This window comes from Podarcis bocagei, assembly GCF_964188305.1.
Source record: "Podarcis bocagei genome assembly, chromosome: 3".
Taxonomy (NCBI): Eukaryota; Metazoa; Chordata; class Lepidosauria; order Squamata; family Lacertidae; genus Podarcis; species Podarcis bocagei.
Genome location: NC_138127.1, coordinates 56,336,541 through 56,396,723, shown reverse-complemented (window position 1 = coordinate 56,396,723; position 60,183 = coordinate 56,336,541). Strand labels below are relative to the sequence as shown.

General features: G+C 41.8%; 2 protein-coding genes across 2 annotated transcripts; one reads left to right on the top strand and one right to left on the bottom strand.

Annotated features, from left to right (window-relative positions):
- Positions 1 to 8,373: 8,373 nt before the first annotated feature.
- Positions 8,374 to 37,154, top strand: PLG (plasminogen). Its single transcript, XM_081186947.1, has 19 exons — positions 8,374 to 8,518; positions 11,944 to 12,082; positions 12,707 to 12,813; positions 16,519 to 16,633; positions 18,501 to 18,640; positions 19,446 to 19,566; positions 20,547 to 20,665; positions 20,930 to 21,092; positions 21,238 to 21,365; positions 22,136 to 22,307; positions 26,511 to 26,671; positions 28,188 to 28,336; positions 29,038 to 29,131; positions 30,105 to 30,225; positions 31,979 to 32,056; positions 32,672 to 32,812; positions 34,213 to 34,319; positions 34,782 to 34,927; positions 36,557 to 37,154. The coding sequence occupies exons 1-19, from the start codon at positions 8,470 to 8,472 to the stop codon at positions 36,716 to 36,718; spliced, it is 2,412 nt and encodes an 803-aa protein (XP_081043073.1). The 5' UTR covers positions 8,374 to 8,469; the 3' UTR covers positions 36,719 to 37,154.
- Positions 37,155 to 37,738: 584 nt separating this feature from the next.
- On the bottom strand, positions 37,739 to 58,449 carry SLC22A3 (solute carrier family 22 member 3). The gene is made up of 11 exons (XM_081186948.1): positions 57,771 to 58,449; positions 51,031 to 51,134; positions 49,742 to 49,896; positions 47,629 to 47,797; positions 46,586 to 46,703; positions 43,221 to 43,318; positions 42,900 to 43,114; positions 41,742 to 41,850; positions 40,855 to 40,967; positions 39,533 to 39,653; positions 37,739 to 38,064 (listed from the first exon to the last, which is right to left on the bottom strand). Exons 1-11 carry the CDS (start codon positions 58,182 to 58,184, stop codon positions 38,010 to 38,012), a joined length of 1,671 nt encoding a protein of 556 aa, XP_081043074.1. The 5' UTR covers positions 58,185 to 58,449; the 3' UTR covers positions 37,739 to 38,009.
- Between the last annotated feature and the right edge of the window lie 1,734 nt (positions 58,450 to 60,183).

The window sequence follows — 60,183 nt, the reverse complement described above, 5'->3', positions numbered from 1 at the left end:
GTGGCCGCAGGCATTTATGGCCAGTTTCCCTGGGAAGAAGGAATGTTTAAACATCAGGAAGAGCTTTCTGATGCCAAGAGCTGTTTGGCAGTGGAATCAACCCACTCAGAAGATGGTGGGCTCTCTTTCATTGGAGGTTTTAAAGTGGAGGGTGGGCGGTCATCTGTCATGGATGCTTTAGTTAAGATTCCTGCATTGCAGGGGTTGGACTAGATGACCCTTCATGCCCCTTCCAATTCTATGATTCTGTGAACTCTTTCCCCCCTCGAGAGTATTATAGCAGTAGTATAGAGATCAAAGATAGAATAAACTGCTATAGCAGTTTCCTCCAATCCTCACAGCCTGTTAATTTCTGTAAGAAGGCAACGGACCTACTATAATTATATCCCCTATTGCACAAATTGATGGGGAGTTTGGCTAGATGACCCTCAAGGTCCCTTCCAATTCTACAACTCTATGATGCTATGGTTAAACCACTCTGATAATTGTAGCTCTGAGAGGGGAAATAAGGGTCTCCTAACAACTCTGAGCACCCTTGACAAACTTCAGCTCCCAGGATTCTTTGGGGGGGAAGCTATGACTGTTTAAAGTGATATGATACTGCTTTAAATGTACAGTATTGTTACGGGTTTGTTGGTGATAGACTCCTATAATCCAGATCCAGTAAGTGTTAGAATTTAATCAAGGCTTGGGGTGTTAAATTGAGTGCCATACTACTCTAATCCCTGGATCTAGCAAGTGTGAAATGCTAATTAACCAAGGCTAGGTTCACAGGGCTTTTGCTAGTCAGCAAATGAGTAGCACACACCACACAGATAAAGCCAGAGTTTAAAGATATTAGGAATGTGTGTGTATCACTAAGAAGAAAGGCAGCAAGATGAAAAGCCAGAGAGTCAGAACACGATGTTTGATGTCTGTCTGAATCTAAGTCTGCAGCTATGGGAGAAGCAAGAATCTTTGGGGTTTCTCTCTCTCTCTCTCTCTCTCTCTCTCTCTCTCTCTCTCTCTCTCTGTGTGTGTGTGTGTGTGTGTGTGTGTGTAAATAAACCACATATCATAAAGACACTACAGTTTCCCCTATGACTCATTTGCAAAAGGAAACACAGTCCCTGGATAAGCACCTGGCACCCCCGGGATCTCTCATTGCTCAAAGATCGGGGTAACATGCAACAATATTGTGCAGATTGAGCCTAAATTGGATACAACCTATTGCAAGCTGAACTTCAGGTCCAACTGTGCTGGTCTGAAACAATAAGACCTACGGCTTTATTGAGTTGTGTGAGCATCAGAAACATAATCATTCTGCTTTGGTTTGGCTTCTAGCTTTCTGAATAAATTTACATGATTTTCTGTCTGAAAGCTTCTTAACAAGTCAGAATGGCAAATATTGAAATTTGCCTGAAGCTTAGTTGGCTCCCCTCCCTTCCTTCCTTCCTTCCTTCCTTCCTTCCTTCCTTCCTTCCTTCCTTCCTTCCTTCCTTCCTTCCTTCCTTCCTTCCCTCCCTCCCTCCCTCCATTGCATGGCAATGTTGTCCTACTGCTACTGCATTTGTATTTGGATATACAGGTGTGCATTAAATAATGAACTGCACCCGCAGAAGGACAGAATCTCCCACCTGAGCTTATTGTTGGGCAGGTGGGCAGGATCTCAAGGGACTTGTTTTTGCATAGCTGATCATCAGGGCTTGCAATGATTACAGCAATTGGGAGGGGATTTCCTAGTTTGGGTAATAGCAGGTTATAACTATTGGCAACCTTGGTCAAGGCACCTCTTAGTGGTTCCCAGTTGAATGGCTAGGTCTCAAGAGAAAGTCATCTGAGGGAGGCAGTGTCTAGAAATCAGAAGAAATGCTCAAACCTAGAGCAACTTAAACAGTTGCAGTGTACTTTGGTCTCTAATTATAGCTTCCTGTTTTAGGCTCCCCCAATCTCTGGGGAGTGCTATCGATGTTGGCTTTAGAACTCTAAAGGTAATAATTGCCAAAGATGTGCTCCTGTCCTCCCCTATCCCGTAAATGCTTGTATGATCCCTATTACTCTAAAGGTAATAATTGCCAAAGATGTGCTCCTGTCCTCCCCTATCCCGTAAATGCTTGTATGATCCCTTCAAAAAGCAACCTTTTATATTTTGCCGGTCTGTCTCTTGCTAGGTATCTGCTCGTGAAACTGGGAGAGAGGAGGAATGATATGTGACTACAGAACTGATAAGGATTAAATGTGAAATGTGGCTGTCTCTTATCTGAGATGAAATAGTTGTTAAGGTACACGAAACAATAAGAAAGGCAAGGAATTTGAGATGCATTTTAAGTCTAGCCTTTCCATTAAGTGGCATGAAGCAATCTCATTATTCAAAAGATTCTGAGAAGACAAGAGTGGGGAATGCCCTCTACTCCAGCATCTATATTTGTGTGGCATTAAAAAGCGGGGGAGGTTAGGGAAGCTTCATTTTGCCCAGGCATAGGCAAACTAGGCCCTCCAGATGTCTTGAGACTACAATTCCCATCATCCCTGACCACTGGTACTGTTAGCTAAGGATGGTGGGAGTTGTAGTCCCAAAACATCTGGAGGGCCGAGTTTGCCTCTTTGTTTCAGTTGCAAAGATATCAGCTGATATTGCTTTAGAAGATTAATATTATGTGAACATTATATTTCAACATTATTGCAATGTTTTAACAATATTATGTTATATTTATCACCTTTAAAAATATTGTGTCTGACTCTTTCCCTGTCTAGGAAATCAGATTCAGACATGGCTCATACAAACAGTAGATAAGGTCCACAGGCGTAGCTGGGGGGCAGCTCCCCCCCATCAAGTAAATAAATAAAAATAATTAACTGACCAATTGGTTCTGCCCCCCACATAAAGCCTGCCCCCCCTAAAATAAATCCTGGCTACGTTCATGAAAAGGTATTGAATTGTTTTTCCTGATCTATACCACTTCAGACTGCAGGTGGGGAGATCTTTTCCAAATAAAATTCTCCCTGCACACAGAAAACTAACAGTGCAATCCTATGCATATCTATGCAGAAGGAAGCCCCTTTGAGTTCAATAAATTTTGGCACAGTGATAAAGTCAGGGATAACCTAGCTTTATCCCTATTATGCAAGATAGGAGTGGTTAGAGGCTTGGCCTAGGACCTGGGAGAGACCAGGGTTCAACTTCCCACTCAGCCATGAAGCTCATGGGTGACTTTGGGCCAGTCGCTGCCTCTCAGTGTAACCTGCCTCACAGGGTTGTTGTGGGGGATTAAATGACATGAGGGAGAACCATGTATGCCACCTTGAGTTCGTAGGAGAAAAAGAAGGGATAAAAGTGCAATAAATAAATAATATGTAACACATTTAGTCTTCACTTCAGTAACAGCCCACCTTCCCCACTTCAGAGGTTCTGCTTTTAATAAGAAGACTGTAAGAACAGGCCACACGCAAATCCTTGTTGTTACATGCCCTGCATTTAGCAAAGGAGTAATTATTCTAACAACAAATAGCAATTTGTCATGTGAGAGCTCTGAAGGATATGATGCAAATGTTACTCATAATTTATTAGCCCACGTATTATTAATTATGCACATGATAGCCATTTTTTAAAACTTCTCTTGACCTTCTAGTGTTGCATGACTGAGGAGCTCAAAGTGTAACTCAAATATTTCATTTCCATCTCTTCTCTTTTCAAAGCCAAAATTGAGCTGGATAGCGTTGTTTTTTCCGTCGCGTGAAATTGAATAAGATCAGCAAGACCAGTCAGCAATCAAAGTTAGAGAACCAAAGGTCAAATGAAACTGGCTTTCTTTGTTCTAATTTATACATCAAGTGGGCTGTTTCAGCTAAGTGGCAGACCCCCACACATATGAAAAGTGTAACCCATTTCTTCTAGTTGCTCAGTTTCTTCTGCATACTCAAACCAACAAAGTTCATCATTGAGAACACAAGGTGGAGGAAAAGGGGAAGCACCTAATATTTCTTATCAGAACTAATCTAAAGGTCTTTCTTTGGTTCCAACTAGAGGCATCTTCGTCACTAATGTCAGGAAGTTCTCCGAAGATAGGCACTGGAATTTCATCACAATGAGCTACAGGACGACGTGCTGATTGAAGATCAGGATACTTCGTGGGGCGGCTGCCCCATTAACTTAGTTTTGATCCCCCAACTTTATGCTTTGCTGCACCAATTTATGGAAGATTTCGAGGTTTTATGACTTCAGACTGATCCCTTTTTGACATAATCACCCAGAACTATCGGACCTAAATACTTCTTGTCATTAAAATAATCATTTCCAATCAAAACAATTATTCGACATGGCATTTTACCCCCCCCCCCAACTTCTTCTAAAATGCTCCACACAAGCGTAAAGGTAAAGTTACCCTTGCCCGTACGGGCCAGTCGTGACCGACTCTAGGGTTGTGCGCTCATCTTGCTCAAGAGGCCGGGAGCCGGCGCCGTCCGAAGACACTTCCGGGTCACGTGGCCAGCGTGACAAAGCTGCAACTGGCGAGCCAGCACCAGTGCCACACACGGAAACGCCATTTACCTTCCCGCTATAAAGCGGTACCTATTTATCTACTTGAACTTAGGGGTGCTTTCAAACTGCTAGGTGGGCAGGAGCTGGGACCGAACGACGGGAGCTCACCCCGCTGCGGGGATTCGAACCGCCGACCTTACAATCAGCAAGTCCTAGGCACTGAGGTTTTACCCACAGCACCACTCGCGTCCCCACCACACAAGCGTACATGTGAACAAAAACGGAAAAAAATGACATGTGGCCATAGCTCAAAAACTTGACCTGATTCAGCAAAACCAATGTGATTTTTAGATTCAGCGCATCAGATTCGTCCTAAATCAACTGAAAAAACGCAGACAACAAATTTGTTGTTGACCAGTGTAGACAGCCCAGCAACAGAACCACAGAGCCATATTATTAGTATATACTCAGGTCTGGCTTCATCATTAGACAGAATGAAGCAGGCAACTCATGCAGCTGATTTTGAGTCTCATGCAAGAGCAGCAAATATCAAGTAATTAAATTTATCACCATTTTATGTTTACTGCCAGGGAGGTATGAAGATACTTCAGGGGTTTTCTGCATCAGGGCCAGAATAACTTGACTGACTTTTAATACTATGCACCATGAATGTGGGCAAGGGGGTGGGGACCATTTATTTTTTACCTCCAGCAGGAAAAATTCTTAAGCCAACTTCTAAGTCTTCAGAAACCCAGTTTTATATATCAAAATGTAAAATGTAATTAATTTACCAATCCAGAAAGCACAAATACGTTGTTACAGAAACATCTACAAATCAACATTTTACACCTAGAGCAATTATGTCTTCAAAAGTGAAGCACAATTTTATTTTTCCCCACCTTCAGGCGATTCTTAATTGTCTGTATAGAATACTGGAAAGGCTTTTAAAAAAACAACAACAAAAACCAAAGCATGCAGCCTCCTAATTCTCAGCCTCCTAATTACTCTGGTTTTGTAGCTGTGATAGAATGTTTAGAAATTAAATGTTGGGTTTCCGAAACAACATTTGGTCTAATCTACTGCTTTCCCGGAACTTTTGTACTCATATTTGCATATGGTTCTCCCACTTCTCATTGGACATTTCCTAGTTTGGCCAGTGACCAGTTTTCCCTGTGCCTGACTTTGTCTCTTTTCCATATCTGGGGATAGCCCCTTTGAAGCACATGACCTTTGCCCTTGAAGAGGCTTTCTTCATACATGATTTTCTGGCTGTCATCTTGGGATTTACCCTAACATTTAGGCAGTGGGGTTTTTTTCTTTAAAAAGTTTAGGGGTACTCTCATTTTCCTACTCATATTGAAATAATGTTCCTCAATGAGGCCAAACTTAGATTCAGAAAATGTTTAGGGGTATGTGTACCCCCAGAAAAAAACCACTGCATCTAGGGATATCACAGATTAAAGAAATAATATGCATAAATGTATTAGCTGACTGGCATGACCATTTTAGAAGTTAGGTTACAATCACTTTAGCTTTTTTTTTTTTTTTTTTGTCTTACAGCAAATACGATTCTGTGACATCCACACTGTACATAGCTCCCCGCCAATCCTGGAAAAAGTAGTTTACCCCTCACAGAGCTACAATTTCTCAACTCCCTTAACAAACTATAGTTCCCAGGATTCTTTGAGAAACTCATGTACATTAAAGGTATGGTCTGGGTGTGACCTTTGACTGCTATTTGAAAGGTCCTCCGCAGCTGATTATATTTTAACCAATGTTCTAACTAAATTATCCCAACTCTGATTTATCTCAGATAAATATCCTCCTTTAGTCAAGCCTCAGAGGATAACAAACAAAAGAGGACAAACATGACTAGATAAACATTGTTCTAGAAGGAGATGGGATATAGGCAACATACAGAACAAGTGGGAAAGAAGAGCCCCACCTTTCTATTTACAAACCAAAGCATCCTTCAAATGTTGAGAGCTGTATGTGTCTTTTACAGCCCCAGGTGAAAATGAGCATGATTGACACATAAGACACAAGCACCAAGAGGAGGGAGCAAAGAGGTAAACTCTCTGTTGATCTTTTACAACTTTGTTGTGTCTATAAAATGTACTAATTCAAGTCCAGCCTTGTGAATGACAGACTGAGCGCAAGGAGACCATGGAGTGCGGTGATCCAGTGTTTTATTATTGAGAAGAGTCAGGTGAATGGTTAGATGAAAAGCTGTCATGTGAAGCCATGTTTTATTTCACGACCAAGTGGATAAGCTTCTATTGATAAAATTAGAATAGGAGAATACATAAGATACCACTTGAGAGGTGGTTGAAAATAATACACAGATAAGCTTTCCTAAGTCATATAGCTAAATACCAGGTGCTTGGGTGCTTGAAGGCATCTAGTCCAGCATCCTGTTCTCACAGTGGCCAACCAGATGCCAGTGGGAAACCAATAAGCAGGAGATGCACAAGAGCATCTCTCTCCTCCTATGGTTTCCAGCAACTGGTGTTCAGAAGCTCCCTCCAACTATGGTAGCCATTGACAGCCTTCTCCTCCATGAATTTGTCTCATTCTCTTCAAAGCTATCCAAGTTGGTGGCCATCACTGCCTTCTGGGAGACTGAGTTCCATAGTTTGACTATGTGCTGTGTGAAGTACTTCCTTTTATCTGTCCTAGTTTTTCCCCCAGCATTCAGTTTCATTGAATGTCCATGAGTCTTCGTATTCATTCACAAAGCCCTAAGCAACTTAGGTCCAGGGTAGGGACCACTTAAACCCTTAGCTCAGTGGTTTTCAACCAGGGTGCCTTGAATGGTGGTCACGGGTGCAGCGGGCAACACTAGCCTCTGTCCCTCTTTCTTCCCCTCCCTCCTCTGATGCCCTCTCGTATCTCTGTCCCCCAAAGGCCTGTACAGCTGTTTGTTGCAGCTGCCCTGGCTACAAGCTCTCCAGATGAATGGTGCCTCTGGGGGCAGCTCAGAGACCAGAGGCGGTGGCAGGGGCTGCCCAGAGGACTCCCAAGGAGAGGAGGCAGAGGGAACACTCCACAAGGGAAGGTGTTTGAAATAGGGTGTGAGACTGCCAGCTCTGCAGGCAAGTGGTGCCATAACTGGGCTCCTGAGCCCCACAGGGGTGCCACAGAAATAATGTAGTTGGTCAAGTGAGACATAGACTCAAAAAGGTTGAAAACCTCTGCCTTACCTTGATCACTGAGATAATTTGAGGGAGCATTGTTGGTTATCTCCCAAGTTGGCGTGGCTCATCGGGCAACGCCAAGAAACTGAGTCTTTAGTGCAGCATCCAGACAACAGAGATTCAGCAGGCGCCTTCTCTGTGAACCTTGACACGCTTGCTAAAAACTTTTTTATACTGCCACACTTAGTTTAGGCAATTAAGAAAGTATCTTTCTGTAATAGTTAGTTGATGGTCTGTAATTTTAATTTCCCCCACAGTTCTCACTGTATTGTTGCAATCCACTTTGAGACTTATTTATGATACAGCAGTGTGTAAATAAATAAAAATAAATTCAGCCTGGGCTAGGCTTTCTCCCTGCCTGCCACATGTTGAAATCATTGCCAGAATGGACCCTACCTGAACTGTGCATTTAGTCATTGGGGTTGAATTCGTGGAGAAGCTTTGAGCTGTTGATGTTGGTTGTTTGGGGGAGGGGGTTGTAATCTAGAGACATTCTGTGATGTGCTTCCATCCGCTACTTAAGAGGAAAAAAGACAAAAAAATTCAGAGCAAAAATTCATTTACATATACTGGGAAAGGTCTTCTAACCTTTCTCAACATCTAACCAAACATATATGTGTTATTTTGTAAGATCTTGAATTCAAGGTTATGTTTGAACGTTTTGAGTAGAAAGAGAGGCCTATGGCACCAAGAGAATGTTTAACTTGCTTTGGCTATCTGGTTTGCTTAATGCTTGTCTAAATCTGAGCTGAGTCAATAAAACTTTGTCCATTGAGAGGCAGACCTTTCAGCACACAACCTGCCTGTCCCAAAATGAAGTCTTGCAAACATATTTTTGTGTTGCTTTTATTTCTCTTCTCAGGTAAGGTTGCTTTTATATTGCTTTTTTAATGATGCAGAGAATGTGGACAAGGTTTTCAGAAATAGTTTGTAATCTTCAAACCAACTTAAACTGGATTTATCCTCTAGACTTGAAATACACTGAGCCCACGTAAGTGTTTGAAATGTAGTGTCCTGATATGTTTAATGCTGATACCTAAATAATTTTTCAAATATGTTCTATAAAGACAATGGCTTATCTAAATGCTTTGCAATCTCAAGAACTATGGTACTAAAAGGATTGGCTCAGGGATTCTGTGGGCATATTTAATGTAAACTAGGATGCTTTTATGCTGAAATTTTCCAAACACCAGGTGTTTGGATTTGCAAACTATGACCCATATAGGACTGCTTAATTATGTAGGTACAAAGATACAGATTAGTCTGTTCTATGAAACATATATTGTGCCATGCTGTATTTTGACTCGGTCCTTTTATTGTATGAATATCCTCCATTCCCCTCTTATAAATATATTCTCTTCTTTATATGTATATCCTCCATTCTGCCTTTAGCTCAGGGAAGATTAGTTATGCTTCTCCAGACTGTCGCACCCAGGCAACTTTAAGAGCAAGATATGCTTAGGTTCAGCCACAGAACTGTTTCATATCTCATCAGACCATTCTCTTGCTTGTGTAATGTTAGTGTAATAGGCAAAAACTACACATGATGATAAGCTGCACACATTTCGTGTTGTTTCAAGGATGCTTTCGACTGTCCCTCAAAGGGCAGTCAGCAGCTTCATAGGAAGGAAACCTGAACTATTTCTTTTGGGTATGAGACCTGGAGCCTCAAGGGTAGTCAATTTGGTGCGCTCTAAAAATGCTGTTGGACTACAATTCCTGTCATCCTTGACCATTGGATTTGATAGCTGGGGCTAATGGGAACTGGAGTCCAACATCTTCTGGCTACCCCAGCTCTAACTGAAGTAACTCAGCAGCCATCTTAACTACAAGGTGTTTCTTCTTCCCACAATCCACTTGGAGGCAGAATGTGCAAAACTGACTTTCTGGACTATATAAGTAGAGTACAATCATAACCATGAAGTCCGTGGTTCATTAAAAACTGAGAAGGGGATCCGAGATCATGGTCCCAAGGCACACGATGCAACAACTTCAGAAGATCTGGGTTTGCTCATCACTTGTATATCCCCTGAGCTCTATTCATGGAAGAAAGGATATAAATATTAATCATAAAATAATACCTTTCCAGGTGTGGCACTTTAGTTTGGTCCACTAGTTTGTAATTGGAGGTCATCTCATTCACAATGCATGGTATGTTCATATGTATTTTGCTGCAAGTCAATGCATAGATAAGGGACATGCCTGCTGTGTGCATTTGTCTTGCAACACCTGTGCAGTGGTCACTGTTTTCTTCACATGCATCTCTTCCTTGGCTTGGTGAAAGGTAGGAAGGAGGGCTCTGTAGAGCAACCAGAAACTAGGGAGACAGTGGGGAGAAAGCAAAAGAGAATGCTTCCTGTTTTGATGGTTGTAAGAAATGCTTTGGGTTAAACCACAGAGCCTAGGACTTGCTGATCAGAAGGTCGGCGGTTCGAATCCCCACGATGGGGTGAGCTCCCGTTGTTCGGTCCTTGCTCCTGCCCACATAGCAGTTCAAAAGCACGTCAAAGTGCAAGTAGACAAATAGGTACCGCTCTGGCGGGAAGGTAAACGGTGTTTCCGTGCGCTGCTCTGGTTCGCCAGAAGTGGCTTAGTCATGCTGGCCACATGACCCGGAAGCTGTACGCCAGCTCCCTCAGCCAGCAAAGCGAGATGAATACCGCAACCCCAGAGTCGGTCATGACTGGACCTAATGGTCAGGGGTCCCTTTACCTTTACTTATGTGATGTTTTAGAAAAATATTTCTAATTATTTAATTATTCTAATTATTTCTAATATCATTCTAATAACATTTAAAAGGTCAGTGTAGATCCAGCCAAAGAGCTGCAACCACACAGCACTCTTTAAGATTTGGTCACAGTGGCCTTGATGCAAAGGCCATCTCAGCCAATAGACAAATTTCATTGGACTTTGGAAGTGGTTCTATAAATCTGTCCACAAAAATTAGTACCATGTCTCCTTCAATTCTTGGTCTTGACTCAACAAATATTGCATATCTATAAGAGCTGCTGGATAGAACTCAGTCTAATGATCACAGTCCAAGGCTACAATCTTCACTGGTCTACTCAGAAGTAAGCACCATTGAATTCAATAAGGCTTACTCCCGGGTGAATAGGATTAGGGTTGCCAGTATGATTCAGAGCAACCCTTCTTACCCTTTTATTGGACATCTATAATCTCTCACAAGCAAGTGTGCCCCTCAGCTACTGACGGTTCCTCCTTTTGTTTCAAAGCTCAAAAACACAAAGTATACCATTATACAGAGGATACTGTTTCTGCATTCAGTAGCCAAACACCACTCACTGACAGTTTTCTCACTGCTGAGCTGAACAGGGCAACAAAGAATTTTCAGTAGATTTAGCTTTTAATCTGCAGTTGTCTGGATGTTAGAAGATTACTTCTCCAAAATAAATAAATAATTTTACAAAGATTAATAAAGTGTTAGACTATATGATAAGATTTTACTGGTAGGTTGGGTCTGCACTCAGTACTTGCATTGAACAAATTGGACTCTTTTTTCCCCTTGTCATTTTCCCTCATCACTGGATTTCGGAGCATCTATTTAAAGCCCAGATTACATAGTTATTATGGTCAATGTGTAGGCATTCCCTCCTCTGATTCTCTCCCATTTTGGTTTTTGCTGCAGAAAAATCAAATGACACACTCATAGTGGTAAAATAAGCTAAAGAAAGCAATAGATGATTTTACTGCCTTTTACATGAGGCTGATAGCCTGCCTCCCTTTCCCTCATCCTAATGCAGATCCCTTTAGCAAGGCAGAATGGGTGACCTGAAGTCATTATGCAGCAAGTTTCTCCACCCAAAATGTCTGCCAATGAACTGGAGTGGGAATGAGGGCACTCACAGTGCTATGATATGACATCATGAGACACTGACATGACATCATGAGAAGCTCACACGATAAAGAGGCAATTTTCATAATGGCAAAATCCAAAGAAGAAGCATCTTGAATAACATCTCAGAGAGGGTGACCATGTGTCCTACTTTACAGAAGACAGTGCTTTATTTAAATAGTTGTCAGAGGATAGCCCTTTGTTCAAAGGAGTCCTCTATTTGAATGGCTGCCCAGTCCTAGTCTGGTTTAAAGCAACTGGACAGTGGACTGAGTGGTCACCTATGTTGTGATGGCACATGACAACCCCAACCTGTGCCTCAACACATCAAAATTGCCCAGATAAGTCACCTTTTCCCAAAAATTTTGTTACTGTTTTTATTAGCTGCTGCATTTTCACCTTTTAATCTTGCCTCTTTGCTAATTTTCTTTTAGTTCGAGGAGATCAGCTTGATGAAGACTATGTAAGAACAGATGGCGCATGGATACTTGGTCAACAAAGCCAGGTCTATAGGACCCTCAATATAGAAGAATGTGCACAGAAATGTGAAGCTGAAACAACATTTACTTGCAGGTAACCCTGACACTGTTGCATCCTGTCAAGGATGCCCAAACGTCCTAATGATCAGTTCTGACCTCAAATGTTTTGTATTCATTAAGACTAGGGTAGCCATGTGTTCTACCTAAAGAGGACGTTTATCTCTTTGAAGGGTGCCCAAATCTGGCTTAAATGTGAAGAGCCATCAGAAGAGAGAGCAGGGGTCTTGAAGTTGGCTCTCAATGGTCAGCACAAGGGTAACCAATGTGGTGTTCTCCTGATGTTGTTGGACTATCACTCCCATCAGCCCCAGCCAGGGGGGCAAATGTCCAGGGGTGATGGGAATTGTTCCACCTTGGTTTCCACACATTGTTTTTTGGGTCCAGGTTCAGATGACACAATGTGGTTTGTTTCCCAGGAGCACAGCGGTGGAGGAGTGAAGTGCCTGTTCATATGAAGCCATATTTTATTTTAACTACAGTTTAATGGGACACATGAATCAGGTTGAACACATTTCATAATAACAGCCTTGATGTAACTTCTGCCTTGATGTAATTTTGTACGAATGACTTTCAGTGAGTGAATTCAATGCAATCAAAGATGGATAAAATTATACTCAGATTGCATTCGCACCCCATTCACATCTTGCCATTTCAACAGGTCTTTTATATTTGCCATCAAAGATCAGCAATGCATTACACTGGGCGACAACACCAAAACAACAGTTGTGTTTAGAAGGGCAGATGCAATTCTCTTTGAAAAAAGAAGTAAGTGTATACAGCTTTTGGCTATCATGTCTTCTCTAGCACCTTATGCAATGTCATGTGTTCACAATATCTTACACGATTGACAGCCGAGGCCATTTGAAATCTATTTGATGGGTGTTTTTGTCAAAGAAACAGTGCCCTGAAGAGAAAAGAATTCCAAGGTCATTCATGGGCTACTGCCATCTTTTGTCACACACGACCTTAGCCTCAGTTTAAGGAGGGGGAAACTGGTTATTTGAGGAAATGAAAATATAGCTGCTAATATTGTTTAACTCCCATTATTCTGGCCATTGCCCATCCTTGGTAGGGTTGTTGGGACTTGTGGCTCAGCAACATGTGGAGGGCCAGTGGTTTTGTGTGCCTGGTTTACAGGCTATTCCTTATTACTTGGGATAATTTCCTGAAGAACTGAGTGGCCTAAAATAATTGAAAATGGCTTGAGTTAAGCCAGAGAGGGACCGCTGGAAACTCCAGAAAATAAGGCAGCCCTGGAGCATCTTCAACTAGATCACTCCCCTCCAGGAAGGCTGCTCTCACATTCTTAGTCTGGTATCCAATGGCTTCATACTCAAGGTGTGATGTTTGCTTTTAAAAAAGCTCTCAGGACCAAAGTATACATGACACTTCAGATCTGCGAATTGGATTTTCTCACCATCATTTTCCTAGCTTAAAATCACAAAACATTAATGTGCCTTCCTGGTGCCTTCCAGATGTTTTGGACTATAACTCCCATCATCACTGATCACTGACTGGGGCAGATAGGAGTTACACTCCGACAACATCTGGACTGCAGCAGGTTGGAGAAGGCCGTCTATATGCCATGCAGCTTAGTGGTGGGAGTTAATTGGAAAAACTAGATCACTCCCCTCCAGGAAGGTTGCTCTTACATTCTTAGTCCAAAATTCGCTAAACAAGTATGCTCATGTTCCCATCAGCAGTTGAGAAATAGGTCATGTCAGCCAAGATCTTGACATTTCACGGACACTTCAAGACTGCTCCCAAAGGCTGTGCTGGGATTTCTTCAAGGGTGGAGAGGAAACAGCCAGCGAGGGAACAGATGTCTCCGTAGGAGGATATTTGGCAATGACTTCCTCATTTCTTTCTCTGCAGTAGTGCTGGGCTAATACACAGGAGATCTTCAGACACAGCCTTTGATGTGGTGTTGGCAATAGATATCCCAAGAAAATGAAATCCCCATTGCCTGTATGCAATTGTTTGCCTATCTTTATGTGTACATGCTAGATTATAGATTGTGAAGGTCTTTAAAGATCTTCATTTGTCTCTTTGGTTTTTCCAAATCTGTGATGCAAAGACATTGCCACTGTCTGTATTGCATTTCTCTCACATGAAACACAATTCCTTTTTCTGACCCTCCTCCACAAATACTAAAAGTAGACGGAGTTTGCTATAATTGCTTCCCATGCACAGAAGTTTGTGCCAGCTGTCGCAATGATGTGACTTCATTGATGTACTTAATTGAAAACAACAAAAACAACTTTTTAGAATGGTGTGTTTCTTATAAACTGGGTATTTTATTTACTCCCTTTCCCAGTATGGTTAGCATTTAATTAGCTATAGTTAGCACAATCAACAGATTGTTTCACATGCACTTTTTAAATGCAGGATTAACTTCTGTTGAAGCAAATTGAGAAACTCTTCACTTGCACCTTTTAATATGAGACTAACTTCAGTTGAATCCATTTCGGAAAAGTGTTCCTGTCTGCTGCACTAATTAGCATCTGGCAGACTGTTGGCAGCACTGAATAAATTATAGTTGTTTGGCAATTCCATCCCACCCTATTAACATGCTGCAGAGTCTTGCTGCAGTGACTGCAGGAAAGCTCTCTCACATCCCTGTGTGAATGGGCTTTTCCCAGGTCATGCAATGACTTCCAAAAGGGACTCTTAGCCATTAATTTATTTCCCTATGAACAGAGCTCTCCCCACCTGGACACACCCATATATCCCAATGCTACACAGCCCCCAACAGTGGCTTGCTAGTTTCTTTTGATGTTTCCACACTTTGGGGGCACTTCCAGACCGACCGTTTATTTGCAAAATATTTAGTTCTTATCCCACACTTTTCTCATGGAATCATCCTGTCATTTTCTAGCCACAAGCAGTCAAGTAAGAAAGCAGATGAAACTTTGCAACAGGAAGTGGGGAATGGCAACCACTAGCTGACAATGGACCCCTCCAAAATTTGTGTGTGTGTGTGTGCATTCAGGATTATTTGTGCTCATGATGGCATTGGGGCTATTATTCATGAGATAGATTCCAGTACTTTTTGCACCTGCAAATGTTTCAGGGCAGGCATACTGCTGTATTTCCAGTTGGCACATGCCTCAATTCTTCTTGCTGAAATCCTGTACTTTTTAAAAAAATACCACAAATGTTTTGGGGGAAGGAGAAGTTGTCCTGCTTTTGTTACAGCACAAGAATTCCCCCTGCAGATGGCGATAATGTGGTAACACTGAAGAAGCACCACAGAACAATGAAGAAAGCCAAATGATGTGTGGATGGTCCAGCATTAATCCACCACTGACACACTATTATTGTGTTAATGACATGTTGCGGAATACACCTGCAAGAAAAACACCATCCTGAAGGGGCCCAGTATCATATAAGCTCCACACAAACCTATCAGGATGAACATTGCAGTCTGGAAACTTTTTGGGTAGATAGACTTAGGCATTAAACATAGAGCTGCTATAATGGCGTCATGATATTCTACATTTCCCCATCCAGCAAGCAGTATCCAATGATGAAGAGTGGAGGGTGGGAGGAGGCACAATGCCATGACTTGGGGTAAGCATTGCTACTTACTGCGGGAGAAAGAAACTCAGCACAGTGCACTCATGCTTCTTCTGGTTCACACATGAAATGTTGTCTCTCTTGCTTGATCTGTCTAGCCCATCTACCTGCAATTACATAGGGAACTTGAAGTGCGAACCAGGATGCCACCATTGCAGGGACGCGGACTTAGAAAAAATATTGGGGGGGCCCGGGAAAGCTCATGAATAATAAATAAGCTCATGAATATGCAAATAAAGTGGCTCCGGCCCTAAATAGGGCAAGCCACGCCCCCCCAGCCAGCCGATTGGCTGGCTGGGAGGTGTGGCCAGTCGGGATTCCCCTGTTCTCGCGGGATTTCCGGCAGTGCCTCCGATTAGGGCGCGCGGCTGGCTGGCTGGCGAAGGAGCAGGTGAGGAGGAGGCGGGGGACGGCGGCGGCGCTCTGCTGAAAGGGCGCCCGCCCGAGATTATTGGGGGGGCTGAGCCCCCCCAAAAAAATTTTTGAGGGGGCTCGAGCCCCCTCAAGCCCCATGGAGTCGGCGCCTATGCACCATTGTCTGTAACTTATTTCAGCTGCCACAATCGTAGGATTGCTTCTAGCTCGGCCCACATTTCCATTCTTTGCATCAGCAGCACTGATTTGTGTGCAGAAAGGAATGTTTTGTGTGAACCAGCCTTTCCTGGATAGTGGCTTAAGCGTGCAGTTAGAAGGAAGGTCTGTGCAGCACCACCTGGATTGCACTGCATTTTGTACAGTATTGTTTATTTCAGTAAATGGAAAGTCAGAACGTTAGATTGGGGTGCATAAATAAATTGTGTGTGTGTGTGTTCAATAATTCTGAGTGGTGGTGCTGTGTAGTAGCCGTAGCAACAATAATGATAAATAATAATAGTAAGCATTGTCTTTCAGTGTATCTACTTGAATGCAAAAGAGGAACTGGACAAGACTACAGAGGAACTGAATCTAAAACTCAGAATGGAGTTGCATGCCAGAGATGGGCAGCCACCACTCCTCATGTACCCAGGTATGATCTGTTCCCATCTGAGAATGAGCGGCTTTCCACTTCGTGCAATGTATAGATGTTCAACTAGATTTTGCTCTCTGAAATATGTAGGGCACAATTCGGTAAAATTTAGTTGTGCCTAACAAACTCCAATTATCTGCTTAATTACTTGTGAGTAGGCTCCACTGACGTCTGCATGACCAACTTCTGTGTAAAGATGCACAACACTGGGTTGTGAGTCCCCTTGATTAAAGCCCAATCTTTCGTGTGATCTTTTAGGATTAAGTCCCACTGAGTTAAGTAGCACTTATTCCTAAGAAAATGTGCATAGGACTGAAGCTTAAGGTGGACCACCTTCTCATAGAAACCTGCAGTGCTGCACAAAGTGACTCTTAAGCTAATAATATTCTTTTTAAAGCTATTCATACAAAACAGTATAAAAGAATTGCACTTTGAACATTAACAAAACAAAATATTCAAGGTTGTCCAACTAAGTACTTCTCTGAGTAGATCCATGGAAAGTAATAGACTTAAGTTAGTAATGTCCATTCATTTCAATGGGTTGTAATCATCATCATCATCATCATCATCATCATCATCATCATCATCATATTCATACCCTGGGTTGCCCCAGCCACTCTGGGTAGCTTCCAACACATATAAAAACATAATGAAATGTCAAACATTATAAACTTCCCAATACAGGGCTGCCTTCAGGTGTCTTCTAAAAGTTGTGCAGTTCTTTATCTCCTTGACGTCTGATGGGAGGGTGTTGTAGTGCTAAGGAGATCATTTCAGCGTAAGCATCTCTGTTTGTCTCTCTCCTCTTCATGCACATGCTATTCTGGGGGCGGGGGATCTCTTGAACTTCCAGAGCAGATTTGGGGGTGGAGGGAGTGTTCGGTTGCATTAGTGGGAATCTTTACGCTGGTTTCTGCTAGCATAATGGGTTCATTCAAAATGAAACAATGGTCTCTGAGTATGACTAACGTGGAACACAACCCTCAGTAATTACACATAGTCTTTAAAGACATTTCTTTCGCTGCTTCTCTCTCTCTCTCGTGTAACAAACATGCCTTTTAAGGATTTGTGACTTTTAACCCGCTCCAATTCAAGCCATGAGCCAGATGATTGGCCAAGAAGATAGAATTTAAGTACTTCCTGACTGCCATGGCAGTAATAGGTGGCAAAAGGATTCATCAGAGCCTGCAATGTTCTGCAGTGACAATAAGTTATAGCCCTTACGGGGAAGCAATCCATGCTGAATTACTAACCTGACGTTTAGATAGGATAGGCAAGTAGCTATTCATTTCTCAGTGCTTCATTACTGTTTGCTTTGCATCCCTTGTGAAAATATTTGCCATATGAATAAAGATACTTTAGTTGTGCAGGACACCGAAAGAGCAACAGTTTTGTATAAACTCATGGATGCAAATGCAGTTGATTCAGACCAGAGCTAGTTGTTACAGAGGATGGGTAGCTGTTGCTGAAAGGAGCTGCAACACCATGTCTCCCTTCTGCTCTTTCCTCCAGTAATAGCTGCTGCTATAAGACGTATGGCATTGTCATATCATTGTCACATCCCTGCCTCTGCATGTAGCAGGCAATGGTGTTGAATGGTGTTGAATCCCTATAACAGGGATGTTTAGTGGGGATCTACTCCCACTAAAAAAAAAAAGCAGTTATCCCATTTTTTAGAGAGGAAGACCCAAGGTAGTTGAGCTTTTTCTCAAACGCCATGGCTCCTGCAGGAAATTCCTGCAGCCAATTAGAAGCCACACTTTGGTTTCTGAATGTTTTGGAAGTCAAACGGACTTCCGGAACCGATTCCGTTCAACTTCCAAGGTACGACTGTATTCTTGACCTCTGTTTTCTTCTTTTTTTCTAGGTACTCGCCTACCACTAACCCTGATAGTGGATTAGAAAAAAATTACTGTAGAAATCCGGATAATGATGAGAAAGGTCCCTGGTGCTACACAACGGATCCTTCTACAAGATATGATTATTGCAACATCCAAGAATGTGAAGGTGGGGTTGAGCGCACCAGAATTTTAATTTTACAAGGCAATTTTAAATGCAGCATATACTCAAGTATTGTTCTTTTTAATGATGAAGAAACCCAGTTTTCACATGTGCATGGCCACGTTATTCATAATATCAAAATACAAATATTGTAGTAGTGCCTTTATAGAAGCATTATTCTTCTGATTAAGTCTCACTAGTGTAAGCTGCTGTTGGGTTGTTTGGTAATCATTCGTAAGTGAACAGAAGAGTTCCCCAAGACTTGATTTTAAGACACAGAAAATTGGATTACAGAAAAAAAAACCCATCTTGGCAATAATTAGTCTACATTAATCCGATTTTGATGAAGCATCATTATGTTTTTATTCTATAATACCCACTCTGGGATCATTTGGCAAAGAAGGGTCAACTAAAAGACAATATCGCACACCCACACCCACACACCAGCAATTCCATTACCCCAACAAACATTGTACACGTGCTCTTAAAAACATTTTTGTAATAGTACATAAGACAGTATAATTAAAAACTTCAGAAAGGCAATATGAACAAATTACTTACTACCTTAGATTTTGAAGGGCAGAGTAGCTTAACTCCGACACCTTCAAGGAACCAGTCCTGATATAACCTGAGCTCTAAACTTCTTAGCAGCTTTACCAGCCTTATAATATAAAACCAGAACTTGATCACTATGTCCTATTATTGTGCACAGTAAGTGGGGAGCAGAAGACCTAACATTCCCCCATTCCTACCGCCTGTAAGACAAGAAGACAAAGCTGCATGACTCAAAGAGAAACATTTATCCTTACAGAGCAATGCATGTACTGCAGCGGGGAAAACTACCAAGGCAGGGTCTCCCAAACTGAATCTGGGCTTGAATGCCAGGACTGGGCTTCTCAGGAACCTCATGCTCATGGATATATTCCTTCAAAGTAAGTCACAAGTCAAAAAACCCTCACCAATTCAACTAATGGCAATTACCAATGGTGTGTGGAACAGAATGGGGGAGAAAAGGATAACATGTTGAGTTATATGAAGGCTTCAGGCAGAAACCATTAATTTTGATGATTAATGTATTGCTCAATCCCGCAGTTTCTAAACAGTGTACAGTAGGGATACAGGATGGAGTCCATCACCGATAACATTAAAAAAACTTGGGGGTAGAAGGCATCAGGCAATCCTAAAGGTATCCTAGGCTCAGGTTGATAAAGGCTTTGTAAATTAATACACAAGCCTTGGACTTGGCCTTTAAGAGTTATGTGCTGTGCTAACCTGCCCCCACCCACAGTCTCAGTGCAGCATTTTGCTCCAACTGGAGCTTCTGGATTAACCCCACATAGGGTGCAATGCAATAACCAAGACTGTGCTATAGTTTCCGTTCTTCTGCCCATTGAAATGAATGGAATCTGTGTGAGATGTCTCTGGGTGTATCTAGGATATAGGGACTTCATGTGTGGAAACTACAGAGCTCAACGTGTAAAATATGTGCTTGATTCCGAAGTCTTTGGCACATTGCTTTGCAGCTCAGTGGCAGAGCACATGAACTGCATGTACAAAGCCATGGGTTCAAGGAAGCGGGGGATGGGAAGGATCCCTGCCTGACACCCTGACGAACCGTTGCAATTCATAGAATCATAGAGTTGGAAGAGGGACCCTGAGGATCATCTTGTCTAACCCCCTGCAATGCAGGAATATGCCACTGTCCCATACAGGGATTGAACCTGCAACCTTGGCATGAGTAGCACCACGCTCTAACCAACTGAGCTGTTGGGGTCAAGAGAAGGCAATGCTGAGACAGAGGGACAGGTAGTTTGACCTGGCAGAGGGCAGTTTCCTGCACCTCCCAAAGAAACATAATAACCAGTGCAGTGGTCAATAGGCAGAAGCCTCAACTTTCCCATGTAATGTTCAGTTTTCCAGAAAAGAATCTGAAGTCAAACTTCTGCCGTAATCCTGATGGTGAGCCTCGCCCTTGGTGTTTCACCACCAGCCCGACTAAACGCTGGGAATTTTGTAACATTCCTCGGTGCAGTAAGTATTTGGATGATCAGTTCCAGGTTTGATGTGATGATATAGCAATATGTTCGCTTTCCTTCGGCAGCGATGGGAATCCAACACTCAAGTAGAAGAAACCTCAGTCCTTTGATCTCACAAAGCGTATGGTAGCTTTTTGGCAACACCAAACATTCCACAGAATGGAACGAATATTCCACTTAAGGAAGTAGTAAATTGGATTGCTGCCTCTTAGGTGTTCTGAAGATGCTGGCTTCATTTGCTTTCTCTTTTCTGATATAGCAACACCCCCACCAACCTCTGGCCCAGGGCGCCAGTGCCTTGCAGGAAGAGGAGAAGACTATCAGGGTAACGTAGCCGTCACAGTATCGGGGATACCATGCCAGGCCTGGGCAGTCCAAGAGCCTCACAAGCATGCCAGAACGCCAGAGAACTACCCTTGCAAGTATGTTGAACTATAGATCCAATATTGTTATCTCAGTCTTTGAGACTAGAAATGCATTGCAGTGGGCTTGTCATCTCTCTGGTTTCCTAAAAATAAGTGCAAAGTTGTTCCAACATCAGTTGCCTTCATGCATTTTCTGTTTTAGGCATTTAGAAAAGAACTATTGTAGAAACCCGGATGGAGAGAACATGCCTTGGTGCTACACCTCTGATCCGCAAAAACGATGGGAATACTGTGATATTGCTAGCTGTGATGGTGCACCGGAAGCTACTGGTAAGAGACGCTGCATTTGTGCATTTGCAGTAGATATTTGGATATTAAAAAAACACCAAAGAGCTCATGTGACAAATCTGACTGTGATATCTGGGTTTCATTTTAAGAAGAGGCGACAAGCAGATGCAGAGTAAGTTCAACCCTTTAGGTAGTTCATTATGTTGATTTTTATCTGTTGCATCTGTTGTTCCTATCTACATGAGGAATGGGCTGAGTCAGAACTGTATATTAACTGAATAAATTCCTTCTGTTCTTGGGACTGGCTTGCTTCCCAGGCAAAATTCGTATTGAATTCGTAGGAACATTTTTTTCTGAACACATGCGTTTAGGGTATTTGCTTTGATCTATACTGTAAAGCAGGATGCAAATCAAATCCACAAGAAATAAATTAGGATTGGGCTGTCAATCTGAACGATATATTGCAATATTAATCTGCAATCTGCAACAAGAAGGCTATTGATCATTGACAAAAGGTCCAGGTGCTCTTAAGTCACCATTTCTTTTCACTTTGCCTTGCTTTCTTGTAGCCTTTCTTGTAGCTTCAGAGAGCCTACATCATTCTACCATCGGGATGCAGAACCAAAGGCCCTTTAGCACACCTTCCAGGTGTCCTGGAAAAAATGGGACACCCTGTGTTTTCCCACGAGATCTTGGTGGGCATTTTGTCTACCACAATCTTGTGTGCTCTCCTGAGGTCTCGCCCCAGGAAAAGCACTTGGGGTGTGTGCAAAAAATATGCTTATTTCTGTGGCAATTTTGTTTTAATTCAGCTGCAGCTCCTTCTGTTGCTGGGCAAACCGAACTTGTTGATGACTGCTATCAAGGCACTGGCACAAGTTACCGGGGTACAATGGCCTTGACCATCTCTGGAAAGAAATGTCAAGCATGGAACGCTATGACTCCTCATGTTCACACTAAAACCCCAGAAGCCCTTCCAAATGCGTATGTTTGCCTCAACTTTCCTCAGACATTGTGACATTTTTGTGTGTCTAGCAAATCATGTAAAATGGCCCTACATATAGGTAATGTTAAGCAAGAGTCTTTGGGTGAGTGTCCCACCTTTTGATTTGAACTCTTCGAACTCCTCTTGGCATTGCATACAAACCAGGGTTCTGGGTTTGTTCCACTCCTTGCCAGTCATGTGAAATCAAGAACAAACCTTGCATTGACAATGTGGTTTGTTTGGAATGAAACAAACTGCAATCCCTGGTTTGGATATTATGCTAGGCTGGGAATTGTAGCTTGCTGTTCCTGCTCGTTTTAGGGGATGAGAGAAATGGGAACCTTTAACCTTTAAACATGGTTTACTGTACCATGCAAAAACAGCCATTGTAGGCAATGCTCAGCTAGATAGACTAATGGTCTGTCATGATATAAGACAGCTTTTTGAATAAGGATATCAACTGTCCTAATCTGCTAAAGATCATAGGCTGTTAGATAGTTGATATCCTTATTCAAATATTTTTTTGAAAAATTCACACATGTTGGATATATTTTGTTAAAAGTGGTACAATTTCTCTGTTGGGGCAAGGTCTATGGTTACAAGTGATGTCATTAGTTTAGGAAAAGAAAGACCTTTGGATCAGACCAAAGGCCCATCTTGTGCAATATTCTGTTCCTAGAAATGGCCAACTAGATGGCTTCTGGAAGTTTATAAGAAGAGTATAAAGCACCAGTCACCTCGGTTGTATAATTATTTTATTTGTTTAAAAACCACATCCTGCCTAAGGCATCTTGCAACAAATTAAAAGAAATCAATCAAATAATCAATTACAAAACCAGCTTAACACATATAGAAGAAACCCAGAAACGTTGCAATGCAGCAACAATTCGGACCCCCCAAACAGGTTTAAGCAGTTATAGAAGCCTTTCAAAAACAGGTTAAAGGTATTTACTATAAGCCAGGGGTGGGAAGTCTGTGCCCCTTTAATTGCTGATGGCCTACAACTCCCAACTCACAGCTGTCCATGGAGGCGCAGGTTAATTCTGTGTCCAGGGCAGCTGTTTATCAGCTCCACCTGCCCGCAGGCTGTCTTGCCAGAATTGTGCATGCTCTAGTTATCTCCCGCTTGGACTACTGCAATGCGCTCTATGTGGGGCTACCGTTGAAGGTGACCTGGAAACTGTAATTAATCCAGAATTCGGCAGCTAGACTGGTGACTGGGAGTGGCCGCTAAGACCATATAACACCAGTCCTGAAAGATCTCCATTGGCTCCCAGTACGTTTCTGAGCACAATTCAAAGTGTTGGTGCTGACCTTTAAAGCCCGAAACGGCCTTGGTCCTGTATACCTGAAGGAGCGTCTTCACCTCTATCATCCAGCCACTGAGATCATGGATCCACTGAGATCCAGCACCGAGGGCCTTCTGGCGGTTCCCTCGCTGCGAGATGTGAAGCTACGGGGAACCAGGCAGAGGGCCTTCTCGGTAGTGGCACCCGCCCTGTGGAACACCCTCCCAGCAGATGTCAAGGCAATAAACAACTATTTTACTTTTAAAAGACTTCCCTGTTTAAGGAAGCTTTTAATGTCTGATGCTGTATTGTTTTTGATATTTGGTTGGAAGCCACCCAGAGTGGCTGGGGAGACCCAGTCAGATGGTTGGGGTATGTGTGTGTGTGTGTGTGTGTGTATATATATGCTTTCGTAGATTTTCACGGGTACAGGAATGTAGGTTTTGGTGTCTTCGGGTGTCTTCCCGTGTAAGAGTTGGGGTGTCTAGGCGACGTTTCGACGAGGTCTCACTCGTCATCTTCAGGCTGGTGCTTTCGGCTTCTTGTTACTAGAACAGAGCAGGATCTCAGTGTTTGAGTTCCTATAAATACTGTTGAGGGGGTGTGGTGTATAGCCTCCAACGTTCTGGGCAGAGAGGAAGTTCCTAGGTTAATGTGCCTTTTCTTCTTTTGTTCATTAATTACTTGAGGGATATCTTGAGTGATTACTTGAGTGATATTCTGAGTACCACTTAGGAGGGTCATTAGGTGTGGATTAGTTGCTAAAGCTTTCGTGTCTTGACCTCTTGAGCTTGTGAAGAGTTTTTCTGAGAAGATGGCTGTACTGCACTTAGTTGTGCTCTGGCTTGGCTTCGTGTATAGGGGCGAGCTGTGGTTTTGTGCCCTGTGCCAGCCAGATCTGTGTAGGGATTGCAGGGGGGTGCAGCATCCGGAGGTGCCACTATGGTTTGGCTACTGGATGGTGTCTGTAATTTATCTGTGGAGAGGGTCTGGGTTTGGGTCTGGTGTGGTTGATTGGAGATGGCGTTCTGTGTGCCTCTGGTTCTGGTGTCGGTTTTTGTGGGGAGGGCTAATTTCCAGATGTCTGGCAGGCGGGACGTGTCGTCACGCTTGTTCATGTTGTGAGGGTGTTTCTCTATCTCGATGGCTTCCATGATTATTCTCTTGTGGTGATGTTCCATGTTAAAGAGCAATTTGGAATCTGCAAAATTAATTTCGTGTCCTGTTTCTTTCATGTGTTGGTAAAGAGAGGAAGTTTTTTCTTCTTTTTTGACGGCATTCTTGTGTTCTGCGATACGTGCATTTATTCGTCTACAATACGTGCATTTATTCGTCTACCCCAAAATACAATTCACTATGGAAATAGAAGCCAACAACCAACTTCCCTTCCTTGACGTCCTAATCTACAAAAAACCTGATGGCTCCCTAGGACACACTATCTACCGAAAAAAACACACACCAACCGCTACTTACATGCACAATCACACCACCACCCTGCACAAATAAACTCCGTAGCCAAGACTCTCATCTCCAGAACCAAACGCCTGGCTGACAAAGACCACTTGACAACTGAGTTACAGAATCTCTCAAATGTGTTAATCGCCAACGGATACCAGCAAAACAGGGTTACGAAGCTAATCCAAAAAGAAACACCCCCAAAAAACCAAGACACAGAAGAAAACAATGGCATGGCCCTCCTTCCTTATATCAAGGGCACTACAGATAAAATTAGCAAAATCCTCCATAAACACAATATCAAAACAGCCTTTTGCACCAACCAAAAAATAGCCAATATCCTCAGAAACCCAAAAGATAAAATCCAGTTAGAAAACCAAGGGGTCTATGAAATACCCTGCAAAGTCTGCCCAGCCACGTACATTGGACAAACAAACAGACGAATAAATGCACGTATCGCAGAACACAAGAATGCCGTCAAAAAAGAAGAAAAAACTTCCTCTCTTTACCAACACATGAAAGAAACAGGACACGAAATTAATTTTGCAGATTCCAAATTGCTCTTTAACATGGAACATCACCACAAGAGAATAATCATGGAAGCCATCGAGATAGAGAAACACCCTCACAACATGAACAAGCGTGACGACACGTCCCGCCTGCCAGACATCTGGAAATTAGCCCTCCCCACAAAAACCGACACCAGAACCAGAGGCACACAGAACGCCATCTCCAATCAACCACACCAGACCCAAACCCAGACCCTCTCCACAGATAAATTACAGACACCATCCAGTAGCCAAACCATAGTGGCACCTCCGGATGCTGCACCCCCCTGCAATCCCTACACAGATCTGGCTGGCACAGGGCACAAAACCACAGCTCGCCCCTATACACGAAGCCAAGCCAGAGCACAACTAAGTGCAGTACAGCCATCTTCTCAGAAAAACTCTTCACAAGCTCAAGAGGTCAAGACACGAAAGCTTTAGCAACTAATCCACACCTAATGACCCTCCTAAGTGGTACTCAGAATATCACTCAAGTAATCACTCAAGATATCCCTCAAGTAATTAATGAACAAAAGAAGAAAAGGCACATTAACCTAGGAACTTCCTCTCTGCCCAGAACGTTGGAGGCTATACACCACACCCCCTCAACAGTATTTATAGGAACTCAAACACTGAGATCCTGCTCTGTTCTAGTAACAAGAAGCCGAAAGCACCAGCCTGAAGATGACGAGTGAGACCTCGTCGAAACGTCGCCTAGACACCCCAACTCTTACACGGGAAGACACCCGAAGACACCAAAACATATATATATATATCACATTACCCTGGGAGCAAGGCATCAATGAATCAAATGATAGAATCCTAAGCTTCCTAACCTATTATATTCAAACTGTTTTAAATGTTATTCTCATCCTGGATATTATATAGAGTTTTGTATCTACATTTATAGGGACCTGAGGAAGAACTACTGCAGAAACCCAGACAACGATAAGGCTCCCTGGTGTTATACTACTGATCCCAGTACAAGATGGGAGTTCTGTAATCTACAGAAGTGTCCTGATCCTGCACAACAACAACAACAGCCACAGCCCACATTGTCACCAAACCTTGGTATGACTGCTTCCCCCAGTGCAGACAACCAGCCCAGAGTCACCTTTATATAGAAGTGATATGGAATTCAGTGCAGTAAAGATTAAATAATTTATTTTGTGGCTACTTTAAGTTACTATGGATTGCAATACACTGGTACCTTGGTTTTTTAGCATCTCAGAAGCCAAACGTTTTGGTTTTTGAATGCCAAAACCCCAGAAGTAATCGCTTCCATTTTCAAACGCACCTTGGAAGTCGAATGGCTTCCACTGCGTTTTAAATTTTTTCTCCATTGACTTTGCAGTCCACCCTTTGCGCCTCAGTTGTCGAAAGTTTTGGAAGTCGAACAGTCTTCCAGAACGGATTATGTTTGACAACCGAGGTACCACTGTAGAGAAAGGTGCCTCTAGGGTTGATCTTTTTTCCAGTTTACTAGGTTAACATTCTCTCTGCTACATTTTAGACCACATTTGTTGCCCATTAAATTCTATAGGTCTGGGGGGTGGGGGGCAGAATATAGGATAGATTATATTTCCCTATGCTGTTTTGGACTTCATTCTAAAAAATTAGTTCAATATTACAAGCAAATTGGCATTGAAGCATTTGTGTACATGTTATCAGAAGACCATCATATAGGCTTTCATTATCTACACAGATGATCTCCAGGTCTTTAAGGAAATTGTAGTGATCAGTAGTTATAAATTACTAATCTCTGTTTCCTGAGGCCTTAAGCAAAATAAACCAAATATATGGTAGTCACATGTGATCAGAGAGGTCTGAGGTACTGGTTTCAAACCAAGGTTTGACCCAAATAGTCACAGAAATTGAAGGATATATATTTGATTGATAAATTGAAATAGCAGCATAGCATGAACCTTGATACCAAAGATACAGAAAATACAGATACCCACAAAATAACAAAAACTAACTTAGCCAAGACTAGAATACTTTACCAACACTCTTGGTCTCCCAAGGTTGCTGAAGGTGTCAGTCGGGAGAGTACAAACTTAAAGGATAGACAAAAAGGGCCTGAGGGGAAGCAAATGTAACTGTGAGGTAGATGATTCATATATTCTTGTCTAGTAACAAGTGCCTCTCTCCTCAGTCAGTCAAAAGGCTTCATAGCTATAATTATCCAAAACCCTATGTCTGGTGATGCTCCCAATGACAGCATTGCTGAAAAATGTTATTCCAATTAGCAAACTGGCCATGTAAGTCCTTGAGTCACTGACATGGGATAACGCAGGTGCAGTAAATCTTGGGTCTGCTAGCAATTAACTGAGAGAGAGAAAACTGCTTTCTCACGATCCCAGATCTAACTGAGAAGGCTTTCTTGCCAAACCAAAGTTTTGCACTTTATCTGGAATCAAAGTCTAAACACAGGACAGAAACAAAGTCCCCACAACACAGAAAGAGCTACAATTCCCAGGTTTCCTGGGCAAAGGGGGAATGACTGTTAAAGCAATTTAAACCTGTAGTGGAAATAGGACCTGTGTAAGAAAAGTCCCCAACCACCCATTTTTATCTCTCTTTAAAGACTGTAGGACCGGTTATGGTAAAGATTATCGTGGAAAGATTGCAGTGACAACAACTGGCAAGACTTGCCAAGATTGGCGTTTGCAGACACCTCATAAGCACGATTTTTTCACACCACAGACTCACCCCCGTTCAGGTCTGGAAAAAAATGTAAGTGGCATTATGTAGCAGGTAGGGTGTGTTGTGAAATGTAAAGAAACAGAAAATACCAGACATGGCTTAAGCAAGATTGACCTTATGAAAAATGTCCCCAAGCCTCCTGATTTTTGTCTTCCCTTTCATATGCTCTTTTTTCATTTCCCCACTAATTATTCCGCCTTTATTATCTCATTCTTTTGCTAAATGTCGATCATGTTTAGCTACATTTTAAAAATGTTGTAGTGGTTTGAGTGTTGGGCTGGGACCTGGGAAACCAGGGTTCAAATCCCAGCACAGCCATGCAACTCACTGGGTCAGTTATTGTCTCTCAGCCTCTCAAAGTTGATGTGAAGATAAATGGGGTGGGAGAGAATTATGCACAGCACTTTGAGCTACTTGGAGGAAAGGTGGGATACAAATGTACCAAATAAATAATGTTATTTTATCGCATAAACTAAGTTTGAAACAAGATACTGAAATTGGTTCCTAGAGAGCCAGTTTTATGTCTGCACCAAATCCAAGTACCTTCTGTACTGTAAACATAGTTACGTTCTTACAGCTTCTATGGAACTGAATTTTTCATTTTGGTTGCATTTTGAAAATAGTAAAGGACATAAGCCCTAGCCGCTGGCTGAATGAGGTTGTCACACCCATGAGCATACAAAGATTGCAGATTGAGTAGTTCTGTTTTTGTTGCCCCCCCCCCGCAATAGTATTGCAGAAATCCGGATGGTGATATTAATGGCCCTTGGTGCTATACCACAGACCCAAGCAAAACATGGGACTACTGTGATGTCCCCCAGTGCCGTAAGTATGCTTGTAATGACTTGTCAGCTTTGTGATATTTCATTTTAAGTCTTTAAATGTTTCTATTTCAATGCTGTTTTAGGCTGGAACTGGGCCTGCTGCAGGAAATGGCAGGCTCGTTTTGATTTTGCTCACCTCTCCCCATAATGTGTAGCTCTGGTAGCACATAACATGATCTCATCTTGGCATGGTGCCATTTATTCTGACTCTGTTATTGACAGCTGCCACTGTTGGGGAACATCTGATATGATAATTTCATGTCCTACATGTCTATCACTAGACATTAGTGGAAAAGAATGAGGAATCTGACATGGGGTTGTTGTTTTTTATTGCAATCCTAAATACATTTTGCTGGGAGTAAGTCCCATCGAATTCAGTGGGGCTTGGTGGACACACATAGGTTTTCACTGTACACCTATTGCTGTTGACCATCTCTTCTTAGTCAACAGTTTTTCATCTGCTAAAAAACCAATTTCTCTAAGCAAGGTCAGGTGCACTGAAAAAGAGAAGACTGGATATCTGCATAAGATAACAGTCCCTTGCTGTTGTTGAAATGAATTACCTTCAGTCTGTTCAAGCTGTTCCACAGCTAGTCACTAGGCAATTTAGGCTTCATTGGATTTTCCTTAAACCCTAGCAATGAGCTGAAGGTTTAGGGTTGGTGTAGGAACTAGAACAGGATTGTGTTCAACAGGGAATTTGTGGGAGATTAATGGTTTTCAGAGTTGCATACAAACGTGTCTCATTATGGTGCCCAGGTGTGAGACAGGGCGTGTGAACCTTTCATGGATGTGTAATGGAAGGCATTTCTCATGAAAACTACACCTGGTGAAATTTCCTCTTCTGTGCAACTGTCCACTTTTGCATCTGACCACTCGGTTTCCCAAATTATGAAGACCTGTTGAGGTGTTTATAATCCTAACATTCTACTATATTTCACATTTCCTCTGTGTCTCTTTCATTTATTCTCCAGCTGCTGAGGAATATGAATGTGGAAAAGCCAAATATAAACCAATCCTTTGCTTTGGACGGATTGTTGGTGGATGTGTTTCAAATCCCCATTCTTGGCCCTGGCAGATTAGTCTTCGAGTAAGGTATTAAAACCCACAATCCGTTCTGCTACACCAATGGTGGGAAACATTTGGCCCTCCAGATGTTGCTGAACTACAACTCCCACAATTCATGACAATTGGCCATGCTGGCTTGCATGATGGGAGCTGGGATCCAGAAACAAATGTTCCCCACCCCTGGGCTACATAATGTCCCTCAAGTGTTTGTGTTAGTGAGGAAGTGGGAAAGATGCATGCGTTGGTGCAAGGGAAAAATTGGTATAAAGAGGATAATTCCTGGATGCCAAGATCAAAGCTCGGAGCAAGTACTCTTTGGTCAGAGAACCCCAGAGGAGATTTAAAACCACAAAATATGCAGCATTGTAAAATAGGAACTATAAGCTGTTGGACCTTTAAAATATCCCCTTGTAAGTTCCAAAACTTCCCTCTTCCCCCAACATAGGAAAAGACCACACATTTGGTAAGTTAAAAATTGGTTTACTTACAAACTCTTTAAAGGTCTGGTTCATGTGCTTTTCCATACAGCATTCATAAAAGGTTGCACAGACATTTAAACTTAGTTTGGTTCCGAAGTGGTGAAAGTCCCTAAATTATTAGTATTGGAACTCAGGAATGGCTGAAGAGAGCCATGCAGTTTGAACTGGAGCAACCAGCTCAGAACCTCTTCACACATTGAGCTTCTTAGGTAGACTGAGAACAAAAGCTTGATTATCTGGTTCTTCCCAAGGTGAGAGGAAGTGGGCAGCACAGCTTACTCTATGGTATTAACCCCTTCATGCATTAATCAGACTTAACCAACCTCATATAACCAACATGCTTATCTGACAGTACAGTGGTACCTCTAGATGTGAACGGGAGCCATTCTGGAGCCCCGTTCACATCTAGAAGCAAACGTAACCCGTGTCCGTGCGTCTACGCATGCGCGGGTCACGTTTTGGCGCTTCTGCGCATGCACGTGACATCATTTTGAGCGTCTGCGCATGCGCAAGCGACGAAACCCGGAAGTAACGCACTCCATTACTTCCGGGTTGCTGCGGAGCGCAACTCGAACACGCTCATCCTGAAGCACATTCAACCTGAGGTATGACTGTATATACACGTGCTTGGGAAAAGTAAATTTGAAGTGAAGGTTTCAATGGAAAAGCTTCAGACTTTTCCTAAAATTCCTTCAACATTTCAACATGCTTAAAGGAAACCACATGGACAAAAGTTATTGAAACTATTAAAACCAACAAACTTTTGTAACTCAGACTCATTGATTTCAATGGTTCTGCTCCAAAGATGGTTATCAATAAGATCACTGTGGGAGAGAGAGTACATGTTCACACATCAGACAAAATTATGTGTTATGTTGAAGCAAAGCTGGAGAACCTCTGACCCTCCAGATGTTGTTGGATTCCATTCACCTCTGCCAGGATTACCAATGGTTGGAATGATGAAAGCTGTAATCCAGCAACATCTGGAAGGCCACAGATTTCTCACTCTTGAGTTAAAGGCAGTATTGTTTGCCAGCCTTTGGGGGAAATTGGGATACACCCACCCACCCCTGTTATTTATATTGCTCCCTTTAAAGGTTTCCCCCGTCTGAAGACTTTCTAATAAAATAGAAGTAATCAAACAAAAATAACACAATGTATGCAGTAAAATAATGACAGTAATAGGATCTGAAACAGAAAGTGGTAGAACAGATAAAAACAAATCATCAGGGGGGAAACTCATAGTTAAAATGCCTGGGAGCAGCAGGAATGCAACTAATCTGCCTTTACTTTCTTTTCAGGTCCTTTGATTTGCATTTCTGTGGAGGCACATTGATAGCTCCGCAGTGGGTTCTGACAGCCACCCACTGCTTAGAGAAGTAAGCCATTTCAAAGTGTTGGTGCTACTTTCTCCGAGCAGACAAGCAGCACAATGGGTCTGCCATGTTGCAATGGGCTCTCTTTGGACACATTTACTGTTCCATGTTTATTTTTTGTTAGAGGCAATTATGCACCCCCAAAGCATGCGGATAATATTGACTCGGTACAAGGCAGCTTCTTACATTCCCCTTTTATAAATGGTTAGTAATCATTACCTGGTGGCCAATTGTGTTGTAGAAGAAGAGAATCAATCACTGGTTCCTAGTTGCTAGGATTGTTATATCCTGCTGTTCCCCATTTCTCACTAGCGAGAAGTTTTGCTTCTAGCATCTTAATCTACCTGTAGCTGGGCAGGACCAACTTACTACTTTTGCACCTGCCCATAAGCTCCCAAATTGTACCTGCCATCTTGGCTGTAATTTCACTCCCTGTGGTGTGAGATGGTGACAAATGCATAGCTGTATGGTGGGTTGGATTGACGCTGGAGGCATAGTATGTGCTTCAGTCGCCCAGTCTCTAACTTTCAAAGAATTCTGCCCTCTTCAGCCATAGTGAGCAGACCTGCGCCTTGGTTATCTGGAGATGCCCTTACACAATGAATCTGCCTCTTGCAGGTCGTCAAGACCTTCATATTACAAAGTGACACTTGGGGCACACACGGAGAGGGCTACTGAGCCATCTGTACAAGAGCGAGATGTTGAAAAAATATTCAAAGGACCAAATAGGGCAGACATTGCCTTGCTGAAACTAAGCAGGTATCCCTTTGTGTTATAATTTTAATAGTCATTTTATTGACCAGTTCTTATGTTGTGATGTGATAGCTATTGAAATGGTTGTGTGAAGTGCCTCCCACAGTGGTTGGGGAGGGTCAAATCACAGTACAGAGCAGGGAGAAATTTAGCTCACACTTTCATGCAAACCTTTTCAATGCATACTCCCCAAAACAAATATATGAACCAAAGCACAGCTCTCCTATAGAATTTGCAGTTGCATGTTCAGGCTCCACACCCTCACTGCTCCTCAACTGGATAGGAGGAACTGACACAACACAGCTTAATTGGGTGATTGACCACAGATGTAAGAGGTTTGGCATAGGCATTGGGCATATGAAAAGATTTTGGTTTTTTTTTTTAAATGTATTTATTGAAAGAAATATACACTAAAAAAATTGTGCACATTTTCATGAGCACTTCTTATTTTTTAAAATCACAAACTGATGCAAAAATGTGAACTTAAGAGTGGAAAAATAAGAAACTGAGACAAACCAAGTTTACAGATTTGCCCATCCCTAGATCACCAGACCATGCCTCTCGCTTTTTTTAAAAAAGTATTATGTTAACTTGATTGACTCAAACTGCTTTGCACATGGAATGATATCCACCTAGTTCTGTGTTTTAAGCAACCACCTGTTGAAGCAATAATGATCTGTCTGCAGTATATCCTTGTGTTATGTACACATTTAGGACTAATGGCCCTAATTGCAGATTTTCTTTTAGCAGCTACATGCTGCAATGAATGTGAATTGACACCTGTTCTAGCATATCTGGGGCTTCAGCTGCATGAAGAAATAATGTGTGTTCAAAGTGTTTTAATATAACAAGGGTAAAATCAGTCTTGATATTTTAACAACAGCTATCACGGCGTGATGTTTGCTTTGCAACTTGCCCTATTCAAATAAATGCCTTCAAGTTAAATGCTGGACTCATGCCACGTTCCTATGCTTTAGGTGGATAGACTGCATAAAAAGCAATAGATGTGCCTTTCCAAAATTGAAAGGGAGGTTCCAAACAAGATCGGTTGTTCTAAAAACATCGCATCTGTCTTCACTATCAGAGCTTAACCCTTTTTGCTCGGGAGCAGTACTTCCTTCCAAGTAAACATGTGTAGGACCAGGATACAAGTAAGGCTTACAGGGAAAGCATTTGAATTGAATATTTCTTTGTTAGTTCGAACTTCCATCACTTTTGCTTGCCTGAGACTGGGAAAAGTCGAGCATTGATAAGGACAGACACATTTGGGAATATTAGACTTCTAGAAATGCATTCCTTTAAAAAAAAGAAGTTGCCTGAAGGTTCACAATCCAGCTGGTAGCAATCAGGGTAAGTGGAATGATGAAAAAGAACAATGTCAAACCTCTTGGAAATGTTTGTTTCAGCCCTGCCGTGATCAACGATAAGGTCATTCCGGCATGTTTGCCTCCAGCCAATTCAATGGTAGCAGGTGGAGCAGAATGTTATGTTACTGGATGGGGTGATACAAAAGGTGAGTAAATTTTGAGCAGCTAAGTATCCAAAGTAGCTAAGATTGTGTTGTCTTCCCTCCGTATTCCATTATATTATTCTACTCTCCATCCTTTTGATTTTTGACTTTCTTACACATGGATAGGGTTGCCATATTTCGAAAAGTGAAAAGTTGTTGAGCTTTTTTGCAAAAAAAAAAAAAACCAACCAATTTTTGAGCTACTTTTTATGAAATTCACCATTTGTCCAGATTTTCCTGGACATTTCAGTGATTTCTGCCCAGGCACTTTTTACACGGACCAAATACTGGCTATGTCCAGTGTTGAAAGCCTGCCAGCTTGGCAATTCTCCTAGCTCTACTGGGACATAAAAAGAGAAAATTAAAGGCTGCCACCCATCATTACAGCCTGTCACCAACCCTGTCAGTGTTTATATCACAATTTAATGTCTGTTTATTTTCTTCCTTTCTCCCTTACTCACAAAGGAACTGGTGGAGAAAGCATTCTTAAAGAAACTGGCTTCCCTGTAATTGAAAATAAAGTGTGCAATCGGCCTGAATTTTTGAACAACAGGGTCAGAACCACTGAACTCTGTGCTGGGAATATTGATGGTGGCACTGACAGTTGCCAGGTAAGAGAGTCTAGTGATGGGAATACTTGACAATAATAATAATATAATAATAACATTTTTTTATTTATTTCCCACCCATCTGGCTGGGTTTCCCCAGCCACTCTGGGTGGCTCCCAAAAGAATATTAAAAATGTGATAAAACATCGAACATTAAAAACTTCCCTAAACACGGCTACCTTCAGATGTCTTCTAAAAGTCAGATAGTTGTTTATTTCCTTGACATCTGATGGGCAGGCGCCACCACCGAGAAGGCCCCCTGCCTGGTTCCCTGTAACTTCTCTTCTCGCAGTGAGAGAACCGCTAGAAGGCCCTTGGAGCTGGATCTCAGTGTCTGGGCTGAATGATGGGGGTGGAGATGCTCCTTCAGGTATACAATACACCAGAAACAATGGACATTCGGGTATTGCTTTGTGTAAGCCTTGGCTGCTCAACATTCCAAACCCTCATTATGGCCCCATCCACACAATGCATTTAAAGTTGTATTATGCCACTTTAAATAGTCATGGGTTCCCCCAATGAATCCTGGGAACTGTAGTTTATGTCTTTGTGGGAAGGAGTCGGAGGTCATTGGTTTTAGGGTTTTTTTGTTCTTGTTTTATCTTGTTTATGTTGTGTACTGCCCTGAGATCTACAAACAAAGGTTGGTATACTACTACTACTACTACTACTACTACTACTACTACTACTAATAATAATAATAATAATGGTGCCAAGAGTTGCTAGGAGACCCTGGTTCCCCTTACAGATCTGCAATTCCCAGTGATCCCTGGGAAGAGAAGATTGATGGTTACACTCTTGGAATTGTAGCTCTAGGGCTCTCCTGACATTAGCTGTTATGGGGAACAACCCTGCCTCCCCCCCCCCTTATTTAGTGATACTGTGCTGTTAGGTCTTTGAACTGCAATAAAGAATTGACCTAGTGACCTAGTGATATTGTAGTTTTGTATGCTAACCTTCCTTCCTAGGGCACTACATTCACTTGCTATGCTGTGGGTCTGTAATGGTTGTCATATTTGGAGATTAGCCCCGTTTGCAGGTTTTGTCTTCCCCATAGCAATAGTCACAACTTTGGTGGATAAGGCATTGGGGTGGAATCCTTTAGTCTAACATCTGGCAGGAGGTGAAATGGTGGTTCACCCCCACACACCTCAGAAAAGGTGTGTTCACAGGGTATCTTGTGAGAGGGGTCTGGTTGGAAGTCTGTGTCCCAAAGCCAAGGCTGATGGGCCACAGAGCTTCCTTCAGTGGCTTGGGGCGGGGGGCGCATCCATGTAGACCTTCATCTTGCAATGGACCCATTAATCCCATGACCAACTCTGTCATGCCTCAGCCCCCCACCAGGAGGCTGAGAGGGATATTCAACCCAATTCCTAAGCCAAATCCTACCTCCATCTGGAATCAATAAAGTTATGGCCAATTTTAAAATTCCAAAACGTTGCCTTGTCCAGTTTGTTCACCTTTCTTAGGTTAGGCCTTGCTCCCTGAGGAGGGGTTGCTGCGAGTGGGTCTGCATATATGAATGACCTTGTGTGGGCACAGTCTGAGGCAAAACATATCTAGTGAGATCTGTTCATTACATGTTTATGTTTATTTCTGCTCTGTTTGTTCATTTCCCTTTTTCATTTGTAGGGTGATAGTGGAGGGCCTCTGGTCTGTGCAGAACAAGGAAGATATATCCTTCATGGAGTCACCTCCTGGGGTCTTGGCTGTGCGCAGCCCATGAAGCCTGGTGTTTATGTTCGAGTTTCCCAGTTTGTTTCATGGATTGAAAAAACAATGCGTGAAAACTGAATTATTTCACTCTTGTTGAAAGAAGCACATACATATACAGATGTATCACACACACACAGGATTCAGGGTGCAATGTTGTAAAATAAATTACATGATTGTAAAAATGACCGATTGGCTGGCTGACTTTTATTACAACACAGTTTATATGCTGCAAAAATTCATTGGCAATGTGCTTAAGCTTGAACAATAAGCCTAACTGGATGTGATTTGAGTGATCCATGAATAGAATGGCCAACATTTTTAAAGGGCTAACGTCATCCATAGGGGAAAACATTCTAGTATCATACAAGGTGCCTGCATTGATTCATTTGTGGGGCAAATAGTTTTGAGGGCTTTAAAAAATGCAGGTTCTCCCATGTCACCATAACTACAGCCCCATTTGCTACCATTTGATTGAAAGCTATGACAAATAAAAATGAAATGAATTGTTCTTAAACTTGTTTTGCTCATGTTTTCTGAACTGGAAACAAATCTAACGGTTCTTTACCTTCAGTTATTAGATTAATTATCAATAGATTATTTCACATGACTACATAGTGAGGATTAGAAACTCTTTATAATGTGTAGTTACCTCTCATAATTGAGGTAATGGGAGGGCCCAATCCATACTACACATATTGCATCCTTTGCAGTGCAAAACAAGTGATTTTAGTATATTTCATTTGTTTTTATTGTTCCATTTTTATTCCACTTTTTACCCTTTTAAAAACCTTTATTAAACTTTTTTGAAAATAAACTAAATCAAACCAAATAGATGCAAATAGATGCAACAGGCTTAAGGCATCTCAACAAATATACATACTTTTTATTGTATCTTTGAAGTAAGAATTTGTTTCCCCTGTTCTCATTCAGTTCCACTGGAGTATTTGAATGGCTATATTTTTCTTGTTATTTATCACAATGTTGTGGATTCCTTCAGTGTATTTCCTGTTTCTCCAACAGAAGTGTGAAACAATTACTCTTATGAGTTAGGGAAGATAAAGGATGGCCAGATGGCCCAGACATAAGCAAAGAGTCACGTTTCAAATAAAACAACTTATTTAATGGAAATTATTTCTCTTCTACAAAATCCACATATAACAGTTCCCCACCTGGAAACAATAGGCTCAGAAAACACATTCATACTCCCAAAGTCATAGAAAAATATTATATTTACTTTAAGTGTCTTTTAGGGATCTTTATTATGGAAAAACAGGATCCATTTTCTCCATCTGGCATGATAATGGCATCCACTGGACATCAGACTGAAAGCCAGGTGATTGGCGGTGCCCTCAGAACATTTGGCAAATGATCAAACATATGTGCTGGAAATCTGATGTTTCTGTTTCCCACACTTTCTGCTGAAACTGTGGTGATAAAAGGAAAGAGAGAAAAAGAAGAAAAGCCATGCTTTAATGGTGGGACAAAGTTTTTATTTAAGCAGACATGTATGCTTTTAAAAATCACGCTAATCTTTGATGAAAACCGCTGTCGCTGAAGATAGCACTACAAGGGAAGTGGCTATGGGAGCTGAGTGGTCTACTGTAGAGGTTATAGTACCAGACTAGGAAGACCCATATTCAAATCCATACTCATACTTGAGGCTTACTGGGGCAGTTACTGTTTCTAAGCATCACTTCTCTGTCAGCGTTCTCGTAAGGATAAAATGCGGTGGGGAGGATGGGGACACAATAACAGATCATTGCATATGGCACGCCAATCTTTGAGTGGTGCAATATTCCAGGGGGTTCCAGAATTTGGTTTCCTTGGAATGAGGGACAGTGGAGACTGTGGTTTATTTACACATATATACAACCTGAGCCCACAATGTAGGGGCTCATGGCATCAACACCCCAGAAGGTCTCGCTTTCCCCATTGTTACAGCCTTGGATTCCAGTAAAAATACAGCATGGCTCTCACTCTCTGTTTCTGCTTGCTTCTAGCTTCCCTCCCTCTCTCACATCACTCTGGCTATTGTGCCAGGTGAGGGAGGGAGCCTACCCCTATGCCCTCCAGCACAAAGCAACTTCCTTTCTTATACTAACAACTCATACTTAGGACCAGTGCTTTTTTCTAAAAAAAAACGTTTAGGGATACAGTGGTACCTCGGGTTAAGAACTTAATTTGTTCTGGAGGTCCATTCTTAACCTGAAACTGTTCTTAACCTAAGGTACCACTTTAGCTAATGGGGCCTCCCGCTGCGACCGTGCCGCCGGAGCACGATTTCTGTTCTCATCCTGAAGCAAAGTTCTTAACCCGAGGTACTATTTCTGGGTTAGTGGAGTCTGTAACCTGAAGCGTCTGTAACCTGAAGCATCTGTAACCCAAGGTACCACTGTACTCTCATTTCCCTACTTATATTGAAATACTGCCCCTCAATGAGGCCAAACTTAGATTCACAAAATGTTTAGGGGTATGCGTCCCCCCAGAAAAAAAGCACTGCTTAGGACCAGGTAACTCGCCAAGAAACCTACCTGTCTTTTTTAACAATGGAATCCTCAAACTCACACCACTATGTCTGGTGGGAAGGTTGGGTATAAACACAACAAATAAATTAGCACCAATAGCAGCTTCCCTGCTGGCGTGAAACAGCAGCTTAGAATAGGGATTTTCATTAGGACTGCAGCATGAGGTGCAGGGGTGAGGTTAACTGCTTCCACCCACCCACCCATCTCAATCTGACTAGCTCCCCTCAATGCTTTATATATATATATTTAAAAGCACACATATGCAAGTTCAAGGGCACATTTAACGAACAGTTTGGTGCTTGAGGCTAATGAAAGGTCTGGAGAAGGAACCATCTGAAATCCCAAGAAAGTGTATGAGATTATTTACGGGTAGATAGCAGTGCAGGCATTGGGCAGTTGTTCCACATCCTCGACTGTCTCCGGTAAGGGAAGGCCCTTTGTCTCCGGTAAAAATGTGACCAGAAGCCCACATAGAATGGAAAGTATACCTGTCAAAATGTGAAGCAGGAAACATACAGTATGTCACATGGAGTGAGAAATAATATTTAATACTACAGTTTTAGATGTAGTTCAGAGGCAGGGAACAAGAAAATGTGGGGGAAGCCCTAACTGCTGGGCAGGGGGGAGTGAGTGGTTTATGTGTATATATGCATGTTTATGGGTGGATGTTTATGAATGGATGCAGGGGCACCAGCTCTTGGGGGCCCAACCCTTTTGGGGCCCCCAAAACTTTTTAGGGGTGCTCCCCATGTTCAAAAAAATCAGGGCCATTGCAGAGCCAAGTGTGGTGCAGTTTCAGTGGCTGGCTCCTTCTCCTCCTGCTCCTGCCATGGAGGGGGAAGGGGAGGAGGAAACAGCCCCCAGCCAATGGCAGCAATGGCAGCAGGAGGAGGAGCCACTGAAGCTGTGCTGCCGCCACATTCAGCTCTGCCCCTCGGCTCCTCCAACATCCTGACTTGATGTTGGGACATCACACACATAACTTTCCCCCTTCCCCCAATCTCCCTCACAAGTTAGCACCTCTGAATGGATGTGTGTCATGAGGAACACATCCCTCAGGCTGGTTATTCTAAGATCTACTATTTAACTTTAATAATTGGTGCCTGAGTTTGCCTTTTTCCTCTTCTCTACCTCTCCCCTTTCACTTTTGTGCCATGTCTTTTAGACTGAAAGCCTGCAAGCAGGGACTATCTTGTTTTTATTGTTATGTAAGCGGTTTTAATTGATTGTGTGGGAGACTTTTTGGTTAAATGGCAGAGCACAAGTTCTCTAAATAAATAAAAGTAGTATGTAAACAAACTTAATGATGATATTGTTAAGGATTTCTATTCCCTACAATACAGTGTTGGTACCTATCCAGCACAATTACACATAAGGAACTGGGCACTGCTGTACTTGTCCCCCTGACAACTCTCCAAAGGGCTGGACTGTTAGATGCTTTCAGAAGTGTAGAGTCAGTGTGGATGGTATCAGAAGGGTGATCTGAAAATTCGCTGGGAGAAAGTGGTTGTGGGAAGTGGCTCTCAGCACCACACTTGGCTTTGGGGTGGGGGATAATTGTACGGCAAAATGGAGCTACAAAACAGTAGTGAGTAGTGGAATCCCAATCCCAATATTACTTCCTGAAAGAATCAGAAAAAGAAGAAGAACCATCTTTGAAAAGAGGTCACTTTTAAAACAATATCTTACAATAAACAATCAGAGGCAGCTCTGACCAGTAGGCTGCTAGACGGTAGAGAAGAAATGGGGCTAAAATGCCCCCTATGTCACACAGTCCTGAGCACAATGAAACACCAAAGTTTCTATAGGGGAAAGAAAAGAGAATATATTACTCAGGATTTATGCACTAGCTTCCAAGATGCTATACTATACCTACTTTCCCCATGATACCTCCATTCCACTCTGGTTTGCTTTCTTTAACTGAACTCCAGATTTGGCCTTTAAGTCAGGGTATAAGAGCCTATCAACAGGAACTTGCAAAGGTGATGATAGCAAGAATGCACTTTGTTCTAGACCACACTTCCCCAACCTGCTGCACCCCAGATATTTTGGATCCCAACTTCCTTCACCCCCAGCCAGCATGGCCAACAGCCAAGGCTGATGAGAGTTGTGGTTAAACCACATTCTTATACTGCTTTTGGAAATGTTTCTTTAGGAGTGTCCTAGACCTAGTCAATATCGGGGTTCCTTTGGCTCTTTTTATATGGGGATGCTAAGGAGACCTCATTCAAACCACTGGAGTGCAGGGCTGTGAACTGAAGATTTTTAAATTTTAGACTCTGAGCACACTGTGGCGTGTGACTGTCTTGTAAATGGTTTTCTCTATCATTTCGCCAGTGCTTTTTTTTAAAATAGAACTCCCACTTTTATTTGATGGACAACTCTAAGTCCCAATGAACTCAGTGGGGCTTACTTCTGAGTAGGCATGCATAGGTTAGCAATGCACATGTACGAGCCACTTCACTGCTTGATGTAATCTGTCAGGTTAACCACAATTTCTGCTCCAATGCTACTTCCTCCCCCAACCCAAGCCCACAACTATGTGGATCCCCCCTCAAAATGTTTATTCCATTTACCTGAATATTGTAGGGTACAATTCAGAATTCACAAGATAGACAAGCTCAAAAGTTATGGTGATCCCCAGTCTTGCCAAGATGGCGCATGATGTACTTAGCCATGGTATATCTGTGGAGGATACATGCAGATGAAACACTAAAAGGATTCCTTTAACCATGGAAACAAAAAATCAAGATCCTATTCCTGATCCATTTCAGAATGAATTCGTGTCCTTCTCATCTAACCCCTGTTGCTTCAGCAAAGCTTCTTCACGGATAAATGAGCAAAACAAGTGATGCTATATTCTATTCAAATGAGCTCAGAAGTGGAGAATCATTTGATTATGAATGGACAAAATGGAAGTTTAAAAGAGATATTATTTATTCACCATTGGTACCTGCCCCAATATTAAGGGAAGGTATTTAATTTTAATCAATAACAATAAATGAGCTAGAAATGCAACCTCCAGATTTGAAAATAATTAGCAGTGTTACTCACATTTCACATTTACCAGCAGGTGGCACTAAAATACTACTTTTCATTATGCAGCTGCCAGCTTAGCTTTAAAGCAGAGCAATGTGAATCAATGCTAGAGACTCCCTGTTAGTTTTCTAGGGTTGCCATATTTCAAAAAGTGAAAATCTTGACAGAAAAGTTGTTGAACTTTTCTTTGGGGGTGGGGCAAAATTGTTGGCAAAATCGCAAAAAATACTGTTTTTGAGCTATTTTTTATTTTTAAAAAACGGCAAAAATGGCACTGTTGAGATGGCGGACACATGTCTGGATTTTTCCAGACATTTAATCCAATTTTCGTCTGGGCACTGCTGTCAACTGCTGTATTCCGTGCATGTCCAGGAAATCCTGGGCATATGGCAACCCTAGTTTTGCTCATTAGGAAACAAAATGAAAAGCAACAGCATTAAGCATTAAGCAATACCTTTCATTAAGACTCAATATAAGGTCACAGAGCAGTGTGTGCAAGCTTTTCTGGAGTATGCCATTATTTCCAAGAAGAAATGCAAGATCATATTTCAGCAAGCTTCCGTTCCAAGATATGGTTGGGGGTGTGTGTTTCACATATCTTTTAATGTGTGTATGCGCACGCACACGTGTGGTCTGCCTTGAAAGACAAGGGTGATTTAGCAAGTAAAACAAGCAAATAAAAACGAAAAGGTTACCTTTGGGGAAGAATGCAGTCATTAAGCACGCAGCACCGGCCACGAAGGCACTTGTTGCAAAGAGAGGGCGCCTGCCAATGCGGTCAATTGTCAATAAGATTAGAAAAGCTGAAGGCAATTCCATCAGTGCTGAGACAAAGAACTCCAAATACAGATTTCCTTCTATGATTCCCAGGCGCAAGACAAGCCCTTGATAAACCACTGCACTTGTGAACCTTAAAAAGGAAGAAAAAAAAACAGCTGCAAAAGGTTCAAAGCAGGCCGGCTTGCATGGCAAAGGCCAAAGGGGAAAGCCACAGAGGCAACACAGTCGGGACTCACCAGGCATACATCAGGATGAGAGTGAACTTTCTCATCTGCGGAGTTCTAACCAGTTCAAGGAGAGACGGGTTGCTAACCTCCTTGTCGGAGAGACTGATCTAAGTAAAAGAAACAGAGACCAAAACCCAAATAACGTCAGAGGAGTTTGCACATGTAGAAGTGGTATAGAAATGAAATATCCACATAAAAATATGAAAAGTACGGGTTGATGGCAAGTGGAGCAAGCCAAGATTTGCTGCCTGATGTTCTGCAAGCTCTGAACAATTCATAAAATAATTTAAACAAATAATATCCTATAAAACCTTGGGGAGGAGGGGAGATACTTGGACTATATCTACCAAATATTTCGCTTACTTTCAGGGAGCAATATTTCTTACCCTGTTTAAATACTGCTGTCAAATAAGACAAGGAGCCTTGGGCTTGAGTAACTTGGGGCTACAGCTCATCAATATGCAACCCCCCAAAAAACACACACAATATAAGGGTGTTAGGCATTCAGATCAAAATTCAATGCACAACCAAATGAGTTTTCATCAAAGCATTAATATTAAACATTAAGTGTTATTTTTGTCTGTCATATTTTTACAGAAAATAGGAAACTTTTTGCATAATACTGCAAAAGCACAAAAGCAATCTAGCACAAATTTTAAAAATGATTTATTTTTAAAGGTTGCCATTCTGGTTTTTCTAGTTCACGTGATAGCAAATATTGTAAATGTTTTATTTTGCTAGGCTTTTACTATTTGGGGAGTTCTTTTACTATTTGGGAAGTTCTTCTATTTGAGTTTATTTCTGTTTTTATTTTGTTACTTTATGATGTGTGTGCGTGCGCGCGTGCACATGCGCGTGTGCATGTGCGTGTGTTTAATTGTACTTTCATGTTTTTATTGTATTTATTTCATGTTTTTATTGTAAAATAGCCTAGTAATCTTTGTCATTTAAAGGTGGAACAGAAACAGAATAAACAGGAAGAAGTATAGACAATATTTAGTTATGTGTGATGCTGCCTTAGACTGTGTTAGAGGACTCGGTTGTCCAAACTGTCCGGTACTGTCTTAATATGCACAGCAGCATATATGCACCCACAGCAGGTGAAGCCATGGCACTCAATCTACCTCCTGTCAACTGAGCTGCTGCTGTTTTTTGGGAAGAGAGACAGCGGAATGGAGGTGGAAGGGAGATTAGAAGGCTTCAAATACAGTGGTAAGAGTACCAGACTGGCTCCCTAATGCACAGGCACCATTCTGACCTCCCTGCCACTTCCCTCTTCCCCTCCGAATAGGCAGCAACTCTCAGAAAAGCACAAACAAAAATATTTTGTCAACCTTGATAAACGAAAAGAAAATACTTGTGCATTTTCACTTTTGAAACTCAAATCAGCACTGATTTTGCTCACTTCTAGCCTTGGGCCCCTCACCAACTCTCAGCCTAACCTACCTCACATGGCTGTTGTGAAGCTATAAGATTAAATAAAATGACCAAAAAAAAGAAAAAAAAGAGTGCTTCCGTCATAAACCTCAAACTTTGATTCCTTTAAGCAGAGTGGTGCATCTTTGGACTATAAAAGGCCAAGTTTTTCTCTCCCCCTCTAAGTATAGCTCCAAGGCTTCAACCAGTTCTCACCTCTCCCCCCACCTTTGTTGTTGTTGGGAAAGAAGCATGCTCTGTTGTACAATGTAAAGAAATCATAATGAAAACAACTCTACAACACCACACAGTTCAATGCCACACAGCTCGTCATCATAACAGCAGGTTTATCACCACCAGGGCATTAGCATGCCTACAAAATATACAATACAGCAAATTTTCTCAAACTCAGAGCTTCGCTTTGAAAAGCAGAGCTATGTAATCTTGGAACTAGGAACTCCACTGAGAGTACACCCTGTGAAATGCACTTGACCCTCCCATTATCACACTTCCGGGAGCATCGTGCTCTCCTTCTGGGCGTAGAATCAAGAATGCCTGAACTTGTGTATCCAAAAGGATCTGGAACAGTTCCAAAGTACAGCTTTGAAGCCTTAGACTATTACCGAGGGCTAAGCAATTTCAGCTGTGACTAAATTAGGGTCACCCAGCTGTGGATACTACTTAAAAATATAGGCTAGGATGTTTGGGAACGAAGAGGAGAGAGTAATACTAGCCTGGACACCAAGGTCACCATTCTAAAAATACTGAGATGTTGAACAAACTGAAGAATCTGAACAGATGGACATCATGCAGTCCGCACATTCTCTTGCTCGTAATCTGATCGCATGAAAATATGATCTTCACAATATGGTTGACAGACAACGCATTCGGAAGATGTGTGGCAAAAGCAACTCTTTCATGTATGGCTGTTTAAAAAAAGAAATTTACGAAAAACTGCAGTACCTCTTTGTGTTGATTTACATTGATATAGTATAGGATCCTCCGATTTTTTGGAAGGAAAGTACTGAATTCTGCATCTGCTACTTTTAACATTACTAAATATTTTGAGGGAAAGGCTAGGTTTTGAGGGAAATGCTAGATTTCCAACTATCCTCCTGGAGAAGAATACTGCTGCTCTGGAAGAAACCTGACGTCTGCCTGAGCAGGCAGGGGCCTGCAATTATTGACAGACCTCCCACTGGTGGTAGCCAGCGTAGAGTTCCCAAAAGGGGTGTTTTGGGATATGTGTAGGTTTGGGCCAGTTACAGATCCCCTGAATCCTTCTTCTTCTCCTTCTTCTTCTTCTTTTGCCCATGAGGGGCCTGATTCCAACATCTCTATTGTACCAGCTGGTGTAGTAAAACCATCCTGACCAACAGGAGTTTGGATGTGGTGGTGGCCTACTGTCCTGTTTGCATAGTTAGTATTTCTCTCAGTAACTAATTGAGCAACACCAATGTTTTCAAAGCACCTACAGCAACTAAGTGCAGTACATAAGACAAATGAAAGAAAGATAACATGCAAGCCCTGCCATCAGGTTTCCACTCCCAAGAGGCCAGTATCTTATATGCACGCAACAGAATGAGTCTGTGCAGACTTTCTTCTTTGCGTATTCGCTGTACAAATGGTGTGTGAACATTCGTTTGTGTGTTCGAGACATCTGACACCTGACCTGCCTCCAGTATGACATATGCTGAGGGCCCAATTTGCCAATGTACACATGTTCAGCACAACATCTGAAAAGTGAGCAGGAGTGAAACACACCCCAGAGGAAGCCCTTAATACCAAAAAACAGGTACAAAATGGGGAAAATCATCTCCTCCACCCTCCAGCTAACAGTTAGATGGCCACAGGGCGAGAAACAGAAAACCCAACAGCACAAACTGAACATGCCTTGCTAACACCATGATGATGCTAAAAGTGGTGCATTTGATGCTTAGCACGTATATGGTGAGTACCTCAGTATAATGTGATGGAAGACATTTCCCATTGTCTTTGGCAATGGACTGAATGATCTTTAGGGCTTTTTCTCCTTTTTTACGTGTCAGTAGCCACCGTGGAGATTCAGGTACTGCCCTGCAAAAGTAGAGACACTGGTAAGGATGTATCTGCAAGCTGTGTTCAGAAACCAAATAGATTTATTGCTTGTAAGAAGGCACGAAGCTAATCAACATCCCTGTGCGGTTCTCCTGCCTTCCATTTTTTTCCTGGCAAGCTGGAAGCTCTTTAATCCTCCTGTGTGAATGTGTGTGTGTTTGTGTGAAGGCTGAAACAAGCATCCCATGGAGTCAGCAAGCAATTTGACACTGCACACAGTAGAAGCCCGGTATAAGTGACCCACATAATGTTGATGATTCTGCCCATTCTTTATACATAGTTGGACAAAGAAGCACATAAATTATGTGGATGTCTTGTAATATGATCCCTGGAAACTAGTGAAATGCAAACTAGATTTCTAAAGGGAATGTTGCATAGTCAATTTCAGAAACTTTCAGAATCGATTGTAAATTCTGAACTGAACTGAAAAAACCTTGAGTTTACCTTGAAGAGATAGATCAACTCTTTTTAAATAGCACTCCTATTTGTCCATATTTTACACAAACTATATCTGTGGCTTGTGGTTCTATATTCAGCCATAACTCTTTTCAAGTATGTTCAAATAGGTATACTGTTTATAGATGTGGGCTTATATTTAAAAAGGCACAATTTGGGGAGGAGGTTACTGATGATAACTTTCTGTGTTCTTAAACAAAGTATTTTGTTTACATTGTGCTTTAGAGTATTCAAAGCTCTTCAAAGGCATATCACAGCAATCCTTATAATTCTGAATGAAGGTCAGTATTATGGCTCCCATACAGTAGATGTGGGCAATTTAATGAGCTGTGAGACAGACAGAGGACTTCTCATAATTACTAAAGCTCCCAGTTTATACTACAGGACCTCATACTGTGTACTATATAATTATTCTAAAGATACGAGAAAGAAAATAACATGAAATTACCAGTAATACAACAGGAAGAGGAAGTTGGGGAGTGTCGTAGCTAGCTGAATCTCTCGCCATGTGGGAATGAGGTAAGCAATTCCAGGAAGAATCACAACTCCAAGGGTGAAAAAGATCTGAATTACAATTCCAACAATCCTTCGCTGATCTGAACCAACTATCTCTGTCACTGAATACAGAAATGGACAAAATAAAAGACATTGAAAGGAAACAGCCTGCACATTATTAAAACCATTAATAGGGTGGTGATAGCAAGTCACTGTTCTGTGGTACACGTGGAGATATTTTGCTTTGGTATTGCTGACTTCTTTACATTAGTTGGCAGAAGGAAATTAATGTCACAGATGTCTGATGTTATGAATCTATGGCCTGGTTCAGACATAACTATCTCAGTTAACAAACCATTGTTTATTTGGCTAAGAACAAGTGGTTAGCCTGGACATACATTCATCCCTCCCTCCTTCCCTTTCATTCCCCCTTCTTTTGCACAATGTATTGCCTTAAATCACACTTTCCCATTACATACAAACTTGGAAACTGGTTTAATCTTTGGCTACAAAAGTAGGGCATCAAACCAGATGGTTCAACAATTGACAGAAATCCTGCCATTGTTTATGAAACCAAAATAATTGCATCTGAATTGAGCCCATAACTCATTCATTGGTGAGATAGTGCATGTTGGTATTCTTTGGTCTTATTACTATTGAATGAGCATCTATGTAGCTTCATATGTATAAAAATGTCATATAAAGAACACATTTTTCTTCTCCTGAGTGATGCTGGCTTCTGCTTACCTTCACTGTAAAACAGACGGATGTACATACCAACAGTCTGAGTGATGATTCCATATTCTCCACCCCTTTAGTTTTGGGATTTAACTTTTAAAATACCACATGCACACTTCTCCCAATTAAATGTATAATTATGTGTCACCTCCCCACCTTGAAAACCAGAAACGGTTCATAGAGTGATTAGTGATGAATTACTTTCCTTTGTGCTCAAAAATGTATGTCTAAAAAACCGAATCCTACCATGGTGACTGCATTTTTTAAAGTCAGCTCACCACTCAAATTAGGTACATCTCTGTGCATTCTTAAATTTATAAACCATGGACTTATTTAAAATCTGGGTCATATTAGATCGACTTGTGACCAAACTATACACAATTCAGAAGCCATTATTGTCTTCAATAAACTTATTGTTTTTGCAGTCCCTGAGGCAGATAACAAAAACAGGAGAGGTATTGAGCCTCTGGTCAGCTGCTGTACATGGATCTTGTGTGGAATTTTGCCTGGTGGGTTATGAACTGGGGTCAAATGAGATGTGACCTGGTGTTAAATGTGTTGCTGCATTTCAAATGCATGTTTGTTAACATTCAAGTAGCAGCTGCTGGGGATGGGACTGATAATTATTAGGACTGCAGCATGGCAGAGAGGGGAAGTTAAATCCTTTCTCCTCTTGCTGTGATATTGACAGAAAAGGTTCCTTTGGAACTTTTATTAACATCAGGAGGAAATCTCCACCACCAGCACTATCAGAATAAAATGTCTTCAAATGAACCAATCCCTGCATAATCAACCCTCCCTTTCATGCAGTAATTTAGCAATATTCACAATGCAATCTATTGATTTTATGTGCATTGTGCCTTGTTGTTTAGTCGTTTAGTCGTGTATGACTCTTCGTGACCCCATGGACCAGAGCACGCCAGGCACTCCTGTCTTCCACTGCCTCCCGTAGTTTGGTCAGACTCATGTTTGTAGCTTCGAGAACACTGTCCAACTATCTCGTCCTCTGTCGTCCCCTTCTCCTTGTGCCCTCCATCTTTCCCAACATCAGGGTCTTTTCCAGGGAGTCTTCTCTTCTCATGAGGTGGCCAAAGTATTGGAGCCTCAGCTTCACGATCTGTCCTTCCAGTGAGCACTCAGGGCTGATTTCCTTAAGAATGGATAGGTTTGATCTTCTTGCAGTCCATGGGACTCTCAAGAGTCTCCTCCAGCACCATATGTGCCTACAGCATAATAATCCCATTCAAGAAATCCCCTTTTTTCATCTAGTATCCCACATATTACATGCATATATGAAGAGGAAGAATGGAAAACACGCCAAGTCTTACCAATGACAAAGCTTGTCATCCAGGTTCCCTTTCCAAATACACCTTGTAGAAAGCGAAATATCGAAAATACTACAATATTTGGTGCAAAAGCCACTATGAAGCCACATAGTCCTGCCCCAAAGGAGGAAATGAGGTAAATGTTGATTCTGCCGTATCTGTCAAGAACAGAGAGTGTGAGAGTAAAACAGAGAGAATGGGGTTACCTGGTGCAAAAAGAGCTTTTAAGGTCTCGGCCTTTCTTCCTGGGCAATGCCTGGTTGGCAAACCAGCTCTGGGAATGGTAGGGATGCTCTCTCTCCCACCCCTACCCCTCACTAGTCACCTCACTGAAGACAGACTGAGCATATTCCTAAACTTCCTAATCTTCACACGTAATGGCATACAAAAGTGCTGTACCGAAAACTCTCCTCCAATTTCTCTAAAGTTTCCTTCCTCTACGAAAGAGACTTCTGCTGTTCTGCCTCATTCAAGGAACACTTTATAATTTTGGTGGGTGTGGACAGGACTTTTTTCCCAGCCGGAACTCGGTTCCAACACCTCTCAGGTGGACGCCATTGCCATTCTAAGAGAACAAGGAAGGTGTTCATGGAGAGTTTTGGCACCTCTATTTCTGGAAAAATACCACTGGGTGTGGAGTTGAGTTTACCTTATTGTGTCAGTGAGTGTTTTTTTCTTTCCATTAAACATTCTCCCACATTTCCTGATCTGAAAAATCACCATGGGAAGAAGCTGCTCATGATGTCTCTTTCTGCCTTTATCTGAAGCTTGGGAGGCTGGGGTAACTTGCTTCCAAGTGCCTAAGGCTGGTGTGCTTCTTCCCTTTTGCTTAAAAAACACCAGTAGCTCTCTGCAATTATGTCTTTAAAAATAAATATGCAATCTAATAAAACGAACAGTTGTCAGGGGCATAGTAGACAACCTCTCTCCAGCTTCCCTTGCTAACAGGAAAGGCCAACTGAAGACATCAAAGGTTTTTCAGGAAATGTGAGCACCTGGGAAGGCTGCAGAATGTAGAAGGAAAGAAGAGACACTCACAAAACCTCTTGGCCACATCAAAATAATTGCAACAACCCCTCCACATTTCATGCATGAAAATTTCACTGAAATTTTCTTTCAGCCATGACAATTTTCAAATGCTTTCTCCCCACATGAGTTGATGGAGAATGGATAAAAAACATGGAAGACCAATGTAAACACTCACTCACATAAGTAAAGTAACGTGTGAAGCAGCTCTATCTGCAGTTGAAGAATGACATGGTTCATAGTTTGGTTAAAAAAGAAAATTTTACCTGTCTGAAGCGTAGCCTAGGTAAAATCCTCCTACCAAAAAACCGAGATTGAGGAGAGACTGTGTCATATCTATTAGCCATCTGTCCTCACAAACAAGGTTGTACTGTGGGAAGAAGAAAAAGAGACAATAAGTTTCCGTAGAAGATAAAGTTTTTATTTGACAAAAGATTCCAGTCTTGAAAACAATATCCGAGGGAGGCTGCAGGAGAAAGGGAATCACTGTAAAAATTGCCTCCATCTTTTTCCCTTCACATAAACCTTCACTGGAGCAAAAAGCCTTCTGTGACTAGAGATACACCTAGTCTTTTTTAAAAGGGAACTGAAACATTAGAATTGACAGTCTCTATATAAACTATGCCTGGTTTATATAGAACTAATGCTCAATTTAAGAAACTTATAAAACTATTTAGGATCATATTTTGATGGTGGCTGGGCCTGTGAAGTCCTACCCTCTACAGATGTCATAAAAGAATCTCATATGAAGTTGGGTCCAAAACATCTTTGCTGCCTGAGGCAAAAGACAAGATGGTGCCCCCACCCGCCATTCCATGTACACAAGCCAATACTGGTAATGGGGCAGCGTCTTCCACCATATTTGAGGTCAGCAGGCTAGCTTAGAAGTTGAACGGCATGCCTAGTAGCACAAAGAGCTCTGCCCTTCAACAGCTTGCTGCTGCTCCCCACCTCAAGCACCTGCTGCCTGAGGTTGCCATCTTCCTGTCTAATGGTAGAGTTGGCCACTGTTTTTCAGAAGATCATCCCTGGAAGGCCTCAATGAATAAGAAATGGGGGCAAAATGGAGGGAGTGATAGGTAAAGTGAAGACAGAAGGTGATGAAATGTAACTAAAGAAACAAATTGTTAGCACCCAAGTCTTGCCTGCTGTGACATTCTTGCCAGGAACAAGATACCGGGGGGGGGGGGATGCCACTTTGAATAGAAACCATCTGGCTTTGTCAGTCCTTCAGCTAACTTTGGTTGATACCGTATCATCTACATGATAAACATGTCTTAAACTCTGTTGTACTTCTAAGACATCACAGATAAACACTGTTTGTTCTTCCAGTGTTCAACAGCTATCTCCTGACTTAGTGCTGTGAGTGAAATGGTTCCGCCTTTTTGAGCACATTCAAGAAAAAGAAAAGTTTAAAAGAGCTAAGCAAATCTCCATCTCAGTGCTCTGATTTGTAATCCTGAAGATTTCATGAAGTAACTTTTTGGAAGGATTTAACCCAAATCTACTTCCAAGATTCCAGTGGGATAGCCTGATTAATACCAGTTATCGTAAAGAACTAGAGACCTCAGTCTCTGAAAACTTGCATGAATACAATAAAACTAGCATTAGCAATAGACAGATTTGGGAGAATGCATAATTATTTAGGAGCATGATTTTTGCTTCGTCAACATGAGAAGAGCTTAAACTCTTCAATGCACTGTTATATCCTTGACTGAGATCACTAATTAAAATAATAAAATGATGAATGTAATTAATTCCAACACTGATTATCTGAGCAATTCCAGCAAGAACTAACTCCCTTTTAGCACTCCATAGCATTTTATTTATTTATTTTTAGTCTCACATTTAAACAGTCCCATCTTTTTAGCAGGACCAGTTCCCATGCTGGATTACTCAGTTTTTTATTTGGTATGTTAGGGTGTTTTTTTCCCTTTAAGGGTGGTATCTGATACATAGACCCATTGAAACCAATGCTTTTAATTAACCATATTTGAATGCTACATTTTAGCATGATAAGATCCACACATGAGGTAGATCTGCACATTAACTTTGTCATTGTACATTTTTTGCATAATTTTTGGTATATGGGTTATATAGCATGTATGAAGGAGGGTTAATTGTAGGTGATGTTACAATCAACAGACTTTTATCACACATGGGCCTATATATGTACCAGGAAGAGAATCTAATTCACAGTATGTTCATTAGAATGGGTAGAAATGGTTTCAGTTAGCATGGAACTAGGATTGTTTATTAGGGGTTAATTTAATTTCTGAAGTTAAATGCTTATAGCCTAAACATGTGCAAAATAAATATTATCTAGTTCAGTGAGAAACCATAAAAATATCTAAATGGGGTATCAAGATTCCTTGCCAATTGTTTATAAGAAAACACTGACGCAATCAATATTTTGAGAGGGGGTGTTGCTTTCTTGTATTTGCTTGACAATTGATTTATTGCATTTTGCTGTCATTTTATTGTATTAATAAAAAGGTTTGAGGACCTCTGGGATGAAAAGCGGTATATACATGAATGGATAAATAAATCCTGCTGTCCTTAGAGCTAAGTAAGGTCTGTGTATCGATGGTACTTGGCCCTTAAAATAGCTTCAACAGCAACAGTAATGTTTCATATAGGACTTTATTATGTTGCTGACATCAGTATGTTCTAAACAACTGCATTTCTTCTTCTAGGAAACCAATTATCTTCCCACAAAGGGCATGTTAATCTGGCAAATGTTAACTTGGCAGAGCGAAAGTGTATGCAGGCAGCAGACCAGAATGTATCCTCCATGGAGGACCAAGTGTCAAGATTACAGCAAAAACAAAGCAGCTCCAGGCGTAATTTGACCTCAGAGCTTGGCAAGTACTTCCAGAAATTTGACTCTGGCTTTAGGGGAGAAACACCCTGGGACCTGGATGAAGAACCCTTCATACTTTGTTGGACTTCAGCCACTAGCCAGAATGGCCAATGGTCAGGGATGGTAGAAATTGTAGTCTAACATCTGCAGGGCCACAGGTTCCCATCACTGCTCTAGAAGCTCTCTGTGCCCTCTCTCCTGGAGGCCTGCTACTGCTCTCGGAGAACTGTCATCTACTGACCAGCCAGCCAGCTGTCTAGTGGGGTAGCTGGCTTTTATAACTAGATAGCTAGCCATTAACCCAACAGTACCACCTCAGAATGCACACAGGAAATCATTTGCTGTCACAACACTATAATTTTCTTGAATGCATTTTTTTTTTTTTTTAGTCAAGGGTGGAGGAGGCAAAACTTCATGCCTAGGGCTTTGGACATGGCTAGGCTTCAGGCATGAGATTCCTCACCTACAAATGTAGGAGAACTGTTTCCTTGTGCTGGGAGATTGGGGCAAGCCTACTCCCAAGCTAGTCATTAAGGCTGTGCTTGCTTACTGAGGGCTAAGCCCCATCAGACACAGCAAGACTTATCTGAGTAAACATGCATGGGATTGTGCTACATATTGCAATAGGGAAAAACACATGCAGAGACTGAAGAGTTATAAGAACATTAACAGTCTGGATTGGTAGTTATATCCAGACAGCCACAGAGCTTTCATTTCTCTAAAAAAGTCGATGTGATTGCATCCCAATAGTCACCATCTACATTAATAGGAACACTGCTTGAAGGAAGAGGTGCAGAGTAGTGGAGCAGGATTTTCCACCCCCAAAAGTAAGCAGTAAGAAATACTTGCTGCAACAGTAAATGTTTCCTCCACATGCATCATTTGCCTCTGGTTTGGCCAAAGGTAGGAGGGCCACTGGCCACAGGTACAACTGCTGTCGCATTCCCAGCCCTCGCATGCTTTGCAAACAAAAAGTCCCTGATTCTTGCTCCATCTGCACTATGTATTTGAACATGCTACTAGAGTCATGGCTTCCCCAAACAATCCAGGGAACTGAAGTCTGATAAAATTGCTGAGAGTACTTAGAAGACCCCTGTTGCCCCTATAGAGCAACAGTTCCCCGAGAAGAGGGATTGATTGTTAAAGCATTCTGGGAATTGTAGCTCTGTGAGGGGAAAGGGGGTCTCCTAACAACTCTCTGTGCCCTTAACAAATTACAGTTCCCAGGATTCTCTGGGGGAAGCCATGACTGTTTAAAGTGGTGTGATACTGCTTTAAATGTATAGTGCAGGTGGGGCCTCAGTCTCAGGTATCTCTTATAGTATAATAAACAAATATCCAGTTAGAACAGGGAAAGGTCCTTGTCTGCAACCCTGGAGATCTGTTTCCAGTCAACATGGAGCATTTGTCTTCAACTGGTGGGTTGGGACTAGGGATGAAAGAGAACTACAATTCGTTGAAAGCTGAATATATCCAATTTGCCCTTTCCAAAATACCGTAAGAACTGGAATGCACCATCCTTCAAAATGAACAACTATCCAAATTTTGCAATGCTGTTCTCCAATCGAAGCTTAATACAATGCATATGGTAGTGGAAATTGTGCATAAAAATAAATATATTGGTGGAAATAGCATGCAAAATGCATAACATTAGGAGAAATTGTTTGCAAAAATGTGCACATTTGTCAAAACTGTTTCCAATGCTGTGTTGATTAGGATAAATTTGCACTAAAATGCTGAAGAATTTTCACGAGGATTTTTAAAAATTCACAGAAATTTAGAGAACTGAAGACTGGAAAAATGAGAAACTATGGGCCCATCCATACTTTCATTTGTTCCATGATTTCAAGTCAAGAGTCCAAGAGGGGTTTTTTTGTCCTGCGACTTTCCCTGGGAAAACCCACTGTTTACTGCTGAAATCTGAACAAACATCAGTCCGCAGACTGACATAAGGTATGTCACAACAGCAACATTACCACCATGCAAATAACAAAAGGAAGACATGGGTCCCTAAATGCATGTTGGGACTAAAGGTGGACCCAAGATTGGGAAAGTGTGAAGACCTCAGGCATACAGTAGCTTGATAGGCTGATGGCCCTGCTCAGTATAACACAGCTTCCTGTGTTCATTACAGTGTCTGAAAGCAGCTTCTAATGCTACCATATCCGCCTGTCCTTAAATCTGTCATATTTCAGTGTTAATGATTAACAAAATGTTACCACAGACAACCAAAGCAGGATTAAATAAAAAAGATCACTGTCCTTTTTGTCATTCTCAAATCACCCTCCTGCCTCCACCAGCAACATTTCAGCAAAACAGTTTCTACTGTATTTATCTAACGAATGTAATGATATGAGCTCCAGGAAAGAAAATGAACAATATCTAAAATACTGTAATGTATTTCTATTTCTATCTTAAAATGTATACCAGATCTAATTCAAACAGAACAAAACAAGTTCTGGAAAGTTATAGTCCACAAGTGTGAATAAGATACTATTAAAAGTGGGTTCCCTTTTACTATTTTGGTGCAAACTAATATCATGAAAGTTAGTGACATAACTTGCATACCTGATCTGCTCCTCCTGTAACTGTGCTTTCTACAGACTACTCCCTAAATAAATGCTGTTCTGACGCTGGTACTGTTTGTTTAATTATTTAATCAGTTGCTTTTATTGTTCTATTTGATTTACTGTGTTTTAGGTAGTTTGCAATCTGCAATGAGATCACTACCTGAGGCAAGAGATGAGTTAGGAATACGAAAGATAAATAATGCAATACTTTTCTTTATTTCAGGACTTGCATGTGTTCCAGTCGGTGCTGAGGAATATTTGAGCACCTTTTAATAATACAGTGGTACCTCGGGTTACATATGCTTCAGGTTACATAAGCTTCAGGTTACAGACTCCGCTAACCCAGAAATAGTACCTCGGGTTAAGAACTTTGCTTCAGGATGAGAACAGAAATCATGTTCTGGTGGCGCAGTGGCAGCGTGAGGCCCCATTAGCTAAAGTGGTGCTTCAGGTTAAGAACAGTTTCAGGTTAAGAACGGACCTCCGGAATGAATTAAATACTTAACCCGAGGTACCACTGTATCTTGTATTTTCAACAGGCATTGCTTCTTTATTGCACTATGCTTTGGTGCAATTTAAGATCTCTTGGTACAAACTCACTTAGGTTACAATCCTAAATGGGCAAGTTGGTTTAGGTTCTCTTCCTTAGTTTGCAAAGAGCCTTCTTCATCATCTGAAATTAACATATCACAGATGGATCTCCACCGTAACCTGTATCAGCAGCACCTTCTTACTCACTTCCCCCCACCCTCTTTTTTGTTTTTCTACAACCTGTCTAAAAAAAGTTTTGTGAAACTCAAAAGCTACTGCACTGTTTATGACTTTCAGCCCATCCTAAAATATTAAGTGGTTGTTGTGCATTGGATTTTTTCTTAATGGACCAACACAGCTAGCTGCATTTTTCATACTTGATTGTTGGTGTTTTATGACGTTTGCCCAGTTATTCTCATTTTATAAATGTCCGTGCTGGCATAGTGTTACTTCCCCCTCTCTTTTTTATGGCTGAAAATAATAAAATTGATCTGAACAGGCAGCAGTGGGTAGAATTAGTTCCCATCACTGACTAGCTGATCCTTTTTTGCAATGCCAGGGATTAAATCTAAGACCTTCTGCATGCAAAGGATGTGCACTACCAGTGAACCACATTCCCTTCCTAATGTATTGTCGAATGATAAATGACAAGAAATTCATCCAGAGAGATATACACTGTCTATCTGAATTGGTGCTGCCCTTCTATACAACTGTATTGCCTCAGTTTCCAAGAGGAGTCATTTACATATATTCTATTAGCCCATCCATTAACTGAAATGCCATAGCTCTCGTTATACTCTTCTATCTCGAAGAGTCAGTAAAAATGGCTCAGTTTTGGAATTTGCTCACATATTAAGCACATTAAAGACTGGCGCTGCTGTTTAAGTTTACCTATGAAACTTTCCAATTGCTGTTGGGGAGAAGATTAATTATCTGTGTCAACCCACCATAGTTTGCACTCCAGTCTTCTTCTTTTATGTATTTTATAGTCCTGTATTGCTAATGAAAATATGGCTGGAGGATGTATTTTGAATTCTCTTACCTCGCTGGCAATAGTTGAATGAGGTTCTTTGTAGAGCCAGCCATCCGGGCGGCATGTTGTAAGTGACACATTGCTCAAGCTGTTGCTGGTAAGATGAGACAGTGGGTTGGTGCAGCTAGAAGAGGTGTTATACCACTCCAGGTCATACTTCTTGCACTGGGAAGAATCATTCACCAGACTTGAAGCTCGAATGGTAACGTTGTACTCCTCTTCAAATGTCCATCCACATTGCTTCCTTAATTTAGATGCATAAGGAACCCTGCACCAATATTGCTCTGGGTCGCGGCCAAGGAACACAACACCAACAAATAAGAAGGAAAAGGTTATACCAGTCTGGCAAAGGAGGAGGAAGACCCGCTTTTGAAACCTTCCAAATTCCCCAGCCTCTTTTAGAAACTCTTCAAAAGACGGCATTGTAGACAGTTCCTCCCCTCCCCCAAGTCAGATGAATCCAAGAGGTGACACAGCGTCAACAGCTCTCAAACTTTGTGGCTGTTGCCGGTGCTTCCTATAAATCATGTACGTGCAATCTCTCTCTTCTTTCTCTGTCTTCCTCTCTGTCTCCCTCAGCTACACACACATGCAATCAAGTAGCAAAAGCAATGCCGGGGCAGAGCAAAGTTACACACACACACACACACACACACACACACACACACACACACACGAGTTGTACTGTCAGTTTGGCACAATGCTTACGCACAGAACTGTAGGATTTCACTATACACTTGGCACGCATGCTGCCCCAAAGAAGGGGGCGTATATATTTTTTCTGTCTACCCAAAGGAGAGATTATGTAATCAAAATGGTTAACTCTTTAGGGACATGCAAACAGAAGAATATAAAGCAGAACTGTGGTCGTTTCCCATAAAAATTAATCCAGATTTGACACATTGAACAGAAATTATGGGAAAGGATCCACTTTGTTAAAATCCATTAAACTTCTCCCTCCCCAAAACACTTGAGTTCTTGCTACTGTAGCGGTTAATTAACTTATTTCAGTTGGTAATTGGAATAGATAACCACATAGGTTACTGCCAAGAGGTTATAATGTGGGTCCAGTGGTGTGAGGGGGAACCAGACACGGAGAATATCAGCTGCTGGAAGTTAGAAACAGTGGAAATGAAGAAAAATGAAAGAGAAAAGAGGTGAAGCGGAAAGGTAGCTAGAAGAGTCACCACTAAGAAGATGAAGAGCAATCATGGGCATCCACAAGACATTTTACTGAAGGGGCAAAGTAAATACTCCAAATGAATAAATAAACATGCGTAGTTGAAAAGTGAGAGCAGGCAAGTTTTTCACTTTAAAAAATGAGGAGAATGGTGCCTGCACTCTTTGCCACATTGCTCAAAAATGAATGCTGGAATTATGGGAATTGTGGTTCATTTGGTGGCACAGGAGGCTGATTCCCTCCCCACTGGGCACCCATAGAACCAAGCATGGAACAACAGAAACTTTAAGGGAACAGTCAAGTCAGGCTGACTGACTGTCCTCTATTTATGATAGATAATTGGCAGTGTTGCCACAATAATAAAAAATGGTTTGGGGTGTGTGTGCTCTATCATGTTTTTGTTTTCTCATGTTTATGCTTCTTAATTAAAAGTTGTTCCTGTTTAACTAGAGCAGTGCACAAATTCACCACTCAAAATTACCCAACCCTTTCTATGGGCAGGAAAACTGTGGTGTGCCAGGAATATTTTAGTAAATTTATCCAAGGGAAGGGGAGGAGAAAAGTCCCAACGATTGCTGGGGGTTGAGGCTCACCAGTGGGAGTAGCAGAGCTACTTGCTTGGTTCCTTTAAAAGGTTTCGATTTTTGCTTGTGGCAGTGGCCACAACTGTGGTTGGAGGCCTGGCGGTCATTTTGCACCCTCTACAATGCCCCAAATTTAGCACGGTTCCAGGACATTAAAGGGGGTGGGAGCGGAGAGACACCACAAAAAATGGTGGAGAATATTTAGGCAAAGTTCTGCAATACTGCCTTCTTTTGAGAAGGAGACAGGGCTCTACTTGTCTTATAAAATATATAACAAACTATAGCAAAGTCACTATGCACAAGGCAATGTAGATAGACCAGTGGTTTTCAACAAGTGTGCCATGGAACCCTGGGCTGCCTGGAATGAAGGTCAGGGGTGCCGTGGGCAACACTGGCCTCTGTCCCTCTTTCCTTCCCTCCCTCCTCTGATGCCCTCTCACATCTCTGCCTCCCAAAGTCTTGCACAGCTGTTTGTTGCAGCAGCTCTGGCTACAAGCTTCCCAGGTCAGGGATCAGCAACCTTTTTCAGCAGTGGGCCGGTCCACTGTCCCTCAGACCATGTGGTGGGCCGGACTATATTTTGGGGAAAAAATAATTAACAAATTCCTATGCCCCACAAGTAACCCAGAGATGCATTTTAAATAAAAGGACAGTCTAC

Coding starts and splice junctions, on each gene's coding strand:
- SLC22A3 (XM_081186948.1), bottom strand. CDS start 58,184: ATGCCGTCTTTTGAAGAGTTTCTAAAAGAGGCTGGGGAATTTGGAAGG. Junction 40,968..41,741: donor TTGTACCCTACAATATTCAG/GTAAATGGAATA, acceptor TTTCCCCTATAG/AAACTTTGGTGTTTCATTGT. Junction 38,065..39,532: donor GCCTGCACTGCTATCTACCC/GTAAATAATCTC, acceptor TTATCACCACAG/TTTCAGCAGAAAGTGTGGGA.
- PLG (XM_081186947.1), top strand. CDS start 8,470: ATGAAGTCTTGCAAACATATTTTTGTGTTGCTTTTATTTCTCTTCTCA. Junction 22,308..26,510: donor CCAGAAGCCCTTCCAAATGC/GTATGTTTGCCT, acceptor CTACATTTATAG/GGACCTGAGGAAGAACTACT. Junction 34,928..36,556: donor GTGGCACTGACAGTTGCCAG/GTAAGAGAGTCT, acceptor TTTCATTTGTAG/GGTGATAGTGGAGGGCCTCT.